Source organism: Lathamus discolor, chromosome 1 (genome assembly GCF_037157495.1).
Source record: "Lathamus discolor isolate bLatDis1 chromosome 1, bLatDis1.hap1, whole genome shotgun sequence".
NCBI classification, from domain to species: domain Eukaryota; kingdom Metazoa; phylum Chordata; class Aves; order Psittaciformes; family Psittacidae; genus Lathamus; species Lathamus discolor.
The window spans coordinates 13,593,670-13,665,758 of record NC_088884.1 but is presented as its reverse complement, the minus strand read 5'-3'; the positions used below and the strand labels follow the sequence as shown (position 1 = coordinate 13,665,758).

The 72,089-nt window shown below is 39.7% G+C and overlaps 2 protein-coding genes and 1 long non-coding RNA gene across 5 annotated transcripts; 1 reads left to right on the top strand and 2 right to left on the bottom strand.

Annotated features, from left to right (window-relative positions):
• Nucleotides 1–22,315: 22,315 nt before the first annotated feature.
• On the bottom strand, nucleotides 22,316–36,573 carry LOC136007003 (uncharacterized). Its single transcript, XR_010609412.1, has 2 exons — nucleotides 36,343–36,573; nucleotides 22,316–23,039 (listed from the first exon to the last, which is right to left on the bottom strand). It is a non-coding gene; the product is annotated as an uncharacterized LOC136007003 (long non-coding RNA).
• A 6,963-nt stretch (nucleotides 36,574–43,536) lies between these two features.
• On the bottom strand, nucleotides 43,537–52,905 carry DNAJB9 (DnaJ heat shock protein family (Hsp40) member B9). The gene is made up of 3 exons (XM_065694025.1): nucleotides 50,546–52,905; nucleotides 49,173–49,400; nucleotides 43,537–47,715 (listed from the first exon to the last, which is right to left on the bottom strand). Exons 1-3 carry the CDS (start codon nucleotides 50,592–50,594, stop codon nucleotides 47,285–47,287), a joined length of 708 nt encoding a protein of 235 aa, XP_065550097.1. The 5' UTR covers nucleotides 50,595–52,905; the 3' UTR covers nucleotides 43,537–47,284.
• Nucleotides 52,906–53,313: 408 nt separating this feature from the next.
• Nucleotides 53,314–60,640, top strand: THAP5 (THAP domain containing 5). 3 transcript variants are annotated; one of them, XM_065693744.1, is made up of 3 exons: nucleotides 53,314–53,586; nucleotides 57,092–57,281; nucleotides 59,138–60,640. In XM_065693744.1, exons 1-3 carry the CDS (start codon nucleotides 53,330–53,332, stop codon nucleotides 60,098–60,100), a joined length of 1,410 nt encoding a protein of 469 aa, XP_065549816.1. In that variant the 5' UTR covers nucleotides 53,314–53,329; the 3' UTR covers nucleotides 60,101–60,640. The 3 variants fall into 3 exon arrangements, with proteins under 3 accessions (XP_065549816.1, XP_065549895.1, XP_065549967.1); XM_065693823.1 differs by having other exon boundaries at nucleotides 53,344–53,518; XM_065693895.1 differs by having other exon boundaries at nucleotides 53,542–53,623.
• Nucleotides 60,641–72,089: the final 11,449 nt, after the last annotated feature.

Here is a 72,089-nt window from a genome sequence, read left to right as displayed (position 1 = left end):
GGACTGATAAATACTTACCATCAGTTGTAATAACGTATGTATTTATTATCACTTTCTTCACCTCCTTTTCAAACTATACCCCTGCTTCAGTGAGACTTGTTTTTTAGATGTGAAAATCATGAGCCTTTTCATGAACATTTCACTCAGCTTATGCATCACCAATGTAATACACCACAGAACTAATATCTATCAGTATCAAGAAGAGACTTTGCTTAATAAGCTTTTTCCCCCCAGACAGATACCAAGTAAAATATTTTAAAATATTTCTAAATTTCAGAAGAAAATTTCCAGCCACATTGACATTAGATGTTAGAAAAACCCAAATCCACAACCAGTGGAGTTCAGAAACATTAGAAAATCAGAAACACTTTGTTGTTTCCAGTGACAGTCTTATATACTTTACTAATAGATTTTTCAGAGAAGATCACCATCAGACATTGTGGTTGCTTTGTGTTACCCCATAGACACTAGAACTGGACAATCCTAAACAGGCAAAACATGTTGGCATAGCTGGAGCTATTTCAAATCCAATCTATTTTGCAAAAATATTTATGCCTATGAAAAGAAAACAAGTTAAGTAGAAAGGAATAACAGCATAAAGAATTTCTGCACTTTCAAGATTGGGGAAACTGTACGTTATGATTTTTTTTATATATAGTAAAAGCATGCTATTCCTCCTGCTCTTTCCACAGTAAGCACTTTTGTCACCTTAAAGATTTACAATATTTTTTCAAAAGCTCTTTATTTTTATATGTATTCTGCTTATTGACAATCATGCCATACAACCTATTGAAATGTTGTTGATTCATGTGTAGTGTTTGGCATTTAAGACAATATTTTCATCTATCAAATTGCATGAGTCATAGTACTTGGCACAATAAAAAATCATTTTAAACTTCAAATGTTTAGGATTTCAATTTTTCTTCATCTTCTACCTTTGATCCAGCTGTCATAAGAATGTGTATTTTCTGTGGTAAAGAAAAATAAGTCTTAATAAATTTCAAATATTTTCTTGCTGTGCTGTCAAAGAAGTGGATAAAAGGACATGGATTAACTTTCATCTTTGCTAGTTAAATTCAGAAAACAGTTAAGGTGTCTATGATTATTTCTCACTATCGCCTTAAAGTATACTTGGTTTTGATTGATATATAGAGCATGAGACATTCATTAGCTAAAAATCTTTCTACAGACTGACTCCAAGATGTATCCTGAGCAGTGTTTGTCAAATTATTAAGAATATTCATTATTCTTTCAAAAATACTGGCAGCCATCAGAAATGTTTGTCTTTGTCTGATTTTTGAAAAGCTTCTTCATGTTTTTCTCTCCTGTAACAAAACATATTCACCAGTGTATTTGAGCAGTCTAAATTCTGAACAGCTTCACCATGCAAAGCTTTCCCTTTAAATATTTTAATTGCTGTGCAATGGAATGCCATATTCATACAGGATTCTTCAAAGTTAGGTTAGTACTAGTGCTAAGGAGTAAAATACAAAACTTTTTAAGAATTCTGAGATAAATGCAGAAATTTGCCACTTGACAGAGTCCTTAATTAAAAAATATTCCGTTTTACAGCATAGCTCATCCAGGTTTCTTTATTACTTTCCTTTACTAAACGCGCTGCTTAACAGCATCCACGGTTGAAAGTCATCTTTACAGTCAAAGTGGCTAGTTTAATATCAAAGAGGAAATGTATACCAAAGAATGTAGCAGTCAAAAAACCCCCAAGCAAACATGAACTATTAGAAACATGAAAATCACCAGATCAGAGAAAACAGATTTTATATCTTCACAATTCATACAATATCTGAAAGAAATGAAACCACTTTGCTCAATTCAAAACATTTGTAAGTCCCCAGCCAAAAGTCTTCTCACAAAGCAATCATAAATCTCTACCCAAAATTCTCTACCAAAAATTCTCTACCAAAATGTATGTCTTCCCATCTGTTCTCTTCTGTCGCACCTATCTTCAAAGTACAGTCAGGCCAGGACCTTAAAGGCAGACAGATCTCCACTGTGAACCAGAAACATCACTGCTTCCTCTTAGTTTTACATGGACACTTTGGCTTTCTCAGCTGTGAGTTTCTAGAAGATGAATCACCACGTATCTTAGTACCATTTTCCATTTAAGCCATTACTATTTTCTGGTCTTTGTGTCAAGACACAAAGCCCAAAGGCTGACTGCAAAACTCATCCCAGAAACTGCTTTTGGAGCTTCAGATGTATAAATATGACCTAGATAATCTGCTGCAACAGGACTAAGAGTTGCATAGAGACCATCACCTGGTCTTTCCTTCAGAATGCTCGTGTCCACCCAGAATTTTGTCTCTCCCACCATTGTTCCTTCTCCTAACTTTTTTTTTTTCAGAAAAAAGTTCATCTTTCAGAGTAATTCCAAAGTATCATGAAATAGAACTTAAAAGGGAATACTCCTGCAATCTTAACAATGGAACAATAAGGACTTCGTTAAAAAGCAGTGGTAAAGTGCATGTCATTGTAGTCCAAATGAGTGTGATGCCCTCATTTTCTTCAGAACTAAAGAACACATCTGTTTTCACATCTCATTTGACAATATATTTCCCTCTATCACATTTTATTAAATTTGCTATTGTGTTGTTATGAAGTGGGAGTATAATGTAAAGATACCACAACAAAAAAAATAAAAGCCATTGTTGCTCTGCTGTGAAGCAGATGTCAGATTCAGTTTCTTTTTTGATAAATTCCTTTTTTTTTTTTCTTTTTCTTCTTTTGTTGATGGACCTAAAACATATATATTGCTGCTGCAAAATTCTGCTCATATAGAAATGAGGCAGCATTAAGACATTTGGTAACAATCTGTTTCCCTTTTGTGAATGAAAAATAATGAAAAACTAATGAAAACTAAAGAAAACTATTAGGATGAACAGGTTGGAGTGAGTCTGCTCAAACAGCAGTCTGAGGGAAATGATGGAGTGCAATTTTTATTAGAGCTTAATTCCATTCTCTGGGTTTTGATCTCACTGACACGAGTATTACTTCATTGACTCTACAATTTCTTTTTATTAAAAGGCCAACGTAGCCCAGCATAATTATTCAGAATGCTCCATCTGCTTAACCACGCTTTTGTCCAACAGTCATTGGGATCTAAATATTAGCTTAAACGCCTCTGCTGAATAGAGACACATTTAGGTGTCATCTGGAACTGAAGCTGGGAAAGGAGGCTGGGGGCAGGAGAGATGGAGGGGAAAGGAAGTGACAAAATAAAGAGGCATCGTAGGTCCATGAATAGAAACATCAGTGTGAAAGAGAACTCCTATTTCCTTGTAGTTTTTTTCCACTGGGGAGGGAGGGGGAGAAACCAGCGTAATTTTTCCCAGCAGAGCAATGAACAAAAATTCACATATCTATAACACACTGACACATGAAATTTCTCATCAGATATATTTTTTCTTCTAACTCCTTTCCTTCTGTGGATGAGCTAAGAACCTGCCTACAGCTTTCAACCAGAGCCATAGCAGCTGTCTCTCGGCAAAACACAACCACTGATCCTGGGGGAGCAGATGGTTTCTCTTTCAATGGGAATTCGAGGATTCAGAAAAAGAAAAGCGTTATTTCCAGAAGTTAACAAAGCCAAAGCCTTTTGAAATGGGAAAAAGAAACCCAGCCTGCTCATCACAGAACTGTTTGCCAAACTGGTTGTCTGGAGCAGAGAAGGCCGAGATGCAAGCCCCAGTCCTCTGTAGCCCACAGTAGAGACAGGAAGATCAATTTTAGATGAACAGTGACCATGTCTGTAGTTGGCCTAATTAAGATTGCCAACAAATGGACAGTGATACTGAGATCAGGTTATTAGCTTAATTGCCACAGTCTTGTTTCTCGCTAAGGATGAGCAAGTTTGAGAAATTGTTCTGAATCTGAGAGAAAAAAACCAACAAAAAAACCCTGCATCCTGGTTTCTCATATCACACCCTGGTATTGTGCTACTGGCTACGCTGGTTATGCAGGTCCTCAGTGTGACCAGAAATCCTATCCATCTATTCCAAAACCTGTATATAATGACAACAGAATGTTTCTGTCTTTGATTTTTGTTGCCTGACTTTCACCTGAAAACTCCCAATTAATACTATTGCACCACATACCACTTCCCTGACATCTGCAGCTTGAAAATTCCGCCAATGCCTATAAATTCCATAAATATGGATATGACACAGGCTAAACAACATACCTGTCACTTCTTTATACAGTCGTGTGCAAACATGTATCTTACTTTCCACAGAAATATTCAAAGCTTTTTGAAAGTGACATTTTCAACAGAAGCTTCTGTTTCTCATGAGCTATTTAGAAACTATGCATCAGTTGACTTTCAAAGTTAGCCAAACTATTACTGTCAGAGTCTTGAATGTCTCTAATTTCATTCTGCTTTGTCTTCCTTCTAGAAGTCATTAAGGACATTACTCTGAAACACTAGTGTCTGAATATGCCAATGAAAATTCACTTACATGACTCAGCTTCTGAGAACAAATTTGTTTCTTTTTAAACAAAGAAGCACTAGGCCTTCAAAAAAAAAAAAAAAGAAAAAATAAGAAAAGCAAAAAGTTTAGAGCAATCTGTTCAAATTTTGTGAGCTTCTTCCAAGCTTTGCTTGCTGCCAGTTAGTCTGTGACTTTCTCAATCTGCTGAAAACTAAACAAAAGTCAAAATCATTTGATTTTTATCCTAAGAACTTCATAAATCACAACTCTATCCACGGCTTTGGCCACTGTAGCAAGCTGCCTTCCTATAACTCTGTCTCTCATCCTCCTACAGAATACTTGTTCTTTCACGAAAAAAAAAAATTGAACCAAAAAAACCAACAACAAAACACAACCAAACAGAAACTTTTAGTGGTGGAGTCATTTCCATGTAAGTAGAAAATATGGGTAAAACAGACCATTAGACAAGCTTTGTAACAACTGCTGTAATACATGGCAGGGACATAAGGAAAACAGATTAGATCCATAAAGCACATCTCTTGTCGCTGTCTGCAGAGTCTAAAGAGAATGGACTGTTTCATTTCCTAGATTCATGGATCCCTAATGAAGTATAATTGTATCTCCATGATGGTTTCATGCTAATTGAAGAGACTACAGAGGAAACAAGCTTCTGAAAGGAATTTTTTAAATGGGCAGTTAGCATTAGTTTTGTTTCAAGGTAGTTACAGCTATTCTTTTCGCCAACATTTCTAGCATAATCTCATTTCTTTAGAGAACATGGAGACATAGAAATAACAAGCACATAAAATAATTTTTATAATACGAAAATATTGATTTTTTAATATCTTGTTGCAAAACAGTCATGTTTTTAATTAGGTTACAAATTTTCACTAGTTTTCCCAAAATGGCATAAAGTCAGCCTCACATTCTCATGCTACCCAGTTCTAGGTGCTTATCACTCTCTACAACTATGACAGTAGGTTGTAGTGAGATGGGAGTAGGTCTTTTCTCCCAAGTAACAAGCGATAGAGACTGGGCGACCACTGCATCAAGGACCTAGTGACCCACATAATAGATAACCTGCGTAAACACATTTCTTTGTTATGCTGTGTCCAGAATGGCATTTAGGTTGTGTTGTGCTGTACAACTCCTTGACCACTGGATGAGCTCCACCAACTCACCGTAACAGAGGAACCTTCAGGCAGCTCCCATGCTGATTTTGTGGGATTTTTACACCATTTGTGTGGCATTGCTTTCATCTTAAAGTGCAGCAAGAAGTACTCATTGAAACATCCTCTATGAATAAAGCTATTTTCTTGTAAGAAAATTATCCCATCCATGGAAAATTATCATCATGGGTGGGATCTGCAGAGCATGCCATGGGAAATTCAACCCAGGGTCCATTCAATGCTGCATGAATGTGGGGTTGCCAGTAGCTGAAGGGATATAAGAAATACTCACTATGTGTATTACTCATTCTTATTTTGTCTAAACAGTTATTTTATTAAGCCATTTATTACCAAGACTTTCCTACTGAGATCCAGACAGAGCCCTGCATAATCTTTCTCCCTTTCTTACCTCCTGACCACCCGTCTGGTGCAGAGCAGGTTCATTTATTATTTCTACTTCTGACTACTTTTTTCATTCCAAAATTGTTAATTACAGATACAGAGAACAAAGCCAGGCTCTTTCTAACTGTTTTTCCCCCATCGCCTCAGACAAGCTAATTATTCTGGCTCTGAGGCTAAACAACAGAGATTTTGGAATTGAAAAGAAGTTGCAAGGCAGAGGTGGTGTAAGCAACGTTGCCTTTTTTATGACAGTGGAGGGTTAAGAGCTCACACACTCAATTCACTTACTGTGGCTCAGATATTGAGCAGTATCTTCTTACACTGTGACAACTTAATTCATTTTCATTAATTACATCACTGTAACCTCAGACCTCCCCTTATACTGCTGAGGCAACATAAATTAGCTTTAATGTGGCTGTACATAATTCACAGGGTGTTTGAGCTCTGTTTGCTTGGCCACAAAGTACATGCAGACCCTAATGTAAGCCAAAGCCTATCCTGAAACCTCTTCTCACTGCATGCTTTGTTTTCCCCTACTGAGAAAGAGTTCCTGTGCAGTTGTGAATAACCACATCCTTTCCTTCACTTTCCTTTTAGCCTGGAGAAGGCTCAGGGGGAATCTTATTAATGTGTACAAATATTTGAAATGACTGTGTAAAAAAGACAGAGCCAGGCTCTTTTCAGTGGTGCCTACTGACATGAACAGAGGCAATGGGAACAAACTGAAACACAGCAGCTTCCCTCTAAACATCAGGAAACACTTATTTTACTGTGAGGGTGACCGAGCTCTGGCACAGGTTGTCCAGAGAGGTTGTGGTGTCTCCCTCCTTGGAGATGTTCTGAAGTCATCTGGACATGGTCCTGGACAACAATCTTAAAGGAGGGGTGTTAGGCCAGGTGACCTCCAGAGGTCCTGTACAACCTCAACCATTCTGTGATTCACCATGCTTAGCAGAAAGCCACATAAGTCCTTGTCCTTCTTGTTTTACCTTTTTTTCCAAAGCTGAATGGAAAAGCCTAAATAAGCCAAACTCAGCAGCTTGTGAGAATGAGAAAGTTTAAAAGTCTGAACTTCAGTGACTGCTGGGTTATCACAGTAAATCACAAACAAGTTTAGAAAAACTATGTTTGGTAATAGTAGTATCTGTACCCACATTTACAACATAAATCCCTCTTGTGAAAAACAGCTACCAACACCCCACCCAACCCCACCCCCAGTAAATATTTTCTCTATTTCCTAGGAGCTAGATAAACTTGCTGGCCATTTTAGAGTGGTAAAATACTTTTAGTCTCTAGGAGATGATTCCTCATGTCACAGATTCAACGTGTGCTTATCTATATCTCCTATACACAAAACTCCCATACCCCACTCTTACAGACAGTCTTTAGAGGTGTCACAGATTGAATGACCAGAAGAAAAAGCATGCTCACAACCCCCAAATATTTGTTTAAATGCTGCCCTGAAGTGATATTTTTTTTATTACATAAAAATATTAATAAAAAAAACATAATCAGTTTGGCAACTTACAAAAGATAAATGCATTTAAGAAACATCCAGTCTTTAAGAAACTCTTTCAACTTTTTTTTCTTATACAGCTATCCCAGATGACCAGTTATACAGACGTTCTTGAGTGCACACAAATAAACAAAATATACTGTCAGGCTTAATAAAAGGTGAAGGTTTCTTCACCTTTTACGTCTGCTTTTTCAAAAGAATGATATTTTAGTTCCATGGAAAAACTTTGTACACTAACCATTCTGTTCTTTACAATACTTACCTGGAAAGTATATCTTGCCTACACCTACTCAATTGATTCTGTGATGAAGCTAAACTTCACTCTTTTTCAATCACTTTGGAGTTCTCCTTGTTTTTGTAGATAATTATGGAGGTGGCTCTGACTGAATCAAATTATATTCCAAAAGCTTTTGAAGAGAAGTTCAATCTCTCCAGGCATTCAGAATTCTCTTCTGTAGGCTCAAAAAGCTGGTGGAAATGTTTAATCAGGTTTGATCAAAGGATCTCTCTTCCAGGGTTCAGATTTTCCGAAGTAGAGTAGAACTGGCATAATGAACTTTAACACAGTCACTAATGCATATGTTTAAAAGGAAAATAATTCTAAGATATTTTTTCTTTTATCTTAGAAAATGTGTGTGTAATCTGCATTTCTACATCTGCCAACATAATTCAATGCCATTACCCATCACTACATCATTTAAAGTTTCTATAAATTATTACAATTTCAATAAAATGTCACATTTAGAATTTGTAATTCAAAGACATAACATGGAAAATTAAGAGTGGCTAACATAACCAGTCATGCCAGTAAAAATTAGGACAGGCATTAAGGGGAATATAAACACTGTAACTGTTTCTTCATGGGAGGAATTTGTGCATTTCATGTTTTGTTGGCTCAGGTGGTTTTCATTTTCTTAGCTATGCTGCTTAACTTCATCAGCTGCTGATTCTATAGTTGAGATCCTGCCTGGAGAGACCAGAACCCCACTGAAGTCAATAGGGCTCTTCTTGGGCACAACAGTTCAGCTCTGTATTATCAGCCTGAAGAATTAGTATCTTTTTGGCTGCCTAGCCATAGAAAGCAATTCCACTAATCTGAAGGAAAAACATTCTTACGGGGTTGGATTTATTACTAATGATTATTACTAATGATATTCTACGATTCCGTGATTTATCAGTGAGCTAAAATTTTGTTTGGAAGGCTCCAGAAATGTCTGAAACAAATGTTGCTGAAACTTTTCAATTACATATTTAATACATCCAATAATCTGATCAAAAACATTGACCTCTTAATGTTCAGATTCGTTCTTCAAAAAAAATGATATATTGTCAATCTGAGATTCCACTGCAGTCCTACTCTCCCCACAGAAAAATTATCACGCTAAGTCCAAATTGCATTTTTTCACCCTTAACCCTGCAATGCTATCAATTCGTCTCTATACTGCTGTCAATTATTTGCACTGAGATATCCATTTTCAAAAAGCACGTAAATTTTCTGTTGCAGCAAAATCTCTCTAGTGACGTGTGGGAGATGCTTTCACTCTTAGCTATCTGATTTTAGAAATGTCTCAACCTGAGGAGAAAGCCAAATGCTTTATTTGAGTCACTGGAGACCATAAGTTTGCAACAAATGTTGAAAATTTGATTTAAGATAAATCTCAAAACGAAGCTAGTGAAACCGGTAGCTATTCTGTTAGCATATTTTTGTGAGGTATACCTTCTTAGTGAAATGAACTGTTATCTGCCTGATTTTACAAACCGGTGTGAATGAGAATCAAGCTTTGCAACAAGCTTTGAAACTGGACTACGTGTCCATTGTTGTATTGCTCTCCATTTAACATATGAATTAGCATGTTGGTTTTGGCATCTAATACTCCCATCTGAAATACTAAGTAACTTCAGCTTCTCTAAATTATGATAAAATGCATCATATTCTATACATTGGTAGGACTTATTTATAATCTTGATCTTTCCCTTTCAACTGAAACAATTGATTTCCAGTTTCTCATGTTCCTATTCACCTAATTCTCACTGAATTATTTAAGTAACACCATGAATGCCAACAAATTACTTGTGGTGGCGAAAAAGTTCAAACACTTTTCCCATCACCTTTAGTGATGTAGCCCAATCAAATTTGTGTGAGCTGATCAATAGGCCTCCAATAACATTGGCTCCATGGATGAATTGCAAGGCTGGGAACTGAGTATTTTCCACATGGCTCTTCAGTGCTTGTTTGCTCAAGAAATGTTTCAGGGACTTTTTTAACACCCATTTCTGCAATTCGCATGTTACTTTCTTTTGGTTTGGGACTTTTTTTTGGGGGGGGTGTCTTTTTTTTTTTATATTCAAGATTCTTTACAGGTGATACAGAATAACTTTATCTACCAAGCTACATATTTTCACTAATCAGCCAAGGAACCTGAGGCTTTTGAAATAACCATAGAAGGGTTCTTCTACCGTTTCCTTATCAAAATAGTAAGATATATGGAATTTAAGAAAAATAAATGCTCCATGTTTCTTATTAAAAAAAAAAAAAGTGCAAACAAAGATGCATAAAAAAAAAAAATAAAAGAAAAAGAAAAAAATCTTATTTTTATTCTTCCAGTCTGTAGATCTAACTCTGTGAAAATCTCTGCCTGACTCAGGTTAACGCTTAGCCCAGTCAATGACAGAATTTCCAAAGAGCTGTCCCTGGCTATGAACTTACTCAAATATACCGTGAACCCAGAGCAAATACATCACTGGCATAGCGATGAACTAGTTACTCCTGGGAAAGTGGCAGAGCCTACACAAACATATCCCAGTATTTGACTGAATTAGTAAACTTAGTTGTTAATTAACTGTTATGCTTTACAAGAACACTGTTCATCATCTGATTATACACATACAAAAGAGGTGCTGTTCCATTATATTTACATATTATTGTATGAGGACATTTTAATGCAATGTACACATATAAATTAACTCTTATTTGCCCATAAATTGGTAGAAGTTCAAATGCACATAAAATATTTATAGATGCAACTGATACCTCATGAAAGCTTTCCACAACTGACAGATTCTTCTCTACTTAATGCAACTAATTTCTATATTTTGCTCAATTTGCATTGCAGCTGGATTTTAAGTGAGTCCTTAAATTAATATTGAATGTTAAACTTGCTGGAAATCTTTTAAAGATTCTTTTCTGGTGTCTCAACTATGAGTTCTTAATTTTGTTTCTAATTAAATTAACATGAAAGGCTTAATTATTTCAACTTTCTAGTCCTCTGAATCATAAAAAAAATAGGATTTTTTTGTTTTGGTAGAAATATTAGACTATGAACAACTAAAATCTTGTTCAGTATCTTTGTTGGTGACATGGACAGTGGGATTGAGTGTGCCTTCAGCAAGTCTGCCAATGACACCAAGCTGTGTGGTTTGGTTGATATGCTGGAGGGAAGGGATGCCATCCAGAGGGACCTTGACACACCCATGAGGTGGGCTACTGCCAACATGATGAAGCTTCACCGCGACAAGTGCAAGGTCCTACACTTGACACAGAGCAATCCCAGGCACAGCTACAGGTTGGGCAGAGAAGAGATTCAGAGCAGCCCTGCAGAGAAGGACTTGGGGGTGCTGGTCGATGAGAAAATGAACATGAGCCAGCTTCAGTGTACGCGTGCAGCCCAGAAAGCCAACCGTATCCTGGGCTGCATCAAAAGGAGCGTGACCAGCAGGTCGAAGGAGGTGATCCTGCCCCTCTACTCTGCTCTTGTGAGACCTCACCTGGAGTATTGTGTGCAGTTCTGGTGTCCCCAACATAAAAAGGACATGGAACTGCTGGAACAAGTCCAGAGGAGGGCCACGAGGATGATCAGGGGAATGGAGCACCTCCCATATGAAGACAGGCTGAGGAAGTTGGGGCTGTTCATCCTGGAGAAGAGAAGGCTGCGTGGAGACCTCATAGCAGCCTTCCAGTATCTGAAGGGGGCCTATAGGGATGCTGGGGAGGGACTCTTCATCAGGGACTGTAGTGACAGGACAAGGGGTAATGGGTTAAAACTTAAACAAGGGAAGTTTTGGTTGGCTACAAGGAAGATGTTCTTTCCTGTTAGGGTGGTGAGACACTGGAATGGGTTGCCCAGGGAGGTTGTGAGTGCTCCATCCCTGGCAGTGTTCAAGGCCAGGTTGGACAGAGCTTTGGGTGGCAGGTTTAGTGTGAGGTGTCCCTGTCCATGGCAGGGGGGTTGGAACTAGATGATCTTAAGGTCCTTTCCAACCGTAACTATTCTATGATTCTATAAAGGGTTTGGGTTGTATTGAGCTCCTTTTCAACTCATACATAAAACTTGATCCTGGAACATAAGGTAAGGTACATTTTGAATGCTCACCTTACTACCTCGAAAAAAGGTATTACCTTGAACCATGTGCCAAAATTGCTGCAATATAAATATGCTTCTTTAATATTTAGAAAATCTCCTTTCTCTCAAATAGCGCAATGAATGACAGATTCTCTTGGCTTTTAAGTGTCCTTCCCCTATGTTTTTTTCCAGTTAATACAGGAAAACCCATGTGTCATTAGCTTAGGTGAGACATTGCAGCTGAAATATGAGGAAGAAAGTGGCAGTCGCTGGAACTGCAAAAAAGTTGAGTGCAATGACTGCCAAAAGAGTCATGTGTATTGTAGGCTGGCTAGAATATAAAGTGTATCTATAGGCCACTGTAGGAAAGTGGAGTTAAGTCTACACAAAGATATTCTCATCCAAGTCTAATTAAATTACCAAGCATATCTCTCTATCTTCTGTTACTGTTTATAAAAATATCATTTGCTATCACATCTTTATGATTGCATACATTCAAACAATAAATATTTTATAAATATAAGTAGACATAAATTGGATTTTGCGAGTATATATATAGTAACAGTGATGTACCTCACTTAAGCCTATATTTCAATCCCATTAATAGGCTCTCTTTATTGTTATTAGTAGTTTAGTTAAGTAAAGAGAATGGACGGTGGGGAAAGGGGAGGAAGACATAGCACACCCCTTTCAGTCTATGGAGGAAGGGAAAAAACACAGAACACCCTTCTCAGGCTATATGTCCAGAACCTAAGTATTTGTGTTTCTTTCAATCCAAGAAATCTTGGTATATTGGAGCTAAACCAGAGAACACAATAACAAGTGAGAAAGGAAAGCTTCAGCATCAGCTCTCCAAAGCAGAAGCCAGTCCTGACAATATACATATTTCTATAAATTCCTGCATTTACTGAAGAAGGAAAATTTCAAAGGAAAATAGACAGCTAGGTCCCACTGAAGCTGGGTACTGACTATCCTGAGGGTCTCTGGGGCCTCATAAGCAAAAGTATTTTAACATAATCATTCTGACTTTATATCATAAAAATAAGATTATAAATTAAATTCCCACAGATGGTAACTAGTAATATTTTCTTCTTTTTCTATAGTTTATCAATTGTCTTGATTATTCTTAAAAAGAAGAGATAATTAAAAATTACAGATTTAAAAAGACCTGTCATGACATAGAAAACAATCAGTGAATCAGGGGAATGAGCTATTTACAAATGCAGCTGAAAAATAAAGAAAAAGCAAAAATTCTGTTTGATAAAAACAATCCTTGCATTTCATTTCTGAGCAAAACTAGTGAATCAGCGTGGCTGAACTGTCAGGCTTTAATTGCTCCAGAAGTCTAATGACAAAAGGGGAGAAGTGCCAGAAATTCACATGATTTATTATCTTCTTACACTTCAGTTTCAAGAAAATGTACGATCCCAGAGGGATTCTCAAGCACTTCCTGACAGCCCCTCAGTGTTGAATTAATACACAAGGTGAAAGAAAATTTAATGTAGAGTATCAGAACTGATTAATGGAAGTCATGTCATCTGTCAGTCCTCTGCAAACTAATTAGGCAAAGCACTCAAGAAAACTGCACTGCATATGAAGGTTACCAGAAACTTTAAAGAGGAACATAAAAATAACAGTAGATGACTATTAAAATATTTTTTCTTCCAATGTTTAATCTGTATTTATTTGGCCAACTGATTTCTACAAAGAAACTAGGATATTAGTCCTACTAATTCATTCTATTGATTTCTGTTTGAAAATCTGTTTCTTATCTCTGGAGTAACATTTTACTTTGAGGACTGTGTTTTTTCAACAGAATTCTAAAATACTACTGAAGTAATAAAACCCAAACAATTCTAAGCAAAAATAATCTCATTCACAGTGTGTGCATTTACATCAGGGTGAAATAGCTCATAACACATGCCGGAACTACTGAAGACTGAAATATTCTGTCTTGAAAGAACTTCCTTCAAGAATGCCCCAAAATCAAACTGTTTGGACATAGACATACACTTGGCCTTGAACCATGTTGGGGGTGTCATGCGAGAGGACATAGTATGCCAAGGGAAAAACACGTAATGCTTCATATAAGGCAACATAGAACATCTTATCAAACAGTCTGAATGTTCCTACACCAAATTCCTACAGCTGCTTTTTTTATATATTGCCTGTTCTATGAAGCATCAATGAATCCTTTTCATTGTTGAGGCCTTTAGTTGCAATACATGGCATTCATGAACATTATTCTGTCAAAAATGTTAGACTCAGTTCAAGCCTTCCATCTGTTGAACTGTTCAAGCTACTTCACTAGTACCAAGTATTTCTGCATAGTGCTATCACCTTTATCACAGAACAATATCTCCTTGAGGTATTTTCTCTGTGGAAAGCACATATGTGTGGAAGCGTCAAAAGTCAGAGCTCATTGCAGCTTAGAACTGTGAGCAAAACTGATACGTCTACTCCACCACATTGCCTTTATATTATTATATTCTACATATAATCCTATATGGGACCTTTACTGCACTACTGGAGACCAAAAGATGCCAAACACCTCTTCAAGAGCTTAGGTCCATGATAAATTTAAATAATGCTCACAAACTTTGTTTCTAATTCCTCACATCTCTGTGGCAACTAATACCCAATTCAAGCCAAAATATTGTCTAAGTAAAAACTGCCTAGTATGGTCACAAATATGTCAGCTTGAAATCATTAACAGCAGAGCAGCTATTACTTATAGTTCCATTTGCTGGTAGATAATTCTTCAGTAATATTAAGTATAAATATGTCTTAAGAGTTACAGGCACATCCTGCCCTCTCACCATGGTTGTCACATTTTGCCAGCATCACCTGACCTCTTTCCAGGTCTCCTCGGCTGTCCCTTGGAAAAAACAAAACTAAAAAAAAACAAAACAGATTAAAACCTCATGGCAACCAGGGGCTACAGCCTGCTCCTGCTTTACAACTGATTGACATTGAGTTCCTGGAGAGGAATCAGAACCATGCTTGGAATAAAGCCCTACACATACTGTCTGCAAGGGCAACTTGGCCCCTGTCTGTCCCCAGGCATCCTGGTGAAATGCCATACTGTTAAACCACAGGGACCAACCTTCAGCCCTGCAGCCCTCAGTGTGCAAACTCAGCGCAATGGCTTCCTTAAACCTCATGAAAAGTCCATACTCCTTTCGTACATGGAGGCTTCTACCACCATTACAGCCCTTAAGTTGCGCCTATCACTGGCAGAGGCTGCAGGATAATGGACATACAACTGCTGTATGCCTGCATCTCAATTCTGATTTCCATAAGCAAACTCATAGTACCATCCTAAATATCCTGCCAAGCTTGCTTTTACACATCCAAGCATGTTACATTCTTCAGCCAGCACATCAGATGCTCTCAGGGTAATTATGTCAGTGAAACTAAGCAAACACTTCACAGCAGGATGAACTCACACAGGCAATCCATAAAGGATTATGCACTTGCCAGTGGATGAGCATTTTTCACAGAATAATAATTTTATATCCTAGAATCATAGAATAGTTAGGGCTGGAAAGGACCTCAAGATCATCTAGTTCCAACCCCCGTGCCATGGGCAGGGACACCATATCTAATCCTCAGCCCTGCAGCTTAAGGAAAAACTGCAAAATACCTTCCAAAAATGAGCATGGGAGCTAGAATTCACAACTTTACTGGGTACAAAAAAACCACGGACTCAGCAGAGCTAGCAGTTGTACCATGCACAATATGATCACTCCCTCCAGTAATGCAATGAACAGCCTGATAACTGTCTCTCACTCTTCCTGTGATAAAAATATCATCACCTTTCTCCTTTTACCCTTTCTTTTCAAGGTGGCCTACCTGCTATGTAAACTAACCGAACTCCAGAGCTGTTCTCAAACTGTGTTTGGTTTTGAACTCTTCCACTTTTCTTTCAGACCTGAAGTGTGCCCAAACATTTGTCTAAGTTTTCCAAATGAGGAAAGAAATTGGCCTCTACCAACTAGAAAGAAACATGATGAGGACTTGTAAACTTTTATCATTTTAAAGGTCTTGCAGGAGAAAAACAGGGCTCAACAAAAGGGAAAAAAGGGACATTTGCTAAAAAAAAAATTATTCTGTGAAGCCATGATATCTAGGTGAAAATGACCTCTGTAGGGCTTTAATTCCTTACCAGGCTGGATACTTGTGATTTTTTCACCTTACACTGACCTGAGAGTAGGATGTTAGCTTGAAACAATCTGTCAAGGATTGAGTATCAATTTTTTCTTCTCTGTTGCGCTAGTGGAAAATTTCTTGTCCTGACTATGATTCTATGATTCTATGACTAATTTAAAGGAAAACTGAATTTTTTACTAAATAAATTGTTTCAAAATAAAAAGAGTGAGTGTGTGGCTGCTCACCCTGCAAAATGACAACTTCTGCCAGAAGCTATTGTAGCTTTTCAAATACTTTCCAAGCAAGAAGTGACAAATACTCAGCCAGTGGACAGATCTTTCTGTTTTCACAAAGGCTGGAAATTTCTATGGGTTAAATACTCCAACCAGTTCTGTTTCCAGTCTTGGCCATTTTATGAACTTGTATCACGCTCTGGAGGAATAACTCACGAGTTGTGTATTGGCATAATTTTAAAATCTGTGCACAAGCCATTGGAGTGGCATAAACACCTTTTACACAGCTGACCTACAAAAAAACCAAGCATGTTACAAACTGCAGATGCATTTGGCAGCATGAGTCTCAGTCAATATAAAAAGCTGGCGAGTGCCTAATGAGCTGTACAAGAACATGACTTGAGGGGATATGTTAACTAATGCAACATCAGCTGTGACTCTGCAGTCAGGGCTAACAGAAACAAGTCAGTGGTTGGTGACCAGCTGCAGGCTTGTCATCGCCAGTGTTTCTGAGCCAGTGGTCAGCGGGTAAGGCAGCGATCAGAGATGCCTAGGTAACAAGTGACTGCTCCCTTTCCTTCCTACAGGCAGGGATGATATGCCTACACAGCAACCCCAGAGCCTGCTAGTATCAATCTTCTGACACTTTCATGAGCTTAATAAGCACTTCATTTCATCATTGACATGATAGCAAGAGACATCAAGCAGAGTTTTAATTTTATCTTCTGCCTGCTGGCCACTTAGGACGTTTAACCCTCCTGCACCTCCTAATGCAGCTGACTAAACCAGATCACAGTACCAAGAAAAACGCTTCTTTTCAGGCAAAATGCGTCAAACACTTCTTTATCCATGCTTTTATTTAAAAACAAAAGAAAAACAAAGCAAAAAACAAAACCAAAAAACAAACAAACAAAAAACCCAAACAACAAAACCCACAAAAAAACAAACTAAAACAAACAAAAAATTAATAGTGGGATTGAAGGTCTTTAAAATTAAATAAAGGAACAGAACATACAAGTAGTGACAGATGACAACAGTTTGAAATACCCTCAAAATAGCTCTGAATTTTTCTAAGCCTTGTCCATGGCAAAGCTGTTGAGTTGGACAAGGCAGCCTACAAAGCAGGAAATGAAATGGAGTCTGAATTAATTTTATTTCATCAACTGCAGCAGATGTTCAGGTGTACTGATGCAAAGATGTTTAAAGGTTGTTTATCACAGAAGCTCATCACAGAAGCCTACTACCTGCAACAGCAGTTAAAAGTGCTAAAATATGTCCAAGTAACAAGGAAAAGATCCAATGGAAGAGTAACTAAATCATTCTCTCTTGATTGGCGAGACATGACTGCCATCCCTGCACTTTATCTCAACTTTAGTCTTATTTTATCTCTTTGACCCTAGTCACTGGGAAAGGGGAGCATATTTATTTCTATTTGCTCAATTCAATATACAACTACAAAAATATCTGTAAAAAATTATGAAAAGCACAAGATTTTTGTACAGACATTACTTAATAAAAATAATACTGTTATGATATTAGTGGAAATACGAGTAGTTTGACTCCAGATATTAAAATATTCATTATATTCTAGTACAGCCACTAAAACACAGCAAACATATTTATTATACACAGTGCTATGATACTTAAAATTATAGGTAAGGCATGCATAAATCGCTTGGATGGTAAATAAAATTAGAGCATTCGTATGTTTTTTCTTTTATCCTTGGAAATTTTTTATCCTCTAAAATATTCCATACTTTACACTGAGAAAATTCAGATCTGAAAAAAGCTACATTTATTAACCAAAAGAAAAACAGTCTTATTCTTTTAGTTTATTTTTCTACTATAAAATTATTTACAGCAAATTTTGCTATCTGATCCACCTGGAACAAATAAATGCTGCTGGGAGTTCAGCATATTCAGGAACAATAGAGTGTCTGTCAAAACTGGCTATGCAGACCTCAGAGGGGAATGCTGACCACAGACAGTAACTGCAAAGCTTTCCTGGTTGGTTATTTTTATTGCTACTCAGTACACTACAAAATATCAAGTCAGAAAAGAGAGCTTGGGTCATTCAGCCTATCCTCTCCACTCTAAACTTCTCCCTACATCTTTCTATCACCTTGTTATCTAAACTCTTTAGTTCCCCCCAGAGTGCTGCAGCTGCCCCAGCTATCTCTTGACTTCTTCCTTAGTGCACAGCACTTTCTGCAACCCTACAGCACTTCAGCCACAGGAAGGGGCAGCATGTGTCCCTTGTCATATACCTATGAGCCTATAAGCCCCACTCAGGGGTATATTCAAAGTGAAAATGATACAGATCTCTGCTACTGGCCTCTACAGTTGGATACCATCATGCCCTGAGAGGTGATGCACATTCCCTAGTGTCCTTCATCTTCTGTTCATGCATGTGCTTTTCCTCCATATTCTCACCAGCTGAGCAGAACAGCTGCCTATTGCAAGTCAATCTACACATTTTTCCATCCACTAGCTTTAGATCATAGGGGAACAAGCATGCTGCCCCAGCTGGGAGGTTTAATGTTCAGTACATTGCTCACAGGTTTGTACAGGAGCTGTCCACAACTGAAAATGCAGTTCCCTTTCAGTACAACCTAAAGCATTTGTTTTCTATGTGAAGTGACTAAATATCAATATATGGAAAGTTGTTTAAATATTTTTAGAGATATTTTAAATACCTGTCAAGTTTTATTTTGATTTTGCTCATTCTCCACTGGTAAAACCAGAGGAATTGAGCTAGCTAAAGTTATGGAAGAAAAATTCAGAAAAGAATACTGCACATTTTTAAAACAAACTGAACACTCACATGTCTCAAAAAAGTTTTATTTGCCCTCAAATAGAATTAATTTGCAATTTGGTTATAGTTAATGATTGCTCTCTAATGCAAAATAGATGTGGAACAGACTTCTGGAAGCTGTCTGGTAAATGTCCAAGCAAGGTCAATGATACCCAATGTTTCTAATATCAAAAGGTTGCCGTGTCCAACATCCTCTTTGTAAACAGTTCCACTGCTTAAGAAGGCTAATTCAAGATTTTTTTTACTGATCTAGAGGCAGAAATCCCCTTCCTACCATTTGAAAGCCACCACCTTTCTTCTTCGTTCTAACATGCATACAGACCCATAATTCCTTTTTACTTTGTAGCCTCCTTTGCATATTTGACGAGTGTTACCACATCACCATCTCTTCTCAGCTTTCTAAACTCCTCCTTCACAGGCCACATTTTCTGTTCTTATTGCTCTGTCCTTGACTTACTGCATTTATCCACATCAATTCACACCTTCAGTATTTTTCAGGCAATGTATCCAATTTGCCAGTTATTCTGAATTCTATATACTGTCCACTACAGTTCTTTCAGCTGCTTCTAGTTTACCATCTGCATGTGAAAGAAATATACCCTTTAATAGCATAGATATAATAAGAAGAATCTTTAAATACCCTTTAAATTAATGGAAGTAGTGACCAACACTGGAAAATCAGTTTGAAACATCATTTCAGATATTTTCTCACCTTGTCCAGGAACTTTTTGATGTATTTTGGGACACAGTCCCCCAGTCCCTTTTTCCATGTCATGGTAATTTTGTCAAGACAGTTTTGCCTGAGGTTTTCTAGGAAAACAGGATATGACAGACAGCCAACCAGCATACAGCTGGGGTTTTTTTTATTCTATCTGTAAAGCCTGCTATTCTTCATAGAAACAAATATAGTTGCTGTGACATGATTTTTTTTACAAATGTATTCTGGCTGTTATTTGTCATTTAGCTATTTTCCAAGCTTTTTGATTATTTCTTCTGCAACCATTCTAGACATTAAAGTTGAGCTGACTAGTCTGTAATTTCCTTTTTTTCTTTACTGCAGCTAAAGACAGGTAATATGTTTGCCCTTTCTGGAATGTCATCCTTTCTGAATAAATTTACAGAATAATAGTTAATGGCTCTGACATTGCTTCTGTTTGTTCTTGAAGAACTCTTGAAGAAGTTTTAAGTTGATTCAGTGTGAATATATTAACCTATCCAAACACACCAACATATTCTTTCACCAGTCTGCTGTTCTGGGCTTCCCATCGCTGGAGTTAGAATCATAGAATCATAGAATCTGATCAACACACACTCAATGTGATGGCCACAACAGGCTGTATACCAAATTCTTTCCACCTTTTTAGCATGATCTGCAATTAGCTGCTTGGGGGAAGGTTGGGGGGGTATTATTTATTCATCTTCTTCTTACTATTAGTGTACTGATAAAGTATATTCTTGTTACATTTTACACCCCTGACACTTGTGTCTCAGTTCTTGCGTTCTTGGTGCTGTGCACAGTGTCCTCTCATCCTCAATACCAGACTGTCAGTTCAGCATTTTGTTCAGGCCCAGCAAGCACTCATAATCTAGTGAAGCTGTTTTCTTATCCATCCTTTGCACAGATATTGCACACATTTCTTCCTTTTCTGAGGCTGCTAACTCTCCCAAAATCTTTTTCCTTGACCTTCCTTCTGCAGAAAGGTTATGACTTGGCATTTTAAAGTCTGTCCACTGCCTTTATTCTTTTGTTGATTCTCCATTCTTTCCAAAAAATCATGCATTTCATCTTTAAATTCCCTTTTAATTTTTAAGTGTTATTCATCATCAAGAATAAATAGTTTTAATTTCTCTTACTTTCCAGTCTCAAGAAATTGCTTTCAGCATATCGTAAGAGCTTTTCATATGGTTTGGTAGTATGTACAGTTCATCTGATTGGTAGTTTCTGGTGCTCCTACAGCCTTTGAAATCGTTACCCATTTTCTTGGGGGCAGTCAGGAATGACTTTTTTGCTGTTGTTTGGCAGTGCTCTTCAGGCCCACAATTTCCTCTCTGAGGATACCCATCACCTGATACTATTGCAAGAACATGTGCAGTATGAGAAATTCCTGTGTCTGAAAAGAAGGATGAAAGATACTTCAAGTTGTCTTCAAGGACTATGTGCTGTATCCCCCCAAAGCTGCTGCTGCTTCAAAACAAATATAGGCTGTCACCCAGTCTGGAAGCCTCTCCTGCACAGCAAAGTAGAAGCAGCTTGCTTATCCAGTGGGCTCCTTCCTCAGGAGGTATGCAACTCCTTTTGAAGAAATGTTAGTTTTAATAAAACAAACTTTGATTTTACCTCCTTAAAATTTTCATCACAGTTGATACTTTTAAGGACAGTTGTCTCATTCTCTCCTCCCTTTACAGAGTGTTTATATCTCTGCTTCCTCTTTCACTATGTATTCTTAACTGTAAACCAACGTTTTCCTCCTTTTATAAGCTCAAACTTCTTGAGCCAGCTAAACTCCTGAATATCAATATTTCAGTCATGTGAGCTATCCCCTAAAGCCTCTGTTATGCCAATTAGGTAATAATTTTAATTATGTGCCTGCTCTTTCTAGAGACACGGTATTGAGCATGTGCATCAATAAAGCCTTCTGTTCAGTTTTCCCATATTTCAGCTTCTCTATTTTTATTCAATGTTTGCATTACCCTTCCCTAGACACCAAATTGTACACTGTGTACTCATTGGTCTGTTCTAGCTTATTAAATGTCCCTGAATGAGAAAACTACACACTAAATTAATAAAAAATACATTTTAAATTGAAGGTAGCAGTTATGATACATTGTTAAGATATGTCAGCCAATAGGCTTTTTGGTATTTGCTGTAAACAGAACATAGACTCACACAGGAAAAACAGAGAATTTTGCTTATGCAAAATGAGCAGCTGAAGGTCTACTTTAATACAGCAGTACTCAAAGTGTTAAATTCAGTTTCCTGAACAGAAAGACGCACTGTTGAGGGTGTGGGGGAAAGCTGATGCTCAGTTTGTTGTATTTCCTACTGGATCCCACAGTGCTAAATCAATTTACACCAGTTCATGTTCTCTTCCTAGGTCACTATTGCCTTCTTTGTATCTTATTTGCAGGCAGTCAGAAATAATAATTTTAAGATATAATGTGTTCTTTAGCCAGAAATGTCTTCTGTGTCCACTAGTGTCTGAATAAAAAAATATGTTGCAGGATAGGACACAGTTGTAATTCCATTTCACTTCTTTTTGTTTATTTTTTGACAAGCAGTGGTTCCTGATAAAGGAATCTTCTCTACACATTTTCCCTTTAGATTTTAGCTGTAAGATTTTCATTTGAAATAAAGCAACATCATACGGAGGAAAATCTGTAAGTGGTAGTTACAAATGAAACACAGAAAATGAGACTAAGCGTACAAAATACCTAGAGGCAAACTCTGCTTTCAGTTCTGTTCAGTGAGGTTGGATCAGTACACTGAAAAGAAAAAAGACTTACAACCTGAGGACATGGAACAAAAGAAGGGTTATGTTAAATCGAAAAAGCTAAACAAAAAGATGAAGGGTTTGATGTTTTTGAAATAGTATCTGCAATGTTACTGAAGCCATTGGGGTTGTAGGGCTGTTACTAAGAGCAGTGCAAGTCAACAGTAATGTGTTACATAGGCTGCACTGCCAATATTTGTTACATGAAAGTACACATTCAAGATACTTTTAGTTGTGTGTCCTCTACACTAATTCCAACCATGTCATATCAGAGGTCTCCTGTGATTCAGCCTAACAACTTTATCTTGCTCTTCTAATTCTTTGTCTTAAGACATTGTGCAAATTATAATAACCCGGATTTTCGTGCAGCAAAATAATCTTCTTAGTTGATTCTCCACAAGGATTATTTATTCAGCCTCCATTCCCAGCTCTTGATATAATGTAGGCAGTAACCTTTTTCCACTTCTCTTTCACTGAAAAAAAAATGATGCTTTTGTTAACAGGAGACACCAAGGTTGACATTGATCATAGAAAAATCCTTTTAAAGAATGCTTATCATTTATTCAATTTTCAGATCCAGCATACACGTAACGTATACAAATTGTGCTATTTAATACTGAGCAGTCCTTTCTAGAAGGCTCTCTAATCTGTACAGTTAAGTGTAATGGGATTTACTCCAACAGAGTCTAACACTAGGAAGGAAAGTACATGTGGTAAATCCTATTGTAACTAAAGAGATGGGTTGAATTTCCTTGCTTATATTTAAATCTGCCTTTGGCAGAAACAACAAATTTTCAGGTGTTTGGAGTTTTTTCCCTTGACTGTCAATTTAATCACTTGAAAGGAGAGTGAAGGTTGAACACTTCCCTTTGAATCTGAAGTTCAACAAAGAGAAGTGCGAAGTCCTGCACTTGGGCAGGCACAACCCCAGGAACCAGTACAGGCTGGGGGCCGACCGTCTGGGAAAGGTTTTGCAGGAAAGGACCTGGGAGCCCCAGCAGACACAAAGGTGAACATCAAGCAGCACTGTACCTTTGTGGCAAAGGAGGCCAACAGCATGTGGGGGCAAGCTGAGGGAAGTGATCCTTCCCCTCTGCTCAGCACTGATGAAACACATCTAGAGCGCTGGGTCCAATTCTGAGCTCCCCAGTGAAAAAAAGACAGACATACTAGAATGAGTCCATCAAGGGCTTAGAGCACCTGACAAACATGAGAAGCTGACAGAACTGGGACTGCTCAGCCTGAGAATGCTCAGGAAGATCCTGTCCATGTGTATAAATTCCTGTCTGGGGCAGCAAACTACATGGAGCCCAGATCCTCCACAGTGGTGCCCAGGACAAGAGGCAATGGGCACAAACAGAAATAGAGGAAATTCCATTTAAGCATAGAAAAACTTTTACTGTGAGAGTGGTCAAACACTGGAACAGGTTGTGCACCCTCCATAGTCAGATCTACCCAAAACCCAACTGAAACATGTTCCTGAGTGACCCTGTGATAAGAAGTGTGTTCGACTAGGCTGTCTCCAGAAGTGTTTTCCAGCCTCAGCAATTCTGTAACCCTGTGAAGTCATCCATTAATTGACCGCAAACCTAATATGCATTAACCTAATAGAATCTCACTCTGTACCACTAGTTTCAAGCACAGGAAGGAAATCAGATTCTGTCTTTCCTACCCCTTTCCTGGATGGGTAGGAAAATGGTTTCTTCTTGGTGTCTGTGGCATTTCACGACACAGACTCAAGTTGATGCAGACTCAAATCCTCGTTTATCACCACCAAGCCCTTTTTATCCCCTTGTTCGTTGCTTTCCCAACCTGCACATACATACAACGTTCAATCTCATTGGTCCTTGTAAAACTCTCCAGGTAAACAGTCCAATCACAATGTAGCAGACCCTCTCACAGCCCTCACCCCCATCCTCTCGCCTTCAACTGAGATTTCCACCACAACTACACCCTGGCCCATCCTCCCAAGGCCTGCTTGTTTACCTTCCCTGTCCTTCAATGTTCCAACTCTTCGCCCCAGCGCTTGACAAGCACCAAGGTCTCAGAGCTCATTCCCAAACTCTTTTTCATGCAAATCTTATCGCCTTCACTCCCCACAGGTGTCTATCCAAAGACAGGAAACACAAATAGAAAGTGACATCTACTTAGGCAGAAGGTGGTCCTAGGCACCAAACAGAATAAAATGTAACATGAGACATACAGCTGGAAGAGAACTGGGGCACAATTCGGGGGGTAGGGGATTTACAAACTAGGAAGGGTGCAGGTTTCTGATAGTGGATGCAGTTTACATTTTCCAATTTGACAGTCTTCTATCAGTCTTCTGTCTTAAATGGTAATTCTTAGCTTTAGGTAAATGTACCTATATTTTAGGTATACGTAAAAATGCATTGAAATGTACAGATATGCAACCACATCCTCTGCAGTTTAGTTTTGGAAAAATACAGATGGCACTAGTTGTGTTATTGCAGACAAGGCTTAGTGCAATGTATACAATTTGTATTTTAATTCATATTGCACAGACTGAAATTCTAAGTCATTATACTTAAAATTCTCCATAACTTCAAAGTAAGGACAACTGCATGTTTCCTACATTGTGTGCATGCCTACAACACCAATCCATTCTAATTACAGACTATATTTTATAGATATAATGATACCAGTAAGGCTATGTCCTCCTATTCATCAGATTTTGATCTGTGTACTTATTGTTTCAGTATTTGGCCAGGGTGGCTTGGCTGACGTAAGATTAAATCTGTATGAGTTCAAACATTGTTTCTAGCAGTGGTTTTTAGACAGTCATCAGAAGTAACTGTTACTTATCCTGTGCACACTATTACATACATTAGCTTGCCTGTAGCTTAATTTATAATACAACGTAAAATATAGCCTTTATATGGAAATCTTGAAACCTTCAAGAAATTTCATATGTAAATATTAAATCAGATAAAATATTGTTCCTAGATTACACTTGATATCAGGCATGGCTTCCTCAAACAATTTTTTGAGAATAAATTAATGGAAAATGCAACATATACATGAATAATGGATATAAACCACTTTAGAATAAACTGATTTTGCAAAGAAACCACAAGACAGTTGGAGTAGAAATTGCTATTTGTTTGCAGTAACACAGTATCAAGAGGAAAAAAGTGGGATTTGGTTCCACTAACAACACAACCAGAGACAAAATACCACATATTCACCTCTTCAAGACATTTGCTTCTGTACTTCTGACAGCTTCTCTCGAGTCCCTGCAAGCAGAGGGGCCTCAGACAAGTTGAGCTCTTTCTCCTTCTTTTAGCAGAGGCTCTTGAGTTGAGCACCTGGCAACTTGCTCCCCAGGAGGCATGGGGCACAGTCTCTGACTCATAGCACAGCTCACTGTGGACCTCCAAGGGGAGCAGGAGTGCCCACCCGTCTTGAAGCCAACCAGGCCGTTTCAGCAGACCAGAATTTATGTTTGGCAAATATCAGTACATGCTGGTGAACTGTGATGAGAGAAACCCCATGCATGGCTTTCAGGTAGCGGTAGCAATTACTCCCCTGAGGTTTCACTTGTCCTTTTCAGGACGAGGTATCCAACTGTGTGACCTCAGCTGACCCTTGAGTCAGGCTTACTTTAAAGCCTTACTCTGCTGCTGATCATGTCACTTTGCCCCACTCTTAAGTTGTTGAAAACACATAGGTCAACCTTAACATAAAGCTCTAATGTCAGTTTCACAGTAGTAGGCCTTCTATAGAGGTTTAAAAAGGGAGATCTTGCTCTATTCTTAGTATGTAATAGAAAGAAGAAAGAATAGAGTAAAATAGAGAAAAAAAAAATAAAATAAAGGAGACAAGACAAGCCAAAATCAAATAGACATAATTAGTATGAAGAAAAGAAAAAAACTGTGCTGAACTATGACTTCCTCTCCAGACAGCTCTTCCACCCTGCATTACTAGATCCTGCACAGGAACAATAAAACCAAATAAGCCTGCCAGCATCTTCACACTCTGGTATGTTTTAAGGTACCTACTTAATAGCAAATGCATTCTGCACTAAGCATTAAAACCTCCTGTTGCAAAGGGAATGAACTCTCTCTAATTGTTTTTTCCATGCCTAATTATCACATTCTGTGTGTCTGTGACCCATTAAAGAATAATAACCCTGGAGAGGAAACTGCTATAAATGCATGACAGAATGTGTATATACATATATATATAGTTCAAACGCGCACATGTATAAAGACACATTATTTTTTTACAGTATATATTATGCAGTGGGATGCCAATACTGCCAATAAGAAAACTAGTGTTTTTCAAATGCTATTTGTTTGCCTTTTAAACTGGAAACAGAGCAACCATGGAATTTATTGGTACCACTTAAACTTCAATCCTCAATGAGGTACTTCTGTTTTCCAAAATTAGCACTAACACCTGCAGTTTGGAATATTAATTTCTGCTCTGTAAAGAAAAATCACTGGATTAAAGATTGTGCTGCTGCTATTTAGAAATTCATTTCAAAAGATAATGTATGGAAAACACAATGTAAAGAGAGGAGAGTGAAGCAAGAAGCAGCATTCCCTATGGCACTACTCTGTTCTAATTGTTTTCAGTATGGCACATTCAGTTTTCCCCTTATTTTCTGTATGCAGCTCCCCACTGATTATCTACCTGGCTTTGGCTAATTGTAACGTTAGTGGAATGGAGTTCTTTAATTTGCGTATGGAAGTTGAAGACTAATTAAAAATAGTTTTTAAGCAATGACTCATTTCTGAGTGGGCCTCGTGGTGAGTGGGCTCTGTCAGGAAAGGAGAGGGTGTCACCATCTCTGAAACGATCATCTTGTCACCCTGGGACTCTGAATACCAACATGCCTGGGCAGAGGCAGAATGGCTGGTGAGCTCTGTGGTTTAATTCCTCTTCCTGCACCAGAAATATGAGTCGCTAGTACTGCAGGAACTTTTCCTCTTTTGCAATAATACCACCATAATTTTGAGTGACAAGTGGAAACGATAATACTGCTACAAATCTCTCTGGGTTATTTAACGGCACTAATCAGGAAATAGCGTTCAATGGCTGTTGCATTCCTAAAGTGCTTTTTGCCATTTATCCCGGGAACAGCTGTCATTACCTCTTGTTAGCAGAAAGCCTACACAAATTGGGTCTTTAAGGAAGCCAAGGTCATGCTCAGTCTGATCTCTCTTCTCGCAGTCCCAGAGCCGTGTTTATGTGTGCTGAGCACACCCTATTCCTCTTACCTCTTCCCTTAAGTATACCACTAAACATGCAGCTTCACTGTACAGAAAAGCTTTTTAGTAGGTAAGTATTATCAAAGGGCCAAATGCTTTGCACCTACTTTCTGCATGGGTCTGTTCCTATGGGTCTGTTCCCATTGGACCTGCACACAGGCTGCTTGCAAGTTTTCCTTGCATTGTTCACACAACAGCAGGAAGCAATGGCAACTGGTGAAATGTAACAACATAAAGCAAGCAAACAAGGCATCAGTAGAAATCTTACACTGCACAAGACAATGCGCCTACATTTGTATTTTGCATACATTTAGGAAAGTAGAGGAACCCCCCTATGTGATCTTAGCATTTTAAATACAAGTAGGGGCATATTTAACAAATGAAACATTTAATAGGCTCATGAAAAACTATGAGAATTTGCTGTGAGCCAGACTGAAACACTTTACAATAATCTTTATGGATCTTTTTATATGTGCTGTTCTCTAGGTACAGTTCAAGATTTATCTCCACTTTAATTTTAAATCCTTTATTTTAAGGGAGGCAAGTGACCTCCCTAGGGTAAAAAGAAGAAAATCCCATCTGCTCTTTGGGTTATATACCTTCAACACTGCCACTCACTTCCTTACAAAAACATTTCCAGAATGTAGCTGCGTTCGTAATTTGATATCAGCTTTTTTTAAGATGAACTTTTCATATAAAATTCCAGTAAAACTGAATGATGTTTTCTTGCAAAGCTTCCAAGTCAGAGAAGAAGTAGGCTTAGTAAATATACTTCGGTAGTTAATTCAGGGACAATTCAAGGGACAATAACTCACTTTGAGGTTCAAGATCAACACACAATTTGTTATTTTAGGTTTGGGATGACTTTAAAACCCAGTCAGGAGAGCAAGTTTGACAAGTGCATCAGATCTATATTCCTGATTGAAACAGAACATACATTACCCCCTTGTGTAGTAAAACTGGATTCTCAGGGATATTGCTGTAAGTGCTGGGTCTCTTTAGCTTGCAAAAGAGGAGACTGAGGGGTGACCTCATCAATGTTTACAAATATGTGAAGGGTAGGTGTCAGGATGATGGAGCTAGGCTTTTTTCAGTGATATCCAGTGACAGGACAAGGGGCAATGGGTGTAAACTGGAGCATAGGAAGTTCCACGTTAACATCAGGAAGAACTTCTTTACTGTAAGAGTGACAGAGCACTGGAACAGGTTGCCCAGGGGGGTTGTGGAGTCTCCTACACTGGAGATATTCAAGGCCCGCCTGGACAAGTTCCTGTGTGATGTACTGTAGGTTACCCTGCTCTTGCAGGGGGGTTGGACTAGATGATCTTTTTAGGTCCCTTCCAACCCTTGGGATTCTGTGATTCTGTGATTCTGTGATTCTTTGGGCACCTGGATTCACTATTGCTGTGTCATCGAGGTTCTGAAGAACCTTATCCTTCTGTTACCATGTTACACAGACCACTAAGCCCAGCAAGACTTATGTTTTCATCATTCATCATGCAGAAAACTGTTGAAGCAATAACATTGCTTAATAAATTACCTGATGATTCAGTGCAAGGCAAAGCGGGAGGGCCTTTAAGTAAGGGAAAATCCCTGGATGTCAACAGTAGGACCTATCATACTGTTTGGGAATGCTTTAAGCAGTACATTCAGATATTACTGGTTTCCCCGTCTCCTTTTCCACTGCTGAGATGAAAAATGGGCTTAAGTAGCTCAGCCCAAGAGAGGACATGAACAGAAATGGTAATTGGTACAACTTGTCTGGCTGATGTCCATATGCTACAGTATTGCCGGCAAGCTCATGATATTCTATGTTTGTACATGTGAATGCATCTTAGACTCTAAGAAAGCCTGTGATTAGCTCTCTGTGTGAAAATTTGTTGTTACTTTTTTTTTTTTTCTCTAGCACTAAAATTACAGATTTTCCTGTTTGCCACAGCAAGCAATCCTTTTAATCAGTCTGGCATGCTGCCTGGCTGAGACTGTTTGGGAGGTATGGGACAACCATGGATCTGGCAGATCTCTTTATGGTTGTGGCCTGAGTGATTAATCATGTGGAGTGGTCATTTGGTGAGACTGGGAAGCTTTTCACAACCAATGGATCTGGGCCAGGCTGGAGGAAGCAGAAACTAAGGAGGAATCAGATATGATTGATTCGAAATACCACATTATGAGTTAGGAGATTATGATGCTAGTGACAAATTCCTCCTCCTCAAGCTAGCATTTCTACATCAGAAAGAGCAGCAAATGGCAAGTTTTATACACATGGCCTCTGATCTTCCTTGTGAGGAGGGAAACTAGAGGCTGAGGGAGCTGGGTCTCTTTAGCTTGGAGAAGAGGAGACTGAGGGGTGACCTCATCAATGTTTACAAATATGTGAAGGGTAGGTGTCAGGATGATGGAGCTAGGCTTTTTTCAGTGATATCCAGTGATAGGACAAGGGGCAATGGGTGTAAACTGGAGCATAGGAAGTTCCACGTTAACATCAGGAAGAACTTCTTTACTGTAAGAGTGACAGAGCACTGGAACAGGTTGCCCAGGGGGGGTTGTGGAGTCTCCTACACTGGAGATATTCAAGGCCCGCCTGGACAAGTTCCTGTGTGATGTACTGTAGGTTACCCTGCTCTTGCAGGGGGGTTGGACTAGGTGATCTTTTTAGGTCCCTTCCAACCCTTGGGATTCTGTGATAAGGCTATCAGTGGCATTTGTACCAGTGCTACAGCACAGGGATAGATCAGCAAAGAAACCATACGTGTATGTAAGTACATGCTCTCCTGTACACAGTGTGGTTAGCCCAGAGTACAACTTGCCTCTGACTAAGCAGTTTCAAAGCCAGTTGTCAGAGTGAAGGTTTGTGATGCTTGCCTGGCATGAAGGAACATCCAGCAGCAGAGAACTGAGGGACCATTCAGCTCTGCCTTGGCACTTCTGGACTGATGCTGGAGTGCACACCCAGAGAGATGACAGGACTTTGTCACCTGGGAGTCTGCATAGCAAAACCAGCACGTTCGGCCACTCTGTGGCACCCTATATAGTGCCTGCTGAGCTGAAAGTTGCTGCATGAAGCAGAGTGCAAAAGGCCACTGATAGACTGGTCAAGTAACACATACCCATAGAACAATTACGGAGGTAAATGAGAGCAGTAAAGAGGGATTAGGGAAATAAGACATGCTGGACATTCAAATCCATGTTAATTGGCATGGATAACCCACAAGCTCCTATGCTATTTTGCAGGTCATATCTTGCCATCATCAACGGCTGAGCCTGTGCTGCTTTGGTATTACCTCTACCAGTCATGCACATAATTTTTCTAGTGTATCTACAGCACACATATGCTCATCACCACTATAAGCAGATACTCCTAATGTTCCTGGCCTGCCTCTCCTGCTGTTTCCCATGTTTAAATCTAGCCTCTCAATTCCACCCAGTAAATCTTCTTGCTCTAATATCAAGCACCTAAAGCAGAGTTTGGCTTTTGACATATTTCTTTCCTCAGAGGGCTTCTTCTCCGAAGCAAACTTTATTACCCCTGACTAAAGCCACAGTCCATCATTCCACACTGATCAGCCATGTAATAGTATACCCCCTCCCAGACCAGCTCCCACATCAGGGCTTTCCTCACAACTAGCAAAAAGTATGGTGGGCAGGAAAACTGTGTCTGGTTCCCTTTAATCTAAGCAAGTCAGAGTGCTGCCACAACATAGTGAGAGAAAGCTAGTTTTTTGAGACTTTCTGTATTCACCTTTTTCTACAAACAACAGAATACCAGATGAATAACAGATGAAGTGGGTACGCATCCAGTACCTGAGCAGTCAAATAAGTAAATAACATGCTTGCAAACATCTGTCTACCACTACAAATAAATCCTACCTACAGAAGATCAGCACCCCCTCATGCCTAAACACTGTGCCTTTCTCTGTAACAGTTTAGGACTCTGCTCCTCAAAATGGCCAGCTTTCTTACCTCAACACCAGATGTCTCCCTGAAGATCCTGTATGGTGAAGTTAGGCAGAGAATTTCACCCAGGCATACAACACTTAAATACCTTTAAGGAACTATTCCTGAAGATCAACACCAAACACGGCTGCAAAGCAAAGGAATTGCATTTGAAACCCTGGTTTGGGAAAAAAAAAAAAATAAGATATTTTCAAGTACATCAGCATATAATTAATCCAACTGATAATGTATTTTGCGGACACAAGTGACAGCCACACATCAGCAGCTGTCGCACACTCACGTTCAGCCTCCTTTCCCCATGCCCTTTCCCCAAAGAGCTTCACTCTGCTAACCACTGTGCAATGACAGAGCTGTCTGAAAATACATCTCCTGAATATAACAAGCAGATACATGAAAAAAAAACAGCCTCAGTGGATGCTATTTTCTTTGTCACTGCTTTTATTTGTGAAAATTCTTAGCTTTTAAACTCTGTACAGACTCTGTGACCTGGAGGCAGAGGAAAGACAGTAATGGAGTAGGTCAACTTTTCCGCTAACTGCTTTCACGAAAAAGTTCTAGTGCTTGTTGAACTGATGAAGTCTGGTCACCTATGTTTTTCTGATCTTGTGGTTGGCTGCAAACCCTGATTAAAGCCTCCCCCAGGAAAAGGGTACTTCAAGAGCTCTCTCCAGAGTGGGCTCTTTAATGTATTGAGTTCATGCTCCAGTCTTCCCTTTAGTCAGGGCACTTTAGGAATCTCCAACCTATCTGGCTGGCTATTTCCACAGAATTTATAAGGATATAAGCATCTTTGAATTCATTTAATTTGTCTTTAAGTCACGCAACAAAATCAAAAGTTATGGCTGGCAAGAGAGAAGCACAGTGTGATTATACAAGAGGCTGGGCTAAAAACCACTGCAGGCCTCCCCTCCTTCCCTCTCTCATGCATGCACACAGACACACACATGCAAAGAGGGAAGAAAATGTGTAAAAATGCCTTAACTTATGTGAGGAGGAAATGAACCCTGGTAGGGCAGGCTTCCCCCCATGTGTACTCTCACCCCTGAACTGCAGTGATTTCTGAAGAACTCCCCAACAGCATACAGACTGCTGGGAATTGCTTCTGCTGCTGCTTCCCCCCCGCCAGTGACTTCCTCCCTGCTGTCCTTGAGTGGTGGAAGCATCTCCATGGCAAACAAGACATCCACTGGTACCATTGCTGGAGCAACCTCAGCTATTACCAGCAGCATCAAACCCTCGAGGCCAGACCCACAAAGCTGAAGGATCCTTCTGTCAGGAAAAATACACTGTGACCTGGGGGAACACAAAGAGGACCATAGAAAGCTTCACTGTATCTTCCCTTCTTTCTCGCTGGTCTGTGTCACTCAGCTTTGTGTGGAGAAAGAAGTGGAATTAATTTTTTCCAATTATGTCTCTTCTCACCATAAAAATAGCTCAAGCACAAATCTAAAGGATGTTCCTTCCATGCATTTTCTGCCATAAATCTAGCTGCTGTTCCACTGTTTGTTGCTGCAGTGTCTACTAATCTATTCAATCTCTTTATAGCAAGGGATTTCATTACAGTCCCTTTAGGAATTACTCGCAAGTTTTAGAGTGCTGTCTCCATCCAGTGGTAAAACATTAAAAATGCTGCTTTCCTGGAATTTCAGTCTTTCAGACTTTCTGCAAAGCATGAAATACATTATCTCCAGGTTTTAAATTGCACAGTTAGTAACTGGATAATTACATTGAAAGAACGCATATGAGTCCTAAAAATGCCCATTCTATCTGCAACAAAATGTGGTATTTTTGATCATAAAAATCTCACCAGCAAATGGTGTGTGTTTTAACTCTTATCCTCCTTCAGTTTTCAACTCCACTTTGAAGGCTTATATTCTTTTGCCAATATAAATGTGTCTGCACACAAGAAGGCAGCGTGCCACCCACCCCACTCTCCTGTTTCTCCTCCAGTTTCATACAGTTACATCAATAACCTTTTTGCTAACATAAGACATGAGCACTTCTGGCAGTTCACATTTTTCAGACATGGCAGCAGCTGAGCACCACTATGGAGAGTGTGGGGTTTGCCAGCAGAGACTCAGTAATTAGTTAAGCTCCTGGTTAATTACCTTTCTTACGCCATGTTGATTTTAGCTGCCAAGGACAGAAAAGAACAAAATGCAGGCAGAGTCGGTTGTCCATACCTAAAGGCATTCCAGTTTTATTCCTCACTGTAGCAGCTTGTGCTTTAAGTGTTTCAGAGACAGGATGCCCTAGCTTGCCTCTTACCTCACTCTCCAGGAATACATTCTTGTTTTCCCTTCTCTTTGCTTTTGGCCTGGCCTCAGCAAACATTTGGTTGTAGATTCTCCTCAGAGAAGATTAAAAATCATGCTGCCTCAGTAGGGCAACAGCAACTTTACCAAAAAATGATGTCAAAGGTTAATTCAGACAATAAATGGCTTATGCCAGGCTCTCAGCAATGTTACATTGACCTGCTTTTTGTTTTGTTTTGTTTTGTTTTCCCTAATTGCTTTTAAGTGTGCCAAGGTCTGGCTGATCTCCAGGAGCAAGAAAACAGTGCAACTCCATTTCTAACCCATTTCCTTGGAGTACGCTCAAGGCAGTGCTGGCACAGTTCAGACTGAGAGTCTATAGTCTGAGGATGCTGCTGAAGCCTGGGCAGATGCGCTGTGTGTTCTGCGTGCACGTGAAGGTGAATCTTGAAGTGGGCATCTGCATCGTGGGGTTGGGAAGAAATCCATTTTTTCAGTATTACCTTTCAGCATTCTATATCCATGTGTGGTCCACTGTGTTTCGAAGGTATGATAGCTCTGAAGCTGATAAACAGAGCTGGCAGTAAAGCTGCACCTGAGATGTTTGAAGAGTTTGCTGAACTCTCAGTTGCCGTTCCCACCAGCTGCCGGGTCATACCCTTGATTCCACAAAGTTTTGAAATTGATCTTGCTAGAAAGTTCAGGAGTGTTTGGACCACTTCCTTGTTTTGGATCAGCTCCTAGGTTACAGCCTTAGCAAACAACTCAATTCATTCAAATGGTCTTCCTAAACAGAACAGGATTGGCAAGATACTAGGAGCACACAGAGTTATGTATGCAAATATGCTGAGAATCTAGTTTTAATCTCTCATTGGACTAGGGTGCAAGTCTGGAAGTACTGAGGATAATTCTCTTTTCATTGTTGAAGTGCTAAGGACAGCTATTAATTTTTATAGAATGAAATCTACTGCCCTCAGGAAAAGCATCAGTTTATAATAGAATTAAGGATTAAACAATCTTCCTTTTTATTTCACACAGATTTCTTTAAAATAGAAAATCCAGTTTTTCAGAGATATGACCTTTTGAAAAAAACCCTCCAAATCTCTGTGACTTTTCTATATCTATTCCTAGCCACCTGTACAGCCACATACAACACCTTCCACCCTCAGGCTCTACTGCCAAGGAGAGCATTCAGGCTGGAGTTGGCTGGTTTTGCTGGCTCTTTGCAGAAGACAGAAGACGCTGAAGGACATCTGCATACTTCTAAGAAGCCAGATGAGGGCACCTGAGAGCAGTCTCCTCTGCTCAGGATAGGTTCTGGAAGCCCAACAACAATGCTACTGGAGCAAACCTGCCCCGAGACAGGGGCTCCTGCCCCTACTGCTATTTAGATGGACCCCACATGAATGTACTGACTGTGAAGTATGCCTGTTTTCTACTAAGACAATCAGAAAGGAGACAAAATTACTACCCTTGCCATTCAAGGACAAAAGTACAGTGCCAAAGAGGTGATTTCACTATTAATTAATCTGAGAGCTACCGGCAAGTGCAGGTAGAAGGCAGACTCCTTCCTGAACAGTTTGTATTTAGTGGGCACTTGATGCCAGGCTCTCACTCATTACATTTACTGCCACCCTCACTTCCATTTTTCATCTTTAACAGATGCATTCTCCTAAAACCTTGCTGTAAGAGGCATTTGTAATCACCTACCTGCATTTCCAGACAATTACAGTGTTCATAAAGGTATACACTCCTGTTGATGAGACAGAGACTGACTATTGTATTCAGCTGATTTATCAGTTCCCAACCTTGCTCCCCTGATTCACAAATCTTCTGGCCCCATCAACCTGCAATGACCTGAGAGTTCTCCACCATACTTTACACAGAAGTAACTCTGGCCAATTTACAATGCCCTTGAGATAAGGCTCTGAACTGCCCAAGCTCCCACATGTCATTCATTGTATTTAAATCCTACACTACGTGGAATAACTCATGTACCCTTTGTCCAAGGAAAGAAAAATTAGATCATAGAAATCTTTTGATGGAAAGCTTCCTCTGTTAAACTAAAAAAAGTCAAGGCACCTATCACCCATTTCTTTGCTCTTATTGAAGAGTTTCAAGACACCCACAATTACTTATAGTGCTATCACCGATCTTGCAAGGCTTTTCTTAAATCGTACCAGTCTTGTTCTGAGTAACCAGAAAAACTGTCAGTGACCAGAAATCACCGGATCCTTGCCTAGTTTTGTTTCTCAGTTGTCTCTCTTGTTCATGCCTGCAAATAGTTCCAGGCCCAAGGATAAGAAGAGTCAAAGATTTTACATACCTACCCTCAGCATGCACTGTTGGCTGTCATTCTTTCCAGGCAGCCTTCTAATCCCTGCTAGGGAACCCCTCTAGAAGCCATTGTTGACTTTTTTCTTCCCCTAGTCCAGATAGTAGTAAAGAGCAAGCAGTAGCACCCTGAATGGACTTCCAAAGAATCTCTCCCTTGGAACTGGCTGCATATCTAAAGCAAAGTTTGCTGTCTGACTTCCAGGTCTCTACTGTGCCACTGTGCAGTTCTGTGCTGAGTAAAAACATTCTGAGCCCTTCCAGCATATTATTAGCTACAGGGCTGGTAAACATTGACTTCCCTCCTATGCCTAGAGGATTAACTTCTTGCAAGCGTAGCTTGTGATAAGTAACTGAAACTTGCGGGGGAAAATATCTGTTGTTAGAAACCCTTCCTGACACAGCATTATCACACCGTGAGCTGGGATTTCTCCAGCCCTGTGTCAGCATTCCCAGGTTAGGACATATCTGTGTCTCTGGGAACTCTTCTCACTGTTGCTCTGCTGTTTTTTCAAAACAAGCACCAATTCTGTACGGCACGGAAGACAGGACACCCTTTGATCCGTCTGCACTCCTCACATCTCACAGCTGTGTGTGGCTTATCTGTGCTTACAGCTCAGCACCACAGAGGTCTAGACTCAAAGGACAGTGTTGCACAATAACTAGAAGACCTGACAGCAACCACAAGTCACTCTTGTGTGTGCATTCTTGAGCTGCAAAATCTGTGAGTTTGTATAAGAGCAAGTAAAAAAGAGGGCACAACCCCAGATGTCCCTGAACAATCCCCCATAAAAATAACCAAGTAGAAGTGAAGATCAATTACAAAAGGGGATCTGAATTCCAGGTATCTTTCCTGGGAAGATGCTTTTATCCATATATTTGGGTTTTTTTTCTCTTGCATGTAGAACTGCTTATCTTACTTCCTGGAACTGACTGGTCCTTGTAGTCCAAAAGAGAGGGAACAGCCAATCCCTATTCATTATCTCATTACCACCGATGATTCCGTAGGCCTCTGCATAGCTAACTTATAGCCACTTCTCCCAAGAGTGAAGAGTGCTAATCTGCCCAGTCAGTCCTTGTAAACAGACCTTTCCTGATCTAATTATCCTTGCTGCCATTTTCCAAATCCCTTCCAGTCCTGAGAGTGTCTATAAGCGGCTCAGAACTGGCCACAGTAGCCAAGGGATAGGTAAACCATAGATCCACACGGTGGCATATAAATTGGGTTCTCTTTGTTGTTTACTCCTTCCTAAAATGGGGCTTGCTTTGCTCATTGCTCCTAAGCACAGAGCTGGTATTTTCCTGGACCTGTTCCCTACAACTACAAGGTCCTGTTAATGCTAATGGTGAAATCTAGGCCCCCCTTTTTTTTCCATTTTACCCCATGAACATCAGGTTACATTCCTCTAGTTTGAATTCCATTTGACACTTTATTGTTCAATCATCCAAGCTTCACGAAAGTTTCTCAAAAACATAAGAAGTGAAGCATCAGAATTACTTGCCTTGCAATAAATACAAGATAAATCTGACACAGCATCGCTATGTTATTAGTTTCAGTGTGTTATAAAAGATGCATTTGAGAACCCTGTACAGGGAAAATACCTGACTCAAATAATTTTTCCACAATTCTGTCTGCCTCAAGCCATAAATCATGTTCTTTACACTTTCAAGTTTTTAATATTGGTTTATGTGTACTTTAGATTCATGGAGCTGTACAGATCGCTTTAGCAAATATGACAGGCTATGTTCCCTAGGACACCGCTATATTCACAGGAAGTTACAATATTCACTGATAATGCTAATTTACTTATAGGAGAAATAACTGTGAAGAGATCAGTCTCACAGCTGTTCTTTCACATTTTTGATGCAATAAAATTTTAGAGGTTATTTTTTTTTTTTCCTTTTACAACAGAATAATCCCAGGGTCACCATTTTGGGGTTTACTTGCTGGTTTTTGAGATTTGAAATGGAGTAAAACCATTAAGCATGTTCAGAGGAAAAAAGCCTGTGTTTCTGGAATGCGTTAGGTCACCAATATATTTTCTGAACCTAATTTGTATATTTGTAATACATAATTTGCATAATTTGCCTTGAAAAAAATTGTATGGCTTACAAAAATTGACTGAAGGATGGCTTGTTGTTTATTTCACAGGGGAGTACTGCTGTGCAACGTAGTGTTTCTGTGGTCCTTAGGCTTCATGGCCAGCAAGTAAACAGATTTATGATATTGTTAGAACGGACTGTGCTTCTCATGAGCTGTGACAGTTGTTATTTTATAGTACTTAAGTCAGTGTGAAGTGCAGTTGGCCACCTACTGGAAATGGCACATACAGGCATAAATAACGTGTATCCACATGATTCCTGCAGCATATAAAGGCAATAATGTCGTCATATTCCCCCTTTCAAATGCACTCTCTTGGCATATTGAGACTGTTTATAGGGCAGCTGTGATTTTCTGTGACAAACTGCCCATTCTCCATGCTTGCCCATTCTTTATGGCATGATCCACCCTTTTTCAAACATACAGTCCTGTTACTTTTGCAGGTTTTTTACCATCCACAACCTTTTCAATACAGACTGATTGAATTACTGGTAAATCCACAGATGTGAAAATAACCACCTATGTCTTCTCCACTAAAGATCCACACATGATAAAAATATATTACTATCAACACAAAAAAGCGGGTTGTTCCTTATCCACCTTCACCATAACGGAAGAAAGATATTTCAATAGAAATACTGCATACGCAGGATGTGTTTGTAATACAGCCAAAAACATTGCCTGATGCCACATGTTAATTTGACACTGATTCAAGAGAAATTACTTGATTGACTGGAGTCAGAATAACCTCATGATAGGGGTACGACATCAGGAGCCAAGAAATCTGGCCTCTTCTCGTGGCCCTATCTCAGATTATTTATGTAACCACAGCTAACCCAGGGTCAGAGCTCAAACGCATGACTGAATTATGAGCATCTAATAAGTTACTGTGGGTCTAAGCAGCGATAATTCACGATAACTACTTGCATTCTCACAGCTAGTGAAGAACATGTAAGTTGATCCAAACACCTTGTATCTGGCAGATGTAAAACAGCACTTAGAAACAGTTAATAAAAATCAGCTGACAAGGGGATAACTTCATTAAGAGCCATATCTTGCTTTTGTTCTGTGCCAGTAAGTTGACGTAATCAGCAAGTGTAACGCTACCTATGGAGGTCTAAGTGCTCCAGCCCCTTCCTTCCAGTATCTGCTACTGATGGTTCAAATTGTTTATATATTTAAATTTGATTTTTAATTCTGTACTGGGTCTAGAGGAAGGTGTCCCTGCCCATAGTGGGGGGGCGGCGTGGGTACGGGAGTGACACGAGATGATCTTTAACATCCTTTGCAACTCAAAACATTCTATGATTTATCATGTGTTGAAAGTTCCGTTTCCCTCAACACAGAAGAAATGCTGCAAGAGAACACAGCAGTCACCCTGCTCAAGTTAGTCTTCACACTCACCAAGTTAGGGGGCTTGGGGTTTTTTGGGGGGGGCAGTGGGGGTTAGTTTGTATTTTGGAGCTTCAAGGTCATCACGCAAAGTGCTGATCAGATGGAAATTCATCCTGACAGGTCAATATTTTGAGTTTGGTTGGTTTTTTTTTTTTTCTAAAACACTTGCAGGTTAAATTTATATCAGCAGATTTTATGCAAGATATCATCTGTCAGCACCTGTCTCGCTTTATGCAAGATTGGGTATCAATTTGTCCTTCCACAGAAAGAACAGAAGCAGAAAACCTGTATATAAAACCCCATGCTGTGCACTTGGCACATATGGGGAAACACAGACAGTAAGAAATTCGGTTGCACTGAAATGGTTTGTGCCATTTCAAAAAATGGCATTGGGTTGCAAAACCTGGCTCGCATGCAGGGACTGAAGCAAATTGACAGGCAATTAGAAACATAGTAACTATAGACATTGCCATGTGGGAAAAGTAGGACTGGCGCAGAGTAGAGCCCTGATACCAGCAAGAGGGAGTGTAAGAAGAGGCGTGTAAGAACAGGGTGAAATAATGTGTTTCTTGATATTAGTAACACTTCCACCAACGAGCCTCATTCTGCATTCTGCTGCTGGCAGAATGCAAGCTCTATGTATATATGCTCCACCAGCACAAGTAATGGTATCATTTATAAGTGCACAAGTTATAACATCTGCACACTGATCCCAGCAGCACGCCCTCTGCCCTGCCTCTCCATCTGTCTCCAGGTATGAGTTACCAAGAGGCGGCAGCAGAACCATCAGCCCAAGCGTGTGTTAGCTTGTCTGACCGGTCAAAGACCCATATTATGTTAAAACAATGTTCACGTCACCAATTTACATATTAAAGCAGAAAGACTGAATGAAAGAAATTGTTTGGATTCAGTAAGGAATTTGGGTGGAAATTCTTCCTCAGCTGGAACACTGAATGCTCAGCATTACCATCAGGGCTTAAAGGAAATGGATTAAAGTCAAGTGGGACCCCTCAGACAAGGCTCACTTCCTCTTTCTCCTTTCACATTTAACTCATTCACTTCTGTGTCAGTGGGAGATGAATCACAGATGATGGCAATATCATCAGCAAGTAACCACTCAAAATGTATTCTTCCTCATGTCTAGATAAAATTGTAGTAACTAGTGGTGCCTAGCAAGAGGGTTCGATGTGAAACTGGAAACTGCAGTTTCAGAAGACAGCAACACAGGCACAGCCCCAGGGTAAGTGGATTACTCAATATTCTGCACTTCTGGAGCAGGCTGACCTCATCCACCCTCAGCAGCAGATGTTCCAGGCTCTGAAACAATACTCTATCCTCCACACCCCAGATCAGGCTGAGGACACTATCCTGCAGCTCATCTATACGCTGCAGCACATCTGTAATATCCCTGAAGTCACACCAGAACTAATATCTCTATACACTGCCTACCTCACAGATCATACTATTAAAACTGTGCTCCATTTTGCATTGCAGGAGATTCATGCTTTGGTAGACAAACTACACCAACAGTGCTTATGTACCCCCTGGATCTTCCACGATTCCTGGTCTTTCTCTGGAGCCAGCCCAAGTCCCCACTACTATCACATGCTCCCTAGCCAGGTAGCCTTACCTGGAGAACAGGGTCATACAAATATGTCATCTAGGTCTCGATCAGCAGATGAAACAGAAACACCTATTTCCATCCTGACTACTTCCTGGAGAAGTCCCAGGGTATAGGCTGCCATCCTCATGCAGTGAGGGGTGCTGTGACATAAAAACCTGGTTGAACCATCATAGCCGAGCAATCACTGCAAACATTATTTCCTCCAGTTCCTCTACAGACAGCCTGTAACTGTCTCTGCTTATGCTTCTGGCTTACAGATGTATGCCACCCACAGTTCTTCCACTTGGAACTTGAAGTAAGCAGCTCTGAGGGCAGGCTTGCACTCCCACAGGCACTGGCACCACAGGGTTACTGCCAGCCCGCCTTCCTCGCTGCCTGTGGCTGGAGAGCAGGCATCAGCAAAAACAGATCAGACACCTCTCTTTTTCTGCTCATGGATACTTTTGAGAAGTGTTGGGGTTTTTGCCAGCCTTACAATTCAGGCCCTCAACAGACCTGCAACACAAGTCAAAATAAATAAAACCAGCCCTGATATTCCCACCCACCCCAAGAAAAAAACAACACAAACCCAAAACCTATGAATATGTATCTATATGTTGATACCATGTGCACATTAATTCCTTGGTGGACTGCGCCAGAACTGCTTGGAAAAGATGGCCCACCACTTCCAGATATTGCCTCCAAGTCTCAACAGAATACTGCAGCCATCCCAAGCTCCCCACAGCACCTTCTGGTGTGACTGCAACCTCAGTAAGAACACTAGCAGTAATGTTCATTTAAGTGTCACCATAGCTCTTAAAATGAATACTGCTGAAACAAACATCACTGCTTCATAGATAACAAGCCATATACAAAATGTCATTTTCCACTGTGCCTAAACTTTGGAGTACCTTACTTCAAAGCATTTTTTCGGGCTTTTTTTAAGCAAACTGGAATCAAGGATGAGTTGCAATCAAGGATTGATTCAGACTCACACTGGTACTGACTGACAGCCAGTTGATACCACAACTCCTAAGGGTCATCTACAAAGCTGGTCTCTGTCTAGTCCCTGAAGCAGCAGGTGCCCATACTACAGAAAGCAGTGGCAGGCTGTGTGAATCACTGTTCGAAGGCAGACTGGTTGGGCCCAACATCAGCAATCAGAGCCAAATGATCCCCTGAACAGCATTTTATTCTGAAGTGGGACCTGTACAGAGCACAGTCAAGGTATACTCTACACAGGTCTTTTGTTTCAAGTCCAACAGACACCTCTGCAGTGTTTTCAATTTCTAAATAATGAAACAACCCAAACCGCACACCTCAGCATAAAAAACCAGCACAGATCTTCCATTGTCTCCAACACATTTAGACCTCAAAACCTGGTTTTGCATTGTTAAGACTGAAGGTTTGACAAGGTTCCAGGGAAGACTGTTCTGATAAGAAATGGCCCAACCAGACATATTGAACCCCAAAACTTTCATACCCTCCACCTTCTAAGGGGTAGACCAAGAAAACAAGAACGCTCAAGCATGGTGCAGTCAGCTTTCAAGTCGACACAACAGCATTCTAACCTTGGCTTCAGCACCTGTACTCTAGTGCCAATCCAGGCCAGCCAGCACTGGTCATCCTGCTCATCCATGTCTCAGCAGAGCAGCCAGAGCACAGGCAGAGACCCAGCAGCTAAAAGCTTTCAGCTCTTGCACCTACTGCCTTGCAGAAAACCTACCTTTTGCACAGGCTTTTTTATTTGCTTGGCTCACAGGCATAATAAACTGAATGAACAGGCCTGCAGTGAATGAACACATTCCCAACATCCCTAAAAAAACAAAAAACAAAACAAAACAAAAAAACAACAAGCCAAAAAAACCAACCAAAACCAAAAAATACAAACCAGGCAAAATTAAATCAGCTTCTTTGAATGCTGCTCCCTTCTCCCTGCAAACCCCCTCAACCCCATCTAGGGAAGATGCAGTGGTCAAAATGTTCCACAAGACACAAGTGCCACAGAACCCACTTGAATTTGGCTTCAACGTAGGTCTTGAAGAAAAAAAAAAAAAAAAAAAAAAAAGAAAAGAAGACATCACACACAAATAATTCTCATATTTAATGTAATGGCACCCTAATTACATTTACAGTACGTTCATCTCCACCAGATATTGCGTTTCAAAAGTATAATGGAAAAAAAAAACCAAACATGAAAAAGCACTGGGGTTTTTGGTAAAGTTTTAGAAACTCAACCATTTGGAGTTACATATGCACAAATGCCTTTCAACAAATCGCGAAGAATTGTATTTTTCACCCTCACACTACAAAAAAATTAAAAAATAGCTTTTGATAGGTGTTTTCACAAGATTTGGAGATCAAAGATGGCCCTTGTAAGTCAGGGGTGTCACAGGGTTATGTCAGGGCTTCCACTGGGGAGCCTGCCATGAATCAAACACTATAAATAGGCAAAGAATGTGCAAGAGCTCTGAATAAGTGAGAAGCACAGCATGCTTTGCCAGCCTGCGCTCTGACAGCTGCGGAACTGAAGGCTGACGGCTGAGTAAAGCCTGCCTGAACTTACAGAATCATACAACTTTGAGTTGGAAGTGACCTTCAAAGGTCATAGAGTCCAGCCGCCCTGCAATGAACAGGGACATCTTCAACTAGATCAGCTTGCCCAGAACTACATCCAGCCTGGCCTTGAATGTTGCAGGGATGGTGCATCCACCACCTCTCTGGGCAACATGTACCAGTATTTTACCATGCTCATTGTTGGTTTTTTTTCCTCAAGTGCAACCTGAATCTCCCCTATTTTAGTTTAAAACCATTACCCCTCATCCTATCATAACAGGCCCTGCTAAAAAGACTGTTGCTATCTTGTTTACAGGCCCCTTTTAAGAACTGAAAGGCTGCAATAAAGTCTCCCTGGAGTCTTCCCTTCTCCAGGCTGAACAACCCCAGCTCTCTCACCCTGTTCTTATTAGAGAGGTACTCCATGCATCTGATCATTTTTGTGGCCCTTCTTCAGCTAAATTCTGTTCAAAGCATACCCATCACAGAAAGTCACACAGACAGCCACACATCAGACTACAACACCAGCAAAAGGCTCTCCTTTGGATTTTACCTTGGATCAACCACCAAAAGCAGCAGAAAGGTCACTTGCAGAAGCCACAGGAATAATATGAAGCATTTATTGGTTTACCTATGAGAAGAAATTCAGAGAACTAACATGGAAGCAGATGAAAATAGGCTAGCTAGAAGTCTTTCTAAGGTACTATCTGCTAAAAACCTAGCAACCCTATTGGTTTTACCATCAGTTTCATACTTTGACATTAAACAGTTATGGAAAACAAGTACACTTTGTATGAATAAAGTTTGGAACACCCTTAAAGAGGGGAAGCTAGCCTAGAAGCAGGCAAGAACCCTTGATTTTCAACTAAAAGCTGAGCCTGAAAGACAGTGAACTCATAGTCACTTAAAACAGACTTAAATTTGGGGAATGGCTGTGTTTCCTACAATTTACAGTGCTCATTTTAGCTTTCATCCCTCTGATTAAGGATTACAGAACTGACCCAAGCTTATTAAGTGGAAAAAAACACGTTTGGAGAAGTCAGTGGTTTGGTTCTAGTAGGAATTTAAATATTCATTATCTCATGCTTAAGAACTGCTTATCCTGACGCTTCAATTTTTTTTCCCCTTTAATTAAGAAACTGTTCACTAGACTAAGGTAGGTATTAACATTTTTACCTCTGCATCCTGCTTCTAGAGTTGCCTCCCACCTCTATGTTCCAGCAATCATCATCCCTGAAGGACATTCACTAATACTCTTATATTTAATACTAAAGGCCACGTCCTTCCAGAGTTTTACCAGCATGAACAATTCTCAAACGCATACAGAAATGCCCACTTAAAAATACTATTTGTGAGAGAAAGCAATTCAGAACGTTAATTTCTTAATTTGTTCAATTGGATGCCCGTATGATATGAATCAGGCAGGTCATCTGATTCATGCACAGGACTGATGGAGCGCATTAAAGAAAAAAATGCAGAAATCTACATGAATTACAACTTTTGGTTGAATCATACATTAATCATACAGAAGAAACTAAAAATCTCTACTTACACTGAAAAAGGGTAGAAATAAACACACTCCAGCACTTTTCCTACTAAAGAATATTGCACATTCCAACAACGTTGCACAAATTACTGGCTTTTTATAAAGACCATATATGAGGTATTAGTCTATTAATAAATAAAGAAGAACATGGAAAAGGAAAAGCACTTAACATAATGCAACAATCCATTCCAAGTATTTAGTGAGTGAAAACTGAACAAGCAATACTACACACCCCTTGGGGAAGGTTACTTAGCAAATAGGCAGCTTTCAATATTCATCCAAGAAGGGTTAAATCTCTTTTGGTAAGGATTTTAAGAACTCAAAGTCTATGTAGAACACTGCTGTTTAAAATGCTCATTTTGCTCACGCAATCAATCTGAAAGGCAAATTCTTATCGCATAATTCTACAGAGATGGTAATACATGGGTGACAGTAATCTTATTAAGGGGAAGCAATTTACAATCATAAACCTGTACTACTAGTTAAGAAATAAACAGAACTTCTGGATTGACATCAGTTAGAATATTCAGGATTTTCTTGTTTGCTTTGTTTTGCAGATTTAAATAATTTATACTAGTCATTCATCTCCATGGTGCTGAAACTTATGCCCATTTAGTACTGTCCCTATTAGCAGACTGCACAACCACAAGGCATCAGGTAAATACAACTGTAATTTTCACTTTTACTATGTGTTTATGCTAAAAATTCACCTTTCAAATCACAGTGCTGAAAAATTCCTGCTGACAAGGTAATAAATCTGTCAATCTAAACAAAATCTATTTTTCACTTAGACCCTTCCAGAAACACTAGAAATCTGTAGGCAAGCTTGTCTTGTTAAAGTTCACAAAAGCACAGAGGAGTATTTAAGTTCAATAAACTCAGCTACAGAAACACTGCACACATGGTAATGTAATAAGCATAAAACAAAGTTTTTTCGGTGGGCTCTTCCAAACCTGTTTGAAAGATATTTGTACTTTGGAAGGAAAACAAAAAAAAAAAAGGCCTTGTGTGCACACAAGCTTATATGCATGAATATCCCTTAAATAAGTCTGGGGTTATTCAAATCCTAAGATCTTTCAGGTCAATGAAAGGCTATTTGTAAATAAAAGTTAACTACTACATCACTCTCCTAGGCAAAGCACAATATTAACATTCTCTCTTGTTATTTTCCAGCTTTAAGAAGTATTTTTTTCATTAATACATTTGCAATGCTGGACAAAGAGTAAAAAAGACCCAGGTAAGTCATATTTCTGCCGCTATTTTGCGTAAATTATCTAACTTGCACAGTAAGTCCTTATCAGGTAAAAACTGCAAGTGCAAACTTGGAAAGACGTGATAAAAAAAGAAAAGCAGCACTTCAAAATTAAAGTATCATCTCCTCTGCTGCAATCTATGCACCAGTAACTTAAACAGTCCTGAATCGACATATATGAAAAAATTATATTACATTTCTGAAATTAAAAACACTTGTGTTAAAGTTCAAAATTACAGAAAGCATCTACTAAACTCAAATCCATAGCATTTTCTGTCCTGTGAGATTATTTCTCTCCCATTTTAAGTAGTTACTGAGACATTTATTCCCCAAACATACATTGTTTCTATTCTGAGATTAGTTTCATCTACAATTTCTTTATAGCAGTTAAGTGTTTTTTAGAACATTTTTTTTTTTTCCATGTTAGGACAAAGTTAAGAAAGATCATGAAGATGTTGAAAGAAGAGATGAAAAGAAAGGAAACACTATTGTCCTGAACAGTCTGTGTACGTGGTCACCATGTTTCCTCGTCTCTGAGTGACAGTCCTGCAGTGCTTGCTGGATCCATGAAACCTGGAATCAGTTCGCACGGCATGTCGGTGTGCATTTTCGAAGTCACTAAATGAAAACATTTTTTCCATGTTCTCGAACACATCATCAAACAGTCCACCTCCAAAGGAGAACTCTTGGAAAGAACGTCTTTGCCGGTTGTGAGCTTCCCGATGACTTTGGAAGTGATTTTCAAAGTGCTTTTTTGACCGTGAGTTTTGACTAAAGAGATCAAAGTCTTTGAACAGATCGTCAAAGTTGAAATTAAATGACTGACGGTATGGGCTTCCATTATTCCCTTGTCCTCCATGACGGCCAAACTGATCATATTCTCTTCTTTTGTTCTCATCTGATAAAGTTTCATATGCTATTTCCAGAAAAAAAAAAAAGAAGTTTATTTACATTCCCAATAAAAAAAAAAAAAAACAACAAAACAAAACACTGAAGGAGACATGATGAGTTAGGAACTCTATGCAACAAATGCCTGTATTCCTACAGAAGGCAGAAACACAGTGCAGTGTCTGCAAAACTATTTTCCAGCCAGGAAGTTCTAGCTACACTGCAGCTACAACTAAGCAACAAGACAAACATCAGACAACAAAGGGAATTAATTTCCCCTATGTCCAAATATTCACTTTTTCAAAAGTTCAACAATAAACCCAGATTTTGTGATTTAATATAAATGAAATGGAACAGTTTCCATTTAATCTTGGGTCCAGAACTATGGCTATTGGTGCCCTATGGCAGAAATTGACAGGTAATATACCCATTCTGGTAACATTAAGGTTTTTTTAAATTTTAAATGCTTCCATTTTCTCATCTGTCAAAGGCTGGCAATTACTCCATATACTTCAACACTTAAGAGTTCCCAATTCCTCCTGTAATCACTGCTAACAGCTGCAGTAAATAACAAGACCATTCCTCCCCTTTATCTTTTAAATCAGAACTTTTTCAAAAGAACTCTTCTGCAGGCAAGAAGGTAAAACCCAGAAATCTCTTATTAGCTTAGTCAAGAGTACTACAAACACAGATGTATGTTATAAGAGAGTCTACAGGAAGCAGAAATGGGAACATCTTATCTTTTAGCAAGACTTTTTCTATTCTTGATTATCTGCTTCCACCATTACATTTTATCACTAAACATTAATAGTTTGCTCCTAAGATCACAGGATAATTCAGGTTGGAAGTCACCTCAGAAGGTCTCATCTCCAGCCACTTGCTCAAAGTAAGGTCATTTATGAGATCATCATGGTTACTCATGGCTTTACCCACTCATGCGTGAAAAATCTCCAGGTTGGAGACTGCACAACCTCTCTAAGCAACCTGTTCCAATGCTGGCCTATCCTCAAGGTGAAAAAGTTTTTGCTTATAACCACTCTGAACTTATTGCACCTGTTGTCTCTTGTGCTCCCACCATGAACCACTGAAGCACCCTGCTGTGCTCTTAAATCTCCCTGCAGTTACTGGAACATTGCTATTAGGTCCCCCTGAAGACCTAGTAATCCTGAGCTGGATCTTACTAGGCAGATCAAAAGACAAGAATTAACCTCCTAGGGCTACAGTTGTCCTACCACCAGGTATTTTTTGTGACTAGACATAAGCCAAACAGCCTAAAAACCAGCAACAAACAAGCTGTGCAAAAGGCCTGGTACGTGCAAAGTCACAGAAACAAATCGGATACCGATGCTGGACATTTGACAGCACAGAAGTCAAATAACAAAAAACAACACTTTTTACTTATTATTCAGCAAACGCAGAATATATGTAAGTTACCACATTTGATCACAGATGAAAACTCTTAAGACTAAGATTAGCATATATTACCTTCAGCAATTTCTCTAAATTTTGCTTCTGCACCAGGACTCTTATTTTTGTCTGGGTGGTATTTCATAGCCAACTTGTGAAACGCCTTCTTGATCTGGCGGTCAGATGCAGATTTTGGAACTCCTAAGATATCATAATAGCTTTCTGTAGCCAGTATTAATTCAGTTATCATTAAAATGCAGAGAGCAAACGTGAAGACAGACTGTGTAGTGGCCATTTCTCCAGTTCCTAGAAAAAGAAATAAATATACTTGAAGAGCAAGTTAATTCACATTCCACAATAATTTAAAAGTGCAACTCTAAGCTGGGAGAAGACCTGCATGTTCCATAAGTCACTCAGTGACAGACATGTAAACATGCTATTTCACACATTAACCTCTATTCCTCTGGTTTCATAATCACAGAACATGTAAATGAAAATACTGTAAATTCACTTTTCATATGCATAACAAGCATACTTCAGTGTTCACCTTTGTTTTACAGCTATCATTAAGTGTACATTCTCCTGCCAAGCTGTTGGAAGTAAATATGTAATATATTTCACTGTATCAAACAGTTCATACTGGAATACCTGAATTAGCTTTAAACTAATCCTCAGATTTTAGGACCATAAATGCAGCAGCTCTATCTAAATTAAGCCCAGGTTGGAAAAAAAAAAAAAAAACCCACACCAAAAACCAAACCAACAAAACCAAACCAACAAAAAAAAAACAAGCAACCCCTCCCCCCAAACAACAAACAAAAAAACAAACCTCAATACTGGAAAACCAATTCAATGATTATGTTGTGCAATAATAAGAACCTGAAAACACAACTACTCTAGAGATCAACTGTGAGTTGCAGGAAGACAAGACTATCAAGACACTCGTGCTCAGATTCAGAAGGTCATTTAAATTACCTAAGGTGAACACGATAAAAACCCTCACATAAAGTACAGAGGTCAGTCAAGTAGGCACATTTACTTTACAATGGGCTGGGCTTAGCTTACTTTCGTATTAGATTATATTATAAATAAAAACACCTACCATTTCTTTGATATCACAGAATTCATCTGATAAATGCCACTGCATATAAGAGTTTACATATGACACTCTCAATGTCTGAACTGAACTTAAAAAAAAAAAGTTTTCTAGACAAGACAAGCAGCTTTAACAGTAATTAAAAGTTATAACTATTTTCTTCAGCAATGTATTGGCAAAAAAGTTAGTGGTATAAATAAGATATAAGATAAATCAGTTCCATATAGCCACACGATCTTTTATGTCTTTTACGAAGGACAGGTTGACCTCTTCCTACCAGAAGATCAAGCAAATTATTTTCCAAAACACAGAATACAGAAATGTAGATGTTTGAAGACAGAATGTTGGCTGTCACCTGGCCAGCAGGATGTGTGATGAGGCCCTGAAGGTACCAGAAGTAACATGTCTCCCTCAGCAGATTACACTGATTCAAGTGTACTGTAAATACAAACTAAAGAGATGAATGGCATTACTTTCCTGAAAGTTGAATAAACCAACCTCACAGTCTGAGCACCGTTAAAGTCGGAATACTTTTAGATTCTGTGCTGCCCAACTATTTTTCACCCAGGGTTCAAACCCTTTGAATACCAGGCACATAAGGCAATTAAACCTTTAATAGGAAAGCCCACACCCCTCTAAAGAAAATTAACACCCAAGCACTAAAAATGGAAAAAAATACCATTTCTAATAAGTAAGTCAGGGGGCTAAAATGAACGTTGTGAGGCAAGAGCAAAAAGCTCATAAGTACCCATGCCCCCCTAAGCATTTATTTGGCTAGCAGCCCGCATGATATCAAGTGTTAAGGAGCAGCAGTTGAAACAAACTGTATTTCAATCAGTGTATTTCGATACCAAATGAACAGCTCCTTTCAATATTCTTCATGCATGATACCAGGCATATTTTTAGCTCAAGCCTTTCCAAGGCTTTTCCATGGAGCTTCTCTCACAATTTCACTAACCTGAAACTTTGCCACTTGGACACACAGAACCTTGTACATTTACACTCTTCCACACTTGTGGGGCTTTCTTCCTGTGTCTGCTTTATAGATACGGATTTATGCCTTCATCTCACATGTGAGATTGTTTTTATTTAACTTCATTTCCCCACACCTGCATCATGCTTGTATAATCACCTGCTGCATCCTCCTAAGGCTAACCTCCCAGCTTCTCCTATTAAACACTGAAAAGAGCTAAAACAAGCAGTTGATGTCCATTATTGAGCCAAATCCTCTTTTACAACCCCTAAGAGCTGGAGAACATCAAGTCACTGGTCTGAAGTTTTGTTTTTACCTAACCTTCTCTGCTTCTATTATTCCTGATAACAAATTACACCTAAGTTTTCCTTTTTCTGCACTTTTACATTAGGACTTCTGTAATGCAGTTCTATGATATATTGCCCCTAGTTTTATCTGGATTTCTAAAGCATACTTAAAAAAATAATCAGTAATACGGTTTCACTGGTTTGTCGGTTGGTTTTTTTTTAATAATGTAAACAGATTTAATGCTGCCCTTGATCAACTCGGTAAAACTCAAGAGTAAAAGGAAGTGTAAATGAAAATCAAATATAACTGAAACTCCAATAAAAGCGGCATTTTAAACTTATAAGGGTGTCAGGAAGACATAATAAGGTACTATAATCAATTACTCAATTTACTTTTAAGAAAATAAGTACTCATATGCTGTCAGCATCTTACCATTGCTACCGTTAACATGCTAAATGCCTAACCTCCACCCCATGTCCCCTAACTATTTTCACAACCCCTTTCAAAATAAAGTCTCTTTTAAACACTTGTTCTACTTCTGCCTCTTCTCAGTTTCTCAACAGAAAAGGGATAGTGTTTAACTTTCCCAGGCTATGCACAGTAGTTGCTTAAAACATTCCAGAATTCATTCAGTTCTATATAATTCTTGACAATAAGCTCATGTCACTACAGTCTTTCCTAGCAACTATGACAGACTCCATTTTATTTAGGCACATCTATCAATAAAGTTAGAGATTTTATTAATACACGTTAACTACTTAACACTGTTGGGTGAGAAGTTACAGATCTCGGTATACGAGGTATACTGGCTAATATTTATCAAAAGTATCACAGCTCTTCATCATTTTTTCAACATGAATAACCACACGATGAATTGATGTTTAATGATGATGTACCTGGAAGAAAATATGTCACACATAGAAAATAAGGACCCACTTCCACCTCGCAATGCAAATACCTCGTTCCACCCCTCTCTGAATGTAATTAGCAAAGATGCTAGGTAAATGCTTATGTTCATGAAGTCTGATGTACTCCAAAAAGCCACCGTCACTACTACTCTTAACATGGGAATTGTGATGCACTATCTAGTGGAATCCTCAAGTCAAAATTATTTTTGCAAACAATTTACTGGCACTAAGAAAGTTACCAAAGCCTTCCACTGGTTCTCATATCAAGACTAAACCCAATGAGTAAGCAAATCTCCAAGTACACAGCAAGCGACATGAAAGACTGTCAAACATCAAGGCTTGTACTTTTCCTGGCCTCTCCCACACTGACCCGAAAACAAAAGTAGAAGGCTCCCGAAACTTGCTCTGAAGAATAAGAAAACGAAACGGAGCCTTCCCCGGCATCATCCTCCCTAGCCAGATCCTAAAGAACCTCACTAAAGCCGAGCCACATGACGAGGCCGAGCCAGGGCTCGGCACACGACACCAGCGACACAAAACGACGCTGACCCAGCTCCCAGTCAGCCAGGCTTGGCCAAGACCTGACCAGATAAGCCCACAGACAGGCGAGACCCCGGAGCGCAAAGACACCCGAGAAGCCAGCTCCCAGTATCCCCAACTCCCTCCCGCAGCCCCCCCCGGCGCACCTGCACCTCTGCGGCCCCTCGGGGTCCGCCTTCACCCAGCACCCCCGCGCCTTCCCCGGGCCCTCCCGCCGCAGGCAGCCGAGTCCCGCCGCGCCGCTCACCTCGGCACCCGCCGCCCCTCAGCGCGCAGCGCAACACACTCCCGCCCAGCGCGCGCGCAGACCGCGCCCCGACAGCGATTCCTACACGAAGCGCTACGCCATTGGCCGCTCAGCCCCACGTGACGTGGCACACGCCGACGCCGCCACTGGGCGGGACTTCTTTCCCTCACGCGAGGGGGGGGGATGGGAGGAGTTACTGCTGCCGTTTTCGTGAGCCGTCCCTCCGCGCACCCGCTGCGCGGATGGTTCCGCCCAGCGCCTGGGGCGCCCCGCTCCGGTCCCCTCCGTTATGCCGCGGTACTGCGCGGCGTCCACCTGCAAGAACCGGGGAGGGCAGAGCGCCAGGGATCGGGGCAAGCTGAGCTTCTACCCGTGAGTGCCTGCGGAGCGGTGTGGGGGCTGGCGCCGGGCCTGCTGGACGCCAAAGGGGCAGACATCGGGTGAGGCGGGGCCCGCAGCGGCCCCTCAGGAGCCGGGGTGAGGAGCCATTAAATGGCCGAGAAGTAACTTTAGGGGCTGGCGGTCGCCTCTGAACCTTGCTTGGTGCTCTCGTTTCTGGGGAGGAGGAGAAGGCGTAGGGCGAAGTGGTCGACAGGTTGAGCATTTAACTGCCCCCCACGAAGGCTGCCAGCACTTCCTGGTGGGAGGGGGGATGAAACAGTATGGAAAGGCTCTTGAATAGGTACGGGTATTTGGGAAGTGAAAACTGAAGAGATTCGACATTCGCGGTTATAATCTTGAGGCTGTTTAGTGTTAGAGCTAAGCAGCACCGTGTACACTGGTTTTCTGAAGTGTGCCTGCCTTTGTGGTAGGGGTGTTTCAGCGGGACAGGCATTCGTCGAAGTGTTGGCTTAATGGTAAGGCAGCCGGGTATCCTGCGTCTAACAGCTTGCAGCTGGACCCTGCGGAGTAGGAAAGTAAACGTACATTGGTTCTTTGAATTTAAATATTCTCACTAGGATTATTAGCTTGCAAACAGCGGTATTGCTGGTCTGTTTAGAGGCTGCTGAGCTAGCTGGAAGCTAACTAGCTTGGCTGACAAAAAGCAGTGTAGGGTGGCTGAATGGTACTATCCGGCCACCTAGTTGATTAGTCACCATTCCAGGCCCCTAGTAACCGGTGTACTTGCTGCAGTTACGTGGCTGTTGTTTCCCGGATCCTGAGTCTCAGACCAGAAAGTTAAAAACTGTTTCCCAAACTTGAGAGGAGCACAGTGCAGGTAGCTAAATATTAATGTGTTTCTGTTGAACAAAAGTGTGCTGAGAATTTGCCAACAAAAGGGTTTTTGTAGCATTTAAGAAAAAATTGAATAAGTTTCACAACTAGCCTCAAAATCTGTTTTAATAATGTTTAAACCTCAAACCTTTTGCTTCAGTTTTGTCTCAGTTGCTAAGTAGTCAATGTTATGCCATCATCAGGAAGGCTATGCAGGAAGACTGCTTTGAAATGGGTTTTAGCTTAGATTGAAGGAAAAGCTCTTTTTCCTGTTATGTCTCTTAATATGTAATTCATTCTAAAACAATCACGAAATTATGGGGAAATGGTTTTAGAGAATGTGAGTGCCACAGAGATGATCAGAACACATTTACGTGCTAATACATATTTATATGCAGATGTATGTCATCAGTATAAAGATGACTGCAAAACCACAGCTGTTTCATCTAGCCTTTGAATTGTGCTGCTGTGGTCCTGAAGAAGGGGTGCTGAGATTTGATTTATGGAGATTTCTACATTACAGCTGGTACTGATACGAATTGCAAGTTTTATTCCCTTCCGTCTTACCACCCCAAAGAAGTCCTCTGCAGCTCTGTAGTTTTGGGTCTGAGCCCCTTCTGAACTTTCTAACTGTGACCTAATCTCATGCCCTTCTTTGGTTTATTTCTTCACTGCTCTGACTTGTGCAGTGGTGGCAGCTTATTGGATAAGTTATGTCCACTTCCCATTTTACTTTTTTGTGTGTGTGTGCCTTGTTTACACCAAAGAGCAGATTCTGTTGATGAGTGAGGGGTTATTGAGGCAGGAGCAGGTTTTGGCAAAGTCACCCTGAAGCTAAAATAATATTTTTTGCGATGAGCCATTGTCTCTCCCTACAGATTATCTTGTTTCTCGTGTGAAGCTGGCTGACTCGGGAAAGCAGTGAGTGCTCTGTTGCAAGAGTAATGGTAGTAGAAGTAAACGTTCTCAAGACCTTGTGGAGAGGGTGTATTTGGTGACATGATCTTCAATTGAAAGAAGACATCCTCTTACTGAGAGCCTTTTTGGACCTCTGTATTGTAACATCCCAGGCTAAGCTCTGTTACTCATGGGGCATGCCATGTGATGTATGCAATGCTGCTATTGCATGTGCATGACCTAAGTAGGCAGGATTTGGAAAACCAGAACCTCTAACCTGTCCTTCAGAGGTTATTGTGTTTGTGCCAGCAGTGATCCTTGCATTCTTGCAGATACTCAAACCCAGATCCATGAAAAGCCTTCTGTTTCCTTGGTAACTTGAAAACTCAAATGGCAATAAATTCAAAAGATTGGGGAAGTGGTAAAGACATGCACATTTATCCTCTGAATCTCAGGTGTCTTTCAAGATCAGCCAAGTTTGTAGTTTTGGAGCACTGTGTGCCTGTGTGAGAGTGTCTTTGCCATGTGTTGCTTTTGGAGGAAACCTGCTGCTTCGGGGATTTGAGAGGATCTAGGGCTTGTCAAGAAGCTGCCTGACTAACTGGTGCTTTTCATAGGATTGGAGTGACACAGCGCTCCAGGTTCTCTCCCCAGCCTTTGCTGTATGGGAATACCTCACTGCAAAGCTGATTTTTTTTGTGTGTGTGTGCATTAGAGTTCCGTAAATGCATGGTAATATGCATAACCAAAATAAATCATTGTTAATTGAAAGGAAAAAAGAGTTAAGGGAAGAGAAATTGAGTTAAAAATGTTCCACTTCCATTTGTTACATGGTAGAGTTAAAATAAACTTGATGTGCAGCAGAGAAATCTGTAAGCAGATTTCAAATGCCCTGATACCTGCCTGGGAAGAGAGGAGAGCCAAGAGTGGTCTCAATGCTCATGTTACTATTGCTGTAACTGCTTCACTGTAGATGCATCATAGCGAGCATTTAACTTCCCTTTAATCCCCTCAGTGATTCACTGAGTAAATTACATGTCTTTGCCCACTTTCTTTTAATTTAGTTCTCTTTCCCATGTCAGTGTTTGACCTCTTGCGTCTATTTTCAAAATCAATTTTTTTATCTATGAATGTGCATACTCTTCATTTTCCTTTTCAAATAGGTTAGATGGTTGTAAAGTTAGTTATGGATTATATAATACTGTGGGGGCTCTCAACACTGTACGAAAGTTTACTTGCTGAAACACAAGATACAGAAATGCATTGCATTTGTGTGTATTTGTTATTTGACCAAAAATTAAATCTAGCACTGGAAATATTCACATACTTCAGATTATCTGCTAATTTGGATATGACGTATTATAGCAACAAAAGTTTTTGTTACTGCTTGTGTCTAGTAAGACAAAAAAAAGTCCCACAAATACTATTTATAAAATGAAAGTCAGACCTAACTTTTTTAAAATTAAGACAGTGTGTTTCATCTTGCTTCAGCAGAACTTTCTGAGCAAGTGCTGTAGGATCAAACCTTTCAAAACATCTTGGCCATAGGTTCTGAAACCTCAGCTAGCAGAAATCAACAGAAATTCTGCTGCTGAACTCCAAAGCAAATATCCAACTAGAAATAACTTGGGTAATTATTGGATTAACATGAAAGTGGCATCCTGATTAGCATTTCATATTTAAATTCTTTTTCAAAAGGCTTATTTTTATATTTTTGTAAGGAAAGGCTGCCTTGTAAGGAACGATGAGGTATTTTTTATTTGAAAAGAATAAAGAAACAAAAATATTTTTTTAATTTTTGTTCATTTGTTTGTTTCAATTGCTTTGAAAAAGGTTTCCACTTCATGATAAAGAGAGACTTGAGAAATGGTTGCGGAATATGAAACGAGATTCATGGACTCCAAGTAAGCACCAGCTTCTGTGCAGCGACCATTTCACCCCTGATTCCCTTGATGTGCGATGGGGTATACGATACTTGAAGCATACTGCTGTACCAACAATTTTCTCTTCCCCAGAAGATGAGGTAACATATTCCTATCTTTTTGAAATTGTAGTACAAAGCTAATCAACTATTGATGCCATACAGGTGTTCTCATTATCTGTACTATATTCATGTTTTATTTAAAAATAAGATTCACATCAATTTTCAGGATATCCAGTTATTTGGATGATAATATTTCCTGGTTGCCAATTATCTTTTTGTTTTCCATCATTATCTGTTTCTCTGTTTCTTTAGCCTGGCCTCTTGGTTTGTTTCTTTCCCCTACCACCCTTCTGTTTGTTGTTTGGATTTAGGTTTGGGTTTTTTTTGTTTTTGTTTTTGTTTTGTGTTGTTTTTTTTTTTTCCCTTCTGTGTTTGCTGTAGGTTTTGTTTGTTGGGTGTTTGTTCTGGTTTTTTTTTTTTCCCCTTTGTGACTGTGGTGCACCTGGATACCAGGTACCATCAAAGTTGTTCAACCACTTCCCTCCTCAGCTGGATAAGTGAGGAAAAATCTAACGAAAGGCTTGTGGGTTTAGATGAGGGCAGGGAAAGATCACTCACCAGATACTGTTATGGGCAAAACAGACTCAGCTTGGGGAAAATTAATTTATTACTAATCTCTGCTCCAACACCTGGAGCACCTCCTTCTGCACTGACCTTGGTTTCTGCAGAGATATTTCTCCCATACATTCTCACACCTCTTTCCAGCCACAGGTGGTTGCAAGGGGGGTTTTACCCCTTCTTAGCTATGTTATCACTGGGGCACTACCACCATTGCTGATGGGCTTAGCCCTCGCCAGAAATGGGTCCATCTCAGAGCCGGCTACAGAAGCCACCCCTGTAGCCCCCACTGCCTTGATGCACAAACCCAGTACACTGGCATGAGCGAAGTTAAAGTTACTCCTTGCCCTTTTTTGTTCTGGGCATTTTGGGGTTTGTGGTTTAGTACAAAGGCCTAACAGGAGTACAAGTTCTGCAGCTTGGACTCTTCATAATGAAGCTTATTAAAAAAAAAAAAAACCCAAGACACTGACTGTTAGTTTATTTTCTGTTTTATTTCACATACTAAAAAGCTCTTCTGGATACTGATCTGAAATTTAATCATGTGGTGGTGTAGTTTATGGGGGGGGAGAAAGGAACGGAAATAAGGTAGCTGAAAAATGATAAGTTTCAAACCATGCCTTTTCTGTAAAAATTGATCCTTCTGCTAAGATTTCTATCCATCCAAAAAAATAAGTTTTTTTTTTTTGTTTTTTTGTTTTTTGGTTTTTTTTTTTTTTTTAGGAAGTGCAGGGTTTAGTTGTAAGCATTTTAATGCTTATTTAAAAATCAGCTTGTGGTGTTGTACGTGAATGTGTTTCACTATTGTGCAAGCCTGTGTTCATGATCTTTTTTTGTTGTTAAGTTCTCTTTGGGTTAGACTGCATGACTAAAAATTTGCTATATCCTTCTCAAACAACATTGTTGCATCTTTAATGCAAAAATCTTGTGCTGTGCATATTTTATATGCATATATTTAATAGAATGTTTCAGGTGGTAATAGGAGATGCTTGCCAGTCTTTGCCAGACACATTTGCATAGCTAGTTATTTTCAAGTGCTTTTAAAATAATGATGACTCCTGTAAACCAGTAAAGTTCCTTAAAAGTTTGAAAAAAGAAAAAAAGTATTATTTCCTTTAGAGCTTTAATATAGTATTTTAACATCTAGGACCTGAAGCAAAAGTTGTGGAAGGTACTTATATGAATTTTTGGGTCTCTTGTATAATTTTTAAACAGTGCTTATCTGAATTACTCCTTATGCAGTGCCATGCTATAGAATGAGATTTGCCCAATTTTTTTTTATGCTCAAGTGAATTGCTAGTTACAAGGTGGTTGGTTTTGTGTTATTTTTACTCTAGGAAAAAGATTCTTCTCAGAAAAGCCCACAGGAGAGAAAGAAAGAAGACCTAGAAGAAACAAATAAAAATGTAGTGTCAGAGAAGGCATTTGTACCACTTAAACCTTGTACACCAAAGAAAACTCCTGTACTCGCAGAAAATGTGGATGAAAAAGCAGAAGTAATTTGTTCAGCTGCATTGAGTAAACCTTTACAAATTCAAAAACTGCAACTTCAAAGTGGAGAAGACTTTCAGGCAGACAGCTTTGTTCTTGATAGTTCATCAATGCATCATATACATCAACCTGATCCTGTTCTAATGGCAGCAGCAGTTCAGAGCATGGAAGCTACCAGTGTTCATACTTCTGTAGAGGATCCAGCAGGTTGTGCAGCTACAGTCTTGCAATTTACAGACCCTGACTACTTGAACTCATCTCTGAAAAATGCTTTAGGTTCAGTTACTGACTATGCAATTGAAAATCCTAACTCTCATATTGTAGGATGCTCTGTTGAAGTACAGCCAACAAGTGAAAGCACAGTTTTACTGAGTACAGTGACACAAACTATTGAACAGTTCAGTGGAAGTGAAGAATCTGTCATTGCTATTATTGTGCCAGCTGAGAGTTCAGAAGAGCCTGAAATGGTGAATAATTCTTTTCTGCCTATTAAGCCGGAGTTACTTGACATAGAGGAGACAGAAACAGATACATCTGCGTATATGAATCCATATGGTGGTAATGAAGTATTACAAAATGAGCATTCGTACTGCAAACAAGACATAGACAGAGATCTCCTTTGGCAAAAAATTTCAAAGCTCCACTCTAAGATAACCCTACTTGAAATGCAGGAGGTAGAAACACTGGGGAGACTGAGGTCCTTGGAAGCTCTTGTTGGACAACTGAAGCAAGAAAACCTGCTTTCTGAAGAAAAGCTGGGGATTGTAGAAAACTGCTTTACAACACTTGAAGTGACGGTGTTACAGTAAAGGCTTTCAATGATTGTTCTAAAGTATCTTTTTAGCCTCTTTGACCTTTTGGATAAATTTAAAGGGTTTCTTTTTTTTTCATTCATGGTATTTTAAGCATCTAATGCAGATTATGTGGATAGCAAATATTCCTTAAAATGTTACATCAGCCACTGTCAAAACTGCGTAATAGAGTATTGCCTGTAAAACATAACTTGCAAGTAAGCTTTAAAAAAGTATTAAACCTGTTAAAGTTTTATTAAGAAATATATGAATCAAATAAAGATAACTTAAACCTTTCTAACTGCGGGCTCCTCTGAAACATGCAACTCTGGCATTTGTTGCAGCAGTAGAATGGACAGAAGAAGAGTGTAGGATGGACAATTGTAAAACTGTTGTTTAAAGAAAAAAAAGTGTTCCATTTCTCTTCCGAGTAAGGAGTTAAATAATACACATTGTCCAGAGAGGCCATAATTGCTGTGTAATTTTCTGTTCATCTAACATATGTTCTCATAGTTTGTTGTACACTTTGACCTTATTAAAATTGTTTCTGCAATAAAAGGTGTTTCATTTAGTTCTAGAAACAAAGATTCTTTAAGAATATTGTTACAGTGAGGAGGTTCATCTCCTTTTTGGGGAGTGGCATTATTCAGCTCAAGTGGAAACAACAATCTTAAATAGTGTTATTTTTGTTGGTTAATAAAAAAGAAAGATCTAACTGTTCCGTGACTGCTACCTGCTCAGCTTTGCTCCTCTTACAGTCTGTAGGTGGGTAATGCATATACCCTTAACCATACACTGGAGAAAAAAATGCTTTGTGAGGCAAATTGGTAGGGAAAGTAACAATCTGTAACATTGCTTCTCTGGGCAATGTGTTCCAGTGTTTCACCACTCTAAATAGGACTTTCCTAATACCTAATCTAAGTTTCTCATCTTTAAGCTTGAAGCCATTACCCCTTGTCATGCTTCTACATGTCGTTCTGAAAAGTCCCTCACCAGATTCTTTTGTATGCTCACTGTCAGTACTGGAAGACTGTGACAATGTCTTCTCTGAGCTCTACAGGGTGAACAAGCCAAACTCTTTCTTGGCCTGTCTTCATAGGAGAGATGCTCCAGCCCTTTGATTGTCCCTGTGGTCCTTCTCTGGAGTTACCAGACTAGAAATCCATTCCTCTGTATTCATTTTATTCACTAGTTCCTAGTGCAGAGGGTACCACTACAGTATAAAGATACTGAAAATTCATTTGGAGGGAAATGGATTTGCTTAAATAACTTCTGCTTATTCTTTGTGCCACCCCTTGGATCTGGAGTTCCTTGTACAATCTAGTACAGTGAACTAGTACTAGGTCATCTAGTCCAACTATACATTGCAGTAGGACTAGATGGTCATTGTAGGTCACTTGCAATACAACCACTCTATTCTATTCTACAATGATGAGATTACTTGAGGGACTCAGATATATTTTCTTTTATCCAAAAGTGTGTCCATACCACCACCGGTTCTGTCTAGGATTGAAACAAACGCATTCTGTTGCAGTCTGTTACCTGTATTGTCTATCAGACATATTCTAAACTGTTTTGGTTATGTTTTCATAAGGAATTGAGGATCAAGTAACACTAATTACAAAGCTCGCCTCCAACTAAATAACAAGCTGCAAATTAGTCAAACCAGAAAAATTTGAGACTTGGGAGTAGCTGCCTACAAGTTGTTCTAGTAAAGCACAGTGCTGTAAGAGGTTAGTCTGTATCAGTAACCACTGTGAAGGGCCTGGTTTGTCCTTGCTCGTTAACTTATTTCCGGCTCAGGATATGCTTGGGAAAATTCCTAAAGAAGGTAAAGGTCAGTTATAATATGGTGAATTATTTACCAGGGCCCCAGGACCCACTGATGTTTTTCATGAATGTCATTACAAATGCTCTGCTAACACGTATTTTAAGGCTGACTACCCAGTTCAAAATTCCACTGAAGGTCTTGAATGACAGTGAGAGCTCAGACATGGCAAAGGAGTTGCAATGCTTTATACTGTTGTCTCAGCAAAGCTCTAGTCCCAAAGAAACTGTGGGTTTATTTAACATTTGCATTTATGAAACGTTTTTGCCTTTACTAATAGTTTCTAGTATTAAAATTGAGAATGTTATTTGTGGCATAGATTTCATTAAACCTGGGGGGAAAAATACTCAATTTTCCTTTTTTTATGGAGTTTCCTGAGACTACAGCAGAAAAACTCAGTAAATCTACAAGCCTGTCACAAATCCTATAAATTTCCCTCCCAAGAGGTGATTTGAGCCAGGGAGCCTAAGGTGCATGTAGCAGGCCCTCTGCCTTTCTTACTTACATGCTTCACACACAGCTTTTTGTGCCAGAGAGATCATTATTAAGGCCTACAATTAACTCTTCTCAGTTGAGCCTGTTACCTAACTGCTGCCTAAAGTAACCTCTACTCCCTTACCAAGCAGGATACTACAGCTTTTAAGCAAAGGTGCCTAAGAAAATGTGTTATATAACATCACAGTTTACTAACCTGGGGTTGTCAAACTTCCCAGTTTTCCTTGATTCTAAATTTGACATGTGATCGCTCAGTGTGTCAGAACACAGTGTGTCCATTCAATCTTGGTATGTCCGTCCCATCCAGGTTCATGGTTTCTGCAGTGAACAGCCTCACTAACTTCAAAAAAAGCTGATACCAGGGGTCAGCTGAAAACATGATTTGGTATGTAGCATTTCTCAGGACAAGTTTTGCAGCGATGAAGGGGTTGAAACTCCACAAAGCAATTTGAAAGTGCACCAGAATCCATGCTGTGTTTTGTAGGTGACTGCTGCAAATCAATAAAATTTTGATTATTTTTTTTTTTGTATGAAAATATTTAGTAGTATAGCTGGCTGTCATTGCTTACAGGCAAATACAGCAAGGTCCTTTGCTTCAGTGATATGCTGACACTGAATAACTCAGGCTAATTATTCTGAGGAAGGGAAAATACCATGTTGGAAGTTGCCACACCCCACTGAATTAGATGCTACATGTATATTGTGTTTTCAGTGTTTCCTAATCATAAGGCTATACAGCCTTTGCACACAATTTTATTTCACTAAACTTTATGGACTCCAAAAGGTGCTTTCTTATTCCTTGAGATCCAATGGAGATTGCTTTTGTGCAGTTGCAGACCAGCATCAAAGCAGTACACCGAATCGTAACTCCCTCTGTAATGTATCAGCCCTATCTTGATCAGAGTTAAATGTTATTATTTCTCTTTTCAATAATTTTGCATTCGCATCAACTATTTTTTTAACTTTGCCGATTTCCACTGGTGTAATTAATTACTTCATCATTTTACAGATGTAACAGATGCCAGCTGTTTCCTTAATTCACTTCTTGAACTGTTAAGCTGTATTTCTTTGCTACTGTCCACTCACTAATGTGGGAGTTTGCCATTTGGCTTCCTCCTAGGTCTTCATTTAAATTCCACCAGTTTTATTGTCTAGGAGCAGTGTAGTTCTGTCTGAAACAAACTGGTGCCCATTTCCACCTTCTTCATGAGATGGGGTGTGAGGCTTTACCTAACTCATTCTGAATGCAGGGATGGCTACAGGGGATCTTTTCTTTCTCTCAGACTAAGTATCCAGGACTTCTCTTCTGTACTTTCTTGCATAAGTGGTGCAAATGATGACTACACTCTCGCATGCTTCACAGGCATTCATTACAAGTCTGTCTAGATCTCTCATTAGATGTCTTTGGTATCTTTTTACTCTCTTTTACCGCAGTAAAGCTGTAGTTATTAATCCTTTCCACTTACACCCTCTCCTACTCTGGGACTTGCCTCCTACATTCAAAAAAACAGCAGCAGATGTGGGCTCACTCAAAATGCCATCTTTGTTAATAATTCTGTTTCTTCGTCCTGTTCTGCTTTGCCCAAGCTACTCTACGACAGCGGGTGCTTTGGACCAGTACCACGGGGTCCAGCTGTGCCCAAGATGGCCCTGGGACAGCCACCTGCTCTGCCTCCTTAGAAGGAACCCCCCACCTCTGGCTGCGGTGCTGCTGGGATCAAGTGGCACAGTTCACAAATTCATGCTTGATGCTGTCTTTCCATCAGTAAACTTGAAGCTACATGTCACATCTGAAGAATCACTGATAGAGGGTAGATTTAGATTAGTTATTAGGAAGAAATTCCTTATTGTGAGAGGGGTGAGGTGCTGGAACAGTTTGTCCAAGGAAGCTGTGGATGCTGCATCTCTGGAAGTGTTCAAGGCCTGGTGAGATGCTGTAACACCCAGGGACCCCGTCACCTCGCCAGGTGCGGGCTTATGCTGGCAGCTCATGTATGCTGTGGATTCCTACAGCCATAATTAGTTAATTGTGTCAATAACAGTGGTAGAGTGTACTTGGCAAGAGGTATTATTTCTAAACCCCCTGAGGTTCCTTTATTCTTAGGTTTTAAACTTCTTAATGACAGTAGGGCAATGAAACCCAGAGCCTGCTTTTGTGAGAGGTTGTGTCCACCCGGTGAAAGGCACCAGGAAAGACCCACTTGCCCCGGAGATGCTGTGAAGAGCAGAATGACAATTTTTTAACCACCCAGGCAGAACCAGACTCAGTCCACATCCAGCCCCAAGGTAAGGTGTAAGATGGGTTAGCGGTGAGTGACTTAGGCATTGTCCTCTTCCACAAACTCCACAAGGAGGAAGCCTTGTGCCATGTTGCTAGGTTGGGGGGTAAATGGCACCTGCACACTGAGGCCTTGTGAGTGATGCTCTAGGCCATGGGAGAAGCTCAGGGGCCAGGGAGGAAGGAGTGGACTTTGGCATTTAGAGTTGCTGCCTGGCAAAAGTGCTTTCCTGTGGGGCATCTCTGCACTGCTGATGCAGCAGCAACTGCAGGTGTTGCCTCCTCTTTGGGATCCTGCATGCCATGCAGACCTCAAAGCTACAGAGAGAACCCAGTAATGCACTGGAAAGGCATGAATTGCCAGCACCACGGCAAGAGGGAAGAGAAACAGAGAAAGAGAAAAGGAAAAATTATATGTTCATTAATGACCTAAAAATGAACTTAGGTTTGGACAAAAAAAAATACATATTTCTTTGCTCCTTTACCAGAGAATTTATGACTTCCTAACACAGGCTAATGTACATTTTTACAACCACAATTGGATGTCTGGAAAATTATTTAGAATTTTATTCACAGTAGACCATATAAGAATATCACTGCTTTATCTTCTTCTTCACTGAAATCAGTATAATTACTTTCTAATTTACCAGACCATTTACTGCTGCAGACAAGATGTGAGTTTGTGCCAAACTGTTTTCCATAAATAGAATAATAAGAAAAAGACCTCCAAACAGGCCTTTTCCAGTAATTATGTGTCTTGGCACTATTAAACATTACGGGGTACATTGCAAAAAGTCTGTCGCTGTTTAAATATCTGACTTTCCTGTAAAGGACACTCAGAATGGCATTTATGAAAGGATAAAAGCAACTTAGGAGCCTGTGTCACATCCATTCAAAAAGGTTAAACTGTATGCATGGTTTTGGAATAGATATATATTTATATATAAATAATATTATATATAATAAACCCAGCAGTTTTCGCTGTAAACAGCAGGTGGTGCTACTGGATCGTGCTGCGGAATTAGGACTGAAGATCTGCGGTTTATTTTTGTTCTGCTGTAGAAACGTACATGCAAACAGGTTAACAATGCAGGGTTGGGGTTTTTTTTTCCCCTCATATTTCAGATGTATCTTTAATAAAGGAGGGTAGTGTATGAACAAGCCAGTATCACTAATTTTCTTCAATCTTAGAGAAATAAAGCTTCAGACAGGAAGAAACTCATTTATATTCTGAGCATAAAACGTGAAATTCGAGACCCTTCTGCTCAAGTGAGTGGCAAAAGACGGTGCATTCACTGTCCTTACGTGGAGCATGATTGCATTCCTCATTTGTTGGAGTGGGTCAGTGATTAGAGTTTGAATCCCCTAAACAGTTTGGCATTGCTTATTTGCATGTCAATCAGGGTAATAGCATGAGTGTTTAATCACACCCTTCATCAAGGGTGTCTGGTTTGCTGCTCAAGTACTGCAGCCATGCTTTTGAAACTGGGAAGATAACGTGCGCAACAGCTTTTTGTGTGGCATAGTCCTCTCTGAAAATGTCATGGGACAAACCTTGCTCTGAGAGTACACAGCTTCAGGTGATACAAGCAGCAATGGAATATGGTCTTGCACAGTCCTGCAAATTAAAGCAAGCTTCATCTTGCTTTATGCCAGTGTTAATTTCAAAACACAACAGATAACAGGGTGTTGCAGTACAGGTTGGAAGCATCCATATGGTTTTTGGAATGTATGGAACGGGGCTGTAAGAGAAACAGTGGCATTGCAAAACCAGATTGTAAACAGAGCTGTGTCAAGGTCAATGCTGACTTCAGAGGTGTAAATGAGCCTTACAGCCAGTGGGGCCCCATGTTGCTGCCTCTCTGGGTACACAGAAAGTGGTGTTCAGCCATTCCACCACAGCGTCCCAAAGGAATTGTTTCATCTGACTCTGGATGTCTCCATCGTGAGGTACACCTCAATCAAGCAATATTTGGCACGAAGAAGAAGAAAGGAACTGAGGAAATGCCTGTTTATCTACTGACTATGGCCAGAGGGATAGTCAGATTTAGATATACATGTTATAAATACCTGAAGTTACTCAAAGTGAATCTCACATTGTGTTTCAAAAGGTAAATAACTTCTAGCTCTCAAACAGGGACAAGTTAGGAAGAATAAAGTCTAATATAAAGGATTTTGGCACAGCAGTCCTTCCAAATTGTGCCTTAATTTCCTATACAGCTGGTGACAAGATGAAGACCTTTCAAAGCTCTAGAGGGGATTCTGCTCAGGTATTTCATTTATGTAGTTATGGCTTCTTTAGTTTTCTGAAGATATTGAAAGACACTTCCATCTCTGTAAGAAATTTGGACAAGTAGGAAAACTGATTCACAGGTGCCTGTCTTAGGCAGAGTACATCCTAGGCACAATTCTCAGTGCTGCACAGCATCCTCACAAGGTGCACATTAGACATAGGATCTTTGCACTGCTTCATGAATAGCATTAACTGGCTGTAGTCAGACACATTTGACTGCTTATAGCCCCTTGGGACTGAAAACAGCCTTGTGGTTACTATAGGTTCACTCTGGAGTAGTGGCAAACAGATGAAGAGGTCTTTTTCAGCCACGTCTGCCTGAGTAAGCACATTATAGATCACAAATAGCAGCAGTCTGACCTTCGGTCTGAGTCAATAGACTATGTGGCCACATAAGAACAGGCTTCGGGAGCTCTCAATAATCAGAATAGCTGCTGTTTGGAGGTGGGGGATAATAAAGACATGAGAGAGAGAGTTTCACAGCTTGCAAAATTCGTCAGACTTTAGATCTTATACTTACCAGCACATGCTATTAAACTCACATCAAAGCTCTTTATTCAGTGTTTTATGTGATGAGAAATCCTGTGCCACGTAAAGCTGGTTTTGGCTGGAAGGCAATTATGGAGCAACCACCCCATATTGCCTCAGTGCCTACCAACAGACTGCAAACGCTCTCACAACACTGAATCAGCCTCCCCAGGGCTGGCTCCAGCGGGCTGACCGGCTGTTCTCAGGAAACAGTGGATGTTCTGCTGCCACCAGATAAGGGTGAGTACAACAGCAGACACTCTTTTGAAGTCAGAGCCCCAACCAACATCTGTAGGAAGGCATCCATACCTCACTAGCAACCCAGAAGTCCTTCTCCACAACTCAGTTATCTATGGGATCTCTTAAAAGCTGGGGGTACTCAGCCCCAACAGGCTCAACTCCCCACCTGGTACAGAAACACTGCATCTTCCCGCTGTGAAGAGAGCAAATATTCAAGGTTTGGCTGGCACAGAGGACATCAGCCTTGCACTGAATCATAGCTCAGGCCTCCAGCAGGGACTCAACAAAGAAAGAAAACATGGAGTGATGCTGGCTTTTATCCTGGATTTTCTCCCTCTTAGTGTAGTGAAAGAGGGACCAGTAAGCCAAACTCCTGAGACTTACTGGGGTATGAAATGCTGCAAGAAAAAAAGATAGATACAGATAATGAGCACAAAACTACATTTCATTTACAGAGACTAATTACAAGCAATAACACATCCCAATTAGATTTTTAATTAAAAAATATATTAGAGACTGACACTTATCTGAGAGTTGCTACAGAAACATGAGCTCAGCCATAATTCTATTTGACATGACTAATTTCATAACTTTTAAACATATAATTCACCATAATGAGATCATAGTCATAAATCCAAATGAAATTGTACTTTACACCTTTCACATTAAAACCATCAATTTAATTCTTCAAGTATTCACTATCTGAGATCTACATTAAAATATTTGTACTTTTTTTTATCTGCATTGTTTCAGATATTTTATTCTGCATTTTATATCTGAAATGAATTTACAGCATTATCCAGGTTTTTGGTGTGTACTGAGGGATTGCAAACACTCTTTGCTTACCTTTATTTGTTGGTTTTATTCACCTTTTACATTGGTCTCACTTCAGGACTTTGGGAACACAGCTTCTTGTTGCAAAATCCCTTGCCAAAACTGCCAGGTGCCTGCTTCTTGTGACAGACATTGCTTTCAGTCTGCATCTCTTTGTCTTAACCAGAGCTTACACATTAATATGATGGAGTATGAGCTTGCACAGGGCTTATTACATTGAAATTTTCAGCTTCCTTTGACTATGTCTTGGCTGGTAAGGTCAATTATCTTCCACCAGCTAAAATAAATATGTTAGGTGTTGCCTTTCTTATTGAACAGGGTATCTTTTTAACCTATTTCATTTAAAAGAAATCCTCCATTATGTCTGAAAGGATTTTGCTAATAATAATCTGCCACTGTGTGGTCTGCAGCTCCCGCTCTGTTTATAGCAGAAAATACATGGGAATGGCAGAATAAAAAACAAGGAGTAAAAATTAAAAACACAGCTATGGATCTTTCTTAATTATCTGATTTGCTTGTTGACAAATACAGATATTTGAAATTTGACGTATTTCCTTTCTCCATCAATAGCTGCATATATAATAGAATTGTGGAAATCATTGGTCTATTCCATAGCATAGAAGATATAAAAGCTGGAAAGCTTTTGGGAGTAAGTATGAGAACTGCCTGTTCTGAACCCCTGCAGGTTTATTTCATTTTCTGGTTTCTAGTTATATACTCCAGGAAAAAAAAAACGTTATCTGACAGTTAAAGAAATATGGCAAGCTTCCCAAATGATGTCTTAGCTAGCCATGAAAATTGTGCTTTGGTTTTTAAATAAGCACATTTAAGAGCAATTAAAAGTATGAGTGTACAATGTAAGTTTCCTTGCAGGCGAAGTGATGCAGTGAATGTGATGCATGGTACGAACACAGTGCATGATGTGTGAACTGATAGGAAGGCAGGGAACTTTTACTCTCTCACACACACATGCACATTCACAAAATACTCATATACTGTATTTGCCTTAAAACTGATAAAATTTTGAGTGTTGCTAGAACAAGTCCTAGATCCATTACCATCTTCTCTAAGCATAAAACCCCAACACATTCTTGCTTCCCAACATTTATGGTACAAATGCATTGTATTCTTCCTACAACAATTTTTAACAGTGGAACATGAAACTGTAATGAAACGTTATATGACAGAATAATAGGTCCTGACTTTTCTTGCAGGACAGTCTAACACTGTACAGTGTTTGAAAGCACTATTTTATGTTACCGCAACATTTGACAGGATCAATGGCCTTCTGGGAAATTCCCCTTACTGCATTCTAATGAGCAAATTGATGGATTTTGAAACAGAAACAAGTTATCTTTCAGACAAGCTATAGTTGGGAATGGCCAATTTTAAATGATTATTGACACCTGTGCAACAGTTCACGTTTAGGCAGCTCTCAAGAGAAAAAGCAGAAGCCAATGGTATTTAAGAACTGCAGGGACATTCAACGCATTAACTGCCTGCTCATTTTGCTTTTCTTCCCAGAAGGTTTGTGATTTTCAGGGAATCTGAGTGAAGACTATAAACAAAAGCAGGGTTATGAATTTTTAAAACTCAAATCAACGCTGGTATTCTCTGTACACCACACAGACCATTTCCTTTACAGCAAAAGTCCATCTTTGTTATGACAGAAATTCCCCAAGCCAAGCTCAGCCAGGCAGCCTTGTGTTAGATCCCACAAACAGTGTGAAGATGCACCAGAGACTTAGTTTGATGTATGAAGCTTATCCCTGCTGTTCCTAATGTGTGGCTCTGTAATATCACCCTAATGCAAAATGAAGACTACAAATTTCTGCTGCCGTTTCCTTCAGCCTCCTTGCACACAGTAAGGTGTACGTAATGCTAAATAGATAGTTTTTATATTGCTGCCCTTTCCTCAAGTATTTATATTCCTTAAGAAAAAGCTAAAGATTAAAGGTTGCATTTTTAAAGGTATTTAGGTGTTACACATCACGCTGCATTTAGTAACATAACTACTGATCTTTTTTATTCTCAGCAGACTGGAGATCCTTGGATAGAGGCAGGGAGGGTTGTGCCTGGGAAGATGCTACAAATTCTAGAAGAGAGAGCGAGTACCTTTGTCACCTGACACGATGTAATATCAAAGCCCTCCAGCACTGTGCTCATGAAAGCCTTCTGTAGGTCTGAAATAACAAGAGAACGATCCCCTATATATTCAGTGATTCCTCTGAAAAATGCTGCTCCCTTTCTCCCTGCAAATATATGAGATCCTGCATGAAACAAACTTCCTAGGGAAGCCACGATGCCCAGAAGCTGCCTCCCAGCCAACTGTGATCTGTGCTTGTTGCAAGGGCCTTCAGAGCCACCCCAGTGATGGACAAACATTTGCACTCTTCCAAGTGCAGTGTCACATTTGCTGTTGAAAACAAGTCACCGTAAAGTAGCTCCTAAAGGAAGAAACGTACTTTCCCTTCCAGAGTAAAACATTCTAGTCATTTGAAAAGTGAAATCAGTAATAACCTATCACAAATACCATAAGCAAAATGCAGCTCTATAAGAACAGGAATCCTGGCAAAGATAACCTGCAAGTTTTGCACCATTTACAAGCCTCATTATTGAATTATTGCCAGCTGCTAACTCAGAGCAGCTTCACAAAATCCCATGTACAACATGCTTGTTGGTGTTGCATTTTTCCTTTGTCTGTTTTTTAAACTTCTAAATAGATGATATTTTCTTCCTACATGTAATCATCAACAGCAAATACTCAGATGATTGAATTCCATTATCATGTTTCTGTTCCAAATGTTTGATGCAAAGGGAAACAATGCTTTTAAAACTGATGGAGACCATTGTAACTGAAAACATTTATTTAAGTCTTTATAGAAATAAACATATATCTAACATAAAACAAAACATAAAACTAATATGAAAAATGTGTCTTTTTATATACGCCAAAATGTTAATCTAATATGAAAAATGTAAGAGAAGAGCAACTAACTCGTGATCTTGAAGGGACTATAAAACATGCTATAAAAATACTTTGAAAGTGGTTTAAGAGAGAGTGAGGGCCAAAGCAACAGAAAAGATCAAACTCTGATCCAAGTTCCATCTCCCATGACACAACTGCCCACTGGCTTCATTTTCATTGCTATTACAAAAGGAACATGTCTCAGGGGTGATGGTGCCTGCAAACATGCGCAGTAATGAACCTAATAGAAGAATCAACTAGCAACTAAAAGAAAGATGATTTTACCATCCCTGCTCAGTAGATCTAGAGCCATACAGGGATGTGGATGCCCTTGGGAAAGCTGGGAAAAGACTTCAGACTTTCCAAATGCCAATCTCAGCCACAAATCACAAAACCACAAAATCCCAGAAATGTTGGTACCAGGCCTCTTGAGGTCACTTACTGTGGTTTCCCTCAGAGCAGCTCTGCCCACCCTACCGCTCCAGGCCTGATGCAATGGGACTCTTGATCTGGGCAGCTCCCTGCCAGGAGCAGAAAGCAGGG

Excerpts from the sequence above, each read along its gene's own strand:
- DNAJB9 (XM_065694025.1), bottom strand. The coding sequence starts at position 50,594 with ATGTTACTTCTGGTACCTTCAGGGCCTCATCACACATCCTGCTGGCCA. Across the intron at positions 49,401-50,545 it reads TCACACATCCTGCTGGCCAG|GAACTGGAGAAATGGCCACT; the intron begins GTGACAGCCAAC and ends TTCTTTTTCTAG. Across the intron at positions 47,716-49,172 it reads ATTTAGAGAAATTGCTGAAG|CATATGAAACTTTATCAGAT; the intron begins GTAATATATGCT and ends TTCTGGAAATAG.
- THAP5 (XM_065693744.1), top strand. The coding sequence starts at position 53,330 with ATGGGAGGAGTTACTGCTGCCGTTTTCGTGAGCCGTCCCTCCGCGCAC. Across the intron at positions 53,587-57,091 it reads GCCAAAGGGGCAGACATCGG|GTTTCCACTTCATGATAAAG; the intron begins GTGAGGCGGGGC and ends GCTTTGAAAAAG. Across the intron at positions 57,282-59,137 it reads TCTCTTCCCCAGAAGATGAG|GAAAAAGATTCTTCTCAGAA; the intron begins GTAACATATTCC and ends TTTTTACTCTAG.